We start from the raw sequence: 72,089 nt of genomic DNA, 5'->3' as shown, positions 1-72,089 counted from the left end.
AAACTGACAAAATATGTTAAAAATTTGTTTTTAAAAATGATAAAGACTGGTTAGAATTTGACAAAATTGATGTAAAGTGGAAACTTGGAATTTTGAAAATATTCTACGATTTTTGGGGGTAATCTGGAGACCCTCTCTTAGTGTCTCGCGACTCCCAAGGGGGTCCCGACCCCAAGGTTGAGAACCCCCGTGCTAGAGGACCACAGCGAGGCTGGCTGATGCTTTCAGACTCTCAGGGCTCTCAGGCTGGTCTTGCAGATGTACAGACGTATGGACGCTTGCTTTCAGAGCTGTATCAGGATACGATGGTTCAGGGTGTCATCAGCCTGAGTCTGCAGCCTCCAGGTGAGCAGGTGCTCTCTCTCTCTCTCTGCTGCAAACATGAGCCTCTCAGGTGTTATGAAAGGATCCGGCACCAGAGAATCCGTAGTCCTGGAGATGTGATGCAACAAACTCAGCAGAGCTTTGATATCATGTTGTGAAATGAGCGTTACAAAACGGAAACGTGGAGCGAGGTGTGGTCTGAGAGGCCACAGGAAGTGCTGCTATAGGACGGCGGCGGTGATCCTCTCTGCAGCGCCCTGAGTTTGGTGAAAGAGGATCACTGATTGGCTCAGAGACATCTGATGGCCACGCTGAAGCCCAGCGGCGTTACTCTGGCAGCGCTGAGGCTGCCTCGCTGTCTCCTTGGGAACACGAGAGGAGGCCGAGAGCTGAGAGTGATACGGGCCAATTAAAAGGCGCCAAGGCCGGCGGCGTTAGCCTCTCCTGTGGCCTCGGTGAATTATCTTCAAGAGGCTTTCAGCCTCCTCAGTGAAGAATGTAATCTATGAAAACCAAGCATGAAGAGGCTCAGGGAGGGGCAGGAGCTCAGACTCTCACCTTAAACAAGGAGCATGGGGCTTCTTCTTTTATTTAAAGGTTCATTCCAACATTTCTGAGCAGACATGCTCAAAAACTCACAGCTCTGATTCCTGAAAGACAGTCCCCAGCTAATATCTATTCATCTTTAATCCTGGAACCGTGCTGTCTGGTCTTTCAGCAGACCTTCTGTGGCGGACCGTCCTCTGTGGAGGTCTTATCTTCTGGACCTAGTCCAGTCAGCAGTCTTCCCCATGGTTGTGGTTGTGTGGTCTGAGCCAGAGAGAGAGAATGAAGGATCAGGAAACCTCTGAGCATGCTGCAGAGAGTTTACAGTCTGACGGTGTGATCTCTGATGCCAGCAGGCTTCAGGACTATCTGGCTTTGTAACTGGTTGCACCAGGTCTCGGACCATGGCGCCCCCCTCCCACAGTCCTCCAGGCGTTGGTGGGTGTTTGTTGTTGTTTGCTGCAGCAGCCTGAGGCATCATGAAGCAGATATTACATCCATATAACCTCTGAGTTACTGATGACATGTTTACACAAAGCTGCAGTCCTAGAGGATCTGCATCAGGATTAGTCTCCTCTAACGTAGTCCGGATGGTTCCTGGTCAAACATTTTCTCTGGGGTCGGGGTTCATCTCAAACAGGAAACAAAACTCAGGAAATGTGAAGGTCTGAGATGTGCTGCCGGGTTTCTCACATTCTTGTAGCTGAGCCAGAGAGGACATGAGACGGGGAACTTATGAAGTAAAGACCAGCCTGGTTTAGGGGCTGGTTCCTGGAGAGGTCCTGGTGTAGGGTTCCTGGAGTGGTCCTGGTGTTTGGTTCCTGCAAAGGTCCTTGTGTTTTGGTTCCTGGAGAGGTCCTGGTATAGGGTTCCTGCAAAGGTCCTGATGTTTGGTTCCTGGTCCTGGTATTTGGTTCCTGATCCTATGTTTGGTTCTTGGTCCTGATGTTTGGTTCCTGGTCCTATGTTTGGCTTTTGGTCCTGATGTTTGGTTCCTGGTCCTATGTTTGGCTCTTGGTCCTGGTGTTTGGTTCCTGGTCCTTGCGTTTGGTTCCTGGAGTGGTCCTGGTGTTTGGTTGCTGGTCCTGGTGTTTGGTTCCCGGTCCTGGTGTTTGGTTCTTGGTCCTGATGTTTGGTTCCTGGTCCTTGCGTTTGGTTCCTGGAGGGGTCCTGGTGTTTGGTTCCTGGTCCTGGTGTTTGGTTCCCAGTCCTGATGTTTGGTTCCTGGTCCTTACATTTGGTTCCTAGAGTGGTCCTGGTGTTTGGTTGCTGGTCCTGATGTTTGGTTCCCGGTCCTGATGTTTGGTTCTTGGCCCTGTTGTTGGTTCCTGGTCCTTATGTTTGGTTCCTGGAGGGGTCCTGGTGTTTGGTTCCTGGTCCTGGTGTTTTGTCCCCAGTCCTGATGTTTGGTTCCTGGTCCTTGCGTTTGGTTCCTAGAGTGGTCCTGGTGTTTGGTTGCTGGTCCTGATGTTTGGTTCCCGGTCCTGATGTTTGGTTCTTGGCCCTGTTGTTGGTTCCTGGTCCTTATGTTTGGTTCCTGGAGGGGTCCTGGTGTTTGGTTCCTGGTCCTGATGTTTGGTTCCCGGTCCTGGTGTTTGGTTGCTGGTCCTGGTGTTTGGTTCCTGGTCCTGGTGTTTGGTTCCTGGTCCTGATGTTTGGTTCCTGGTCCTTGCGTTTGGTTCCTGGAGTGGTCCTGGTGTTTGGTTGCTGGTCCTGATGTTTGGTTCCCGGTCCTGGTGTTTGGTTCCCGGTCCTGATGTTTGGATCTTGGCCCTGTTGTTTGGTTCCTGGTCCTTGTGTTTGGTTCCTGGAGGGGTCCTGGTGTTTGGTTCCTGGTCCTGGTGTTTGGGTCCCAGGCCTGGTGTTTGGTTGCTGGTCCTGGTGTTTGGTTCCTGGAGGGATCCTGGTGTTTAGTTCTTGGCCCTGATGTTTGGTTCTTGGTCCTTGCGTTTGGTTCCTGGAGGGGTCCTGGTGTTTGGTTCCTGGTCCTGATGTTTGGTTTCCGGTCCTGGTGTTTGGTTCCCGGTCCTGATGTTTGGTTCTTGGCCCTGTTGTTTGGTTCCTGGTCCTTGTGTTTGGTTCCTGGTGGGGTCCTGGTGTTTGGTTCCTGGTCCTGATGTTTGGTCCCCGGTCCTAGTATTTGGTTGCTGGTCCTGGTGTTTGGTTCTTGGTCCTGGTGTTTGGTTCTTGGCCCTGTTGTTTGGTTCCTGGTCCTTGTGTTTGGTTCCTGGTGCTTGGTTCCTGGTCCTGGTGTTTGGTTCCCGGTCCTGGTGTTTGGTTCCTGGTCTTGGTGTTTGGTTCTTGGCCCTGTTGTTTGGTTCCTGGTCCTGGTGTTTGGTTCTTGGCCCTGTTGTTTGGTTCCTGGTCCTTGTGTTTGGTTCCCGGTCCTGGTGTTTGGTTCCTGGTCCTGGTGTTTGGTTCTTGGCCCTGATGTTTGGTTCTTGGCCCTGTTGTTTGGTTCCTGGTCCTTGTGTTTGGTTCCTGGAGGGGTCCTGGTGTTTGGTTCCTGGTCCTGATGTTTGGTTCCTGGTCCTGATGTTTGGTTCTTGGTCCTGATGTTTGGTTCCTGGTCCTGGTGTTTGTGTCCTGGAGGGGTCCTGGTGTTTGGTTCCTGGTCCTGATGTTTGGTTCCCGGTCCTGGTGTTTGGTTCCTGGAAGGGTCCTGGTGTTTGGTTCCTGGTCCTTATGTTTGGTTCCTGGAGGGGTCCTGGTGTTTGGTTGCTGGTCCTGGTGTTTGGTTCTTGGTCATAGTGTTTGGTTCTTGGCCCTGTTGTTTGGTTCCTGGTCCTTGTGTTTGGTTCCTGGAGGGGTCCTGGTGCTTGGTTCCTGGTCCTGATGTTTGGTTCCTGGAGGGGTCCTGGTGTTTGGTTCCTGGTCCTGGTGTTTGGTTCCTGGTCCTGGTGTTTGGTTCCTGGAGGGGTCCTGGTGTTTGGTTCTTGGTCCTGATGTTTGGTTCCTGGTCCTGGTGTTTGGTTGCTGGTCCTGGTGTTTGGTTCTTGGTCATGGTGTTTGGTTCTTGGCCCTGTTGTTTGGTTCCTGGTCCTTGTGTTTGGTTCCTGGAGGGGTCCTGGTGCTTGGTTCCTGGTCCTGGTGTTTGGTTCCTGGTCCTGGTGTTTGGTTCCTGGTCCTGGTGTTTGGTTCCTGGTCCTGGTGTTTGGTACTTGGCCCTGTTGTTTGGTTCCTGGTCCTTGTGTTTGGTTCCTGGAGGGGTCCTGGTGCTTGGTTCCTGGTCCTTGTGTTTGGTTCCCGGTCCTGGTGTTTGGTTCCTGGTCCTGGTGCTTGGTTCCTGGTCCTTGTGTTTGGTTCCCGGTCCTGGTGTTTGGTTCCTGGTCCTGGTGTTTGGTTCTTGGCCCTGATGTTTGGTTCTTGGCCCTGTTGTTTGGTTCCTGGTCCTTGTGTTTGGTTCCTGGAGGGGTCCTGGTGTTTGGTTCCTGGTCCTGATGTTTGGTTCCTGGTCCTGATGTTTGGTTCTTGGTCCTGATGTTTGGTTCCTGGTCCTGGTGTTTGGTTCCTGGAGGGGTCCTGGTGTTTGGTTCCTGGTCCTGATGTTTGGTTCCCAGTCCTGGTGTTTGGTTGCCGGTCTTGGTGTTTGGTTCTTGGCCCTGTTGTTTGGTTCCTGGTCCTTGTGTTTGGTTCCTGGAGGGGTCCTGGTGTTTGGTTCCTGGTCCTGATGTTTGGTTCCCGGTCCTGGTGTTTGGTTGCCGGTCTTGGTGTTTGGTTCTTGGCCCTGTTGTTTGGTTCCTGGTCCTTGTGTTTGGTTCCTGGAGGGGTCCTGGTGTTTGGTTCCTGGTCCTGGTGTTTGGTTCCTGGTGTTTGGTTCCTGGTCCTGATGTTTGGTTCCCGGTCCTGGTGTTTGGTTGCCAGTCTTGGTGTTTGGTTCTTGGCCCTGTTGTTTGGTTCCTGGTCCTTGTGTTTGGTTCCTGGAGGGGGTCCTGGTGTTTGGTTCCTGGTCCTGATGTTTGGTTCCTGGTCCTGATGTTTGGTTCTTGGTCCTGATGTTTGGTTCCTGGTCCTTACCCTTTCCCGTCTCCTCTTCTTTTTTTCCCGTCTCGTCTCTGAAGCTTCCTGCTGATGAAATGAAACGATGGTTTGTTTGTTTGTGATTTTGGAAAACTTCTCCTGGAGAAGAAAGGCGGGATTGTTCTCAGGTTTGGACTCAGTCAGACTTAACAACCAAATATAACCACAGTGACGTCACAGAGACCCGGCCTCGGGACGGCGTTCCTGCCTGCATACATCCTGTTCTTTAATTTTAGTCAGATGTCATAAAACTCTGAATGTCAGAGATTAGAACGTTTTTATCAGAAAGACTCATCAGGATTATAAAACAGGGAGATCCAGCAGAAAGAGAGAACATTAGAGAATCAAACCAGCGACAGCCTTCTCTGATTCACACCCATGTTTTTTGGTTTTTACATCTTTAACGTTATCTTTTATTATTTTTTTGTTTTTTTTACCAATTTTCACCAATATTTCCATTTTCAACCCTATTTTTTGCCACCTTTAACCACTTTACCTTCCTTCTCAGCCAATTTTTACTAATTTTTATTAATCCATTTTAAAACATTTGACACCATTCATCACTCTGAACCCTTTTTACCTCCTTTTCCTGACACTTTTCACTCATTCTTGCCACTTTTGAACCCCTTTAATCACTGTTTCTGCCCATTTGGGCTTCTATAAATCCTTTCTCCAGACCTTTTGAAGATATTTCATCATTTTTGAACCCATTTTAACACTTTTTCCTTCCCATTTCACCCTTTTTAACCCAATTTTGCCACATTTTAACCCATTTAAGATAAGATGATGAGATATTTCTTTCTTTGTCACACGGGGAAATTCCGATCTTAGAGCAGCAGATGTGGTGTAAACAAAGCACGCCAATAGACAATAGAACAAAACACAAAATGTACAAACGTACAAACAAACTTTGTAATGCATGCATCATTAGAAATGTTGAGTGCATCTCTGCCCCTTGCTTGCCCACTCTTCAGTTATGTAATCATTTTTTATTGTCTCTGTTTCTTCTTCATTCTCTGCATCCTGACGTTCCTCACAGCTCTGAAGTCTAACATTTCTATCTACAGCTTTAATGAGCCAACCTCACCAATGAAAGAAAGAGGGAGGACATTTTGAAGAAGACTACATGCAGCATAAATAAAGTGACTGATGTGCAGCCTTGTCCTGACAGTTTGTTACTGCAGCAGTTTTTGATCAAGTTTGGGTTTGACTGGTCCATGACAAACGCCGTCTTTCTCTGCAGAGTCAAACTGAATGACTCTCTCTCAGGACTGACTCTGCTCCGTCTGAGGCTCCTCTCTGATCTCAGTCCAAGCCGGTCTCATGTGATGTTTTCAGACCACTTGTTGACCCGGAGGCTCTGCTTGATCCCGTCCTTACAACACCTAGAGCCAGCAGCAGTCAGCCACATGTCCAAACCACCATGAGACAAAGACGAAGACGGAGAAGAAGCAGACGTGTGTCATGAAGATGACCTGAAGCAGGAGCAGCTCGTCTGCAGAATGCTGAAGGATTTTAGGGTCTGATGAGGGCGTTCACACCGAGATGAAACCTGAATACGAGGCTTTAGTATGATCCAGAAGAAATCTAATGTTTTTTTAGAGCATGCAGACTTCATGCAGCTGTCTCTGCTGTTGTGACTACTTATCTTGTAGATTATTGATGTGGACATGTTGCAGCTGCTTTCCTGCTGTCGGCCTCTGATATTTCTGTCGTGGCTGTTGGCATTTTCCTTTCTCTCTGAAAGTCAACAGAGAGCATGCTCGGCTCTGCTCAGAGGTCTCCTCACACACCAGGATATCTGACCATTGAAAATTAAGATTCAATATTTCAAATTCATTCATGTAGACCCCCTAACTCTAATATCCTTTATACTTCTAGTACTACACACTCAAACATGTGGACTGCTGACCATGTATGAAGTTCCCTAGACCAGAACCAACTAGAAGAGGAGGGAGATGGATGGATGGATTGATGCAAGGATGGATGGATGGATGCAAGGATGGATGGATGGATGCATGGATGGATGCATGGATGGATGGATGGATGGATGGATGCATGGATGGATGCATGGATGGATGGATGGATGCATGGATGGATGGATGGATGGATGGATGGATGGATGGATGCATGGATGGATGCATGGATGGATGGATGGATGGATGGATGCATGGATGGATGCATGGATGGATGGATGGATGCATGGATGGATGGATGGATGGATGGATGGATGGATGCATGGATGGATGGATGGATGCATGGATGGATGGATGGATGGATGGATGGATGGATGGATGCATGGATGGATGGATGGATGGATGGATGGATGGATGCATGGATGGATGGATGGATGCATGGATGGATGGATGGATGGATGGATGGATGGATGGATGCATGGATGGATGGATGGATGGATGGATGGATGGATGATGTTTGACAGCTCTGCCTCAGAGTTGAGAATATTTCCTCGAAACCATCGACGTATCTCCCCCCTCATCACTCTCTCCTCCCTCCATCACTCTCTCCTCCCTCCATCACTCTCTCCCCCCTCCATCACTCTCTCCCCCCTCATCACTCTCCCCTCCCTCCATCACTCTCTCCCCCCTCCATCACTCTCTCCCCCCTCCATCACTCTCTCCCCCCTCATCACTCTCTCCTCCCTCCATCACTCTCTCCTCCCTCCATCACTCTCTCCCCCCTCATCACTCTCTCCCCCCTCATCACTCTCTCCTCCCTCCATCACTCTCTCCCCCCTCCTCACTCTCCCCTCCCTCCATCACTCTCTCCTCCCTCCATCACTCTCTCCCCCCTCATCACTCTCCCCTCCCTCCATCACTCTCTCCCCTCATCACTCTCCCCTCCTCCATCACTCTCCCCTCATCACTCTCCCCTCCTCCATCACTCTCTCCCCCTCCATCATCTCTCCCCTCCATCACTCTCTCCCCTCATCACTCTCTCCCCTCATCACTCTCCCTCCTCCATCACTCTCTCCATCACTCTCTCCCCTCATCACTCTCTCCCCTCCATCACTCTCTCCCCTCATCACTCTCTCCCCTCATCACTCTCCTCCCTCCATCCATCACTCTCTCCCCTCATCACTCTCTCCCCTCATCACTCTCTCCTCCTCCATCACTCTCTCCTCTCTCCATCACTCTCTCCTCGCTCCATCACTCTCCCCCCTCCATCACTCGCTCCCCTCCATCACTCTCCCCCTCATCACTCTCCTCCTCCATCACTCTCTCCCCTCCATCACTCTCTCCCCTCATCACTCTCTCTCTCCCTCCATCACTCTCTCCTCCATCACTCTCTCCTCCTCTATCACTCTCTCCCCTCATCACTCTCTCCCCTCATCACTCTTTCCTCCCTCCATCACTCTCCCCTCCTCTATCACTCTCTCCCCCCTCATCACTCTCTCCCCCCTCATCACTCTCCCCTCCCTCCATCACTCTCTCCCCCCTCCATCACTCTCTCCTCCATCATCCTCTCTCCTCTCATCACTCTCCCCCCTCATCACTCTCTCCTCCCTCCATCACTCTCTCCTCCTCCATCACTCTCTCCTCCATCACCCTCCATCACTCTCTCCCCCTCATCACTCTCTCCCCTCATCACTCTCTCCCCTCATCACTCTCCCCTCCTCCATCACTCTCTCCTCTCTCCATCACTCTCTCCCCCCTCCATCACTCTCTCCCCCCTCATCACTCTCTCCTCCCTCCATCACTCTCTCCTCTCTCCATCACTCTCTCCCCCCTCCATCACTCTCTCCTCCATCACTCTCTCCCCTCCATCACTCTCTCCCCTCATCACTCTCTCCTCCCTCCATCACTCTCTCCTCCTCCATCACTCTCTCCCCTCATCACTCTCCTCCTCCATCACTCTCTCCTCCATCACTCTCTCCCCTCATCACTCTCCTCCTCCATCACTCTCTCCTCCTCCATCACTCTCTCCCCTCATCACTCTCCTCCTCCATCACTCTCTCCCCCTCCATCCATCACTCTCTCCCCTCATCACTCTCTCCTCCCTCCATCACTCTCTCCTCTCCATCACTCTCTCCCCTCCATCACTCTCTCCCCTCATCACTCTCTCCCCCTCATCACTCTCTCCTCCTCCATCACTCTCTCCCTCCATCACTCTCCTCCCTCCATCACTCTCTCCCCCTCATCACTCTCTCCCCTCATCACTCTCTCCCTCATCACTCTTTCCTCCCTCCATCACTCTCCTCCCTCCATCACTCTCTCTCCCCTCCATCACTCTCTCCCCCTCCATCACTCTCTCCCTCCATCACTCTCTCCCCCCTCCATCACTCTCTCCTCCCTCCATCACTCTCTCCCCCCTCATCACTCTCTCCTCCCTCCATCACTCGCTCCTCCCGCCATCACTCTCTCCCTCCCTCCATCACTCTCTCCCCCCTCCATCACTCTCTCCCCCCTCATCACTCTCTCCCCCCTCCATCACTCTCTCCTCTCCATCACTCTCTCCCTCCATCACTCTCTCTCCCCTCATCACTCTCTCCCCCTCATCACTCTCTCCTCCATCACTCTCTCTCCCTCCATCACTCTCTCCTCCCTCCATCACTCTCTCCCCTCATCACTCTCTCCCCCTCATCACTCTCTCCCCTCATCACTCTTTCCTCCTCCATCACTCTCTCCTCCCTCCATCACTCTCTCCCCCCTCATCACTCTCTCCTCCCTCCATCACTCTCTCCTCCCTCCATCACTCTCTCCCCCCACCCTCACTCTCTCCTCCCTCCATCACTCTCTCCCCCCTCCATCATTCTCTCCCCCCTCCATCACTCCCTCCCCCCTCTGTCCTCCTCTCTCCTCTCTTGATGATAGAAATGGTTGTCAGTGAGTGAGTAGAGGACATCAGAGCAGAGAGGCTGATAGAGAGAATTCAGCCTAGATGACACTATTGCTGTGAACACTCTGGTGTCTCTGTGGCTGTGTGTGTGTGTGTGTGTGGGGGCATGTTAGCATGTTCTGCTCTGTACCGCCATCTTGTGGTCTACTACTACTACAAGACTGGAGAGTAAAACACACATTTACAGCTGTTTTTAAATGTAGAGACTCATCTTTGTTAAAGTGGTAATCATAGTTATAGTTATAGTTATAGTGGTATCTATAGCTGTTTAAATATGAGATTAATGTCCTGAAAAGTACATGTGGTTATCACAACACCAGAATGATAAAGTTTCATGAGTCCACTAAAAGCCTGATTGATGACAAAGCCACAAAAGAAGAAGTAGTCCTGGACAGCCATGATCATTTCTGATTATCAAAGACAGCAGAGGACTGGTTTATATTCTGTGTCTAAACTGTAGAAAGACTTTCTTTCTGGATATAAGGGTGTCATCTTTTTTCTACCATGGTAACTAATAGAGAAGTCTACACTAAATATTTGGTGATTTATCATTTTCAAATAACAAAACTGGCAAATTCCCAGACTGCCTCGATTAAACAAAATCATGGAGACATCTCTGCATGTAGATGTGAACATGTTTGATCCCAGAGAATCCCATCTTTACTGGGACGGTGACGGCGTGACGTTTACATCTCACTGGAGGAAAAAAGGAGAATAAATAAAACCAACCAAGACTTTATGTGGAGAAAAGGAGGGATCACTTCCCCAACATCTCCAATTCATCAACATTCCATCCTTTCATTAAAGATGATGCTATACTTAAATGTCTACAAAACATTCCATCCTTGACATTAAAGATGACGCTATACTTAAATGTCTACAAAACATTCCATCCTTTCATTAAAGATGATGCTATACTTAAATGTCTACAAAACATTTCATCCTTGACATTAAAGATGATGCTATACTTAAATGTCTACAAACATTCCATCCTTGACATTAAAGATGACGCTATCCTTAAATGTCTACAAAACATTCCATCCTTTCATTAAAGATGATGCTATACTTAAATGTCTACAAAACATTCCATCCTTGACATTAAAGATGATGCTATACTTAAATGTCTACAAACATTCCATCCTTGACATTAAAGATGATGCTATACTTAAATGTCTACAAACATTCCATCCTTGACATTAAAGATGATGCTATCCTTAAATGTCTACAAAACATTCCATCCTTGACATTAAAGATGACGCTATCCTTAAATGTCTACAAAACATTCCATCCTTACATTAAAGATGATGCTATCCTTAAATGTCTACAAAACATTCCATCCTTGACATTAAAGATGACGCTATCCTTAAATGTCTACAAAACATTCCATCCTTTCATTAAAGATGATGCTATCCTTAAATGTCTACAAAACATTCCATCCTTTCATTAAAGATGATGCTATCCTTAAATGTCTACAAACATTCCATCCTTGACATTAAAGATGATGCTATCCTTAAATGTCTACAAAACATTCCATCCTCTGCCTCTGAAGATGATGTCATCCTCTAGTGTCTATGAAACATTCCATTTTTGACTTGAAAGATTAATTTATCTTGATACCAATAAGACATCCACTCATTTGCTTTTTAAGATTATACAATCTTTCAAAGTCGATAAAACATTCCATCCTTTCCTTTAACACATGATGTCAGAGGTCATGGCTGCTACATACATCACTATGCCCTGCCCCCAAAACTGATGGTTTTGAAAATCTGGTCCAGGTTCTTGAGGAAAACTTTAAAAAAAGAAATGTTCAATGCAGAGGAACAGAGAGAAGGAAACCCTCAGAAACCCTCTCCTAGACGTGGACAAGACTGTAGGAGGTCACCCAGACACTCCAGAAAAGTTGGGACGGTCCCTGATGCACTGGTTATGTGTGATTTGATGTTGTTTTACTCCTCTCTCTCTACTCCTCTACATTTTTACTCCTCTCTCTCTACTCTTCTACATTTTTACTCCTCTCTCTCTCTACTCCTCTATGTTTTTACTCCTCTCTCTCTGTACTCCTCTACGTTTTTACTCCTCTCTCTGTGTACTCCTCTACATTTTTACTCCTCTCTCTCTCTACTCCTCTACGTTTTTACTCCTCTCTCTGTACTCCTCTACGTTTTTACTCCTCTCTCTCTACTCCTCTACGTTTTTACTCCTCTCTCTCTACTCCTCTACGTTTTTACTCCTCTCTCTGTGTACTCCTCTACATTTTTACTCCTCTCTCTCTCTACTCCTCTACGTTTTTACTCCTCTCTCTGTACTCCTCTACGTTTTTACTCCTCTCTCTCTACTCCTCTACGTTTTTACTCCTCTCTCTCTACTCCTCTACGTTTTTACTCCTCTCTCTCTACTCCTCTACGTTTTTACTCCTCTCTCTCTACTCCTCTACGTTTTTACTCCTCTCTCTCTCTACTTCTCTACATTTTTACTCCTCTCTCTCTCTACTCCTCTATGTTTTTACTCCTCTCTCTCTACTCCTCTACGGTTTTACTCCTCTCTCTCTACTCATCTACGTTTTTACTCCTCTCTCTATAATCATCTAAATTTTTACTCCTCGCTCTCTAGTCCTCTATGTTTTTACTCATCTCTCTCTCTGTACTCCTCTACGTTTCTACTCCTCTCTCTCTCTACTCCTCTACATTTTTACTCCTCTCTCTCTACTCTTCTACGTTTTTACTCCTCTCTCTCTACTCCTCTACGTTTTTACTCCTCTCTCTCTCTACTCCTCTATGTTTTTACTCCTCTCTCTCTGTACTCCTCTACGTTTTTACTCCTCTCTCTCTGTACTCCTCTACTTTTTTACTCCTCTCTCTGTACTCCTCACGCTTTTACTCTCTCTCTCTCTACTCCCACGTTTTACTCCTCTCTCTACTCCTCACGTTTTACTCTCTCTCTCTACATCTCTACATTTTTTCTCCTCTCTCTCTCTACTCCTCTACTTTTTTACTCCTCTCTCTCTACTCCTCTACGGTTTTACTCCTCTCTCTCTACTCCTCTACGTTTTTACTCCTCTCTCTCTACTCCTCTACATTTTTACTCCTCTCTCTCTACTCTTCTACGTTTTTACTCCTCTCTCTCTGTACTCCTCTACGTTTCTACTCCTCTCTCTCTCTACTCCTCTACATTTTTACTCCTCTCTCTCTACTCTTCTACGTTTTTACTCCTCTCTCTCTACTCCTCTACGTTTTTACTCCTCTCTCTCTCTACTCCTCTATGTTTTTACTCCTCTCTCTCTGTACTCCTCTACGTTTTTACTCCTCTCTCTCTGTACTCCTCTACGTTTTTACTCCTCTCTCTCTGTACTCCTCTACATTTTTACTCCTCTCTCTCTACTCCTCTACGGTTTTACTCCTCTCTCTCTACTCCTCTACGTTTTTACTCCTCTCTCTCTACTCCTCTACGTTTTTACTCCTCTCTCTCTCTACTCCTCTACCTTTTTACTCCTCTCTCTCTCTACTCCTCTAATTTTTTTCGCCTCTCTCTCTACTCCTCTACGGTTTTACTCCTCTCTCTCTACTTCTCTACGTTTTTACTCCTCTCTCTGTACTCCTCTACATTTTTACTCCTCTCTCTCTCTACTCCTCTACGTTTTTACTCCTCTCTCTCTCTACTCCTCTACGTTTTTACTCCTCTCTCTCTACTCCTCTACGTTTTTACTCCTCTCTCTCTACTCCTCTACGTTTTTACTCCTCTCTCTCTACTCCTCTACATTTTTACTTCTCTCTCTTCTTTTACCCTCTCTCTCTGTACTCCCACGCTTCTACTCCTCTCTCTACTCCTCTACATTTTTACTCCTCTCTCTCTACTCTTCACGCTTTACTCTCTCTCTACTCCTCTACGCTTTTACTCCTCTCTCTCTCCTCTATGTTTTACTCCTCTCTCTGTACTCCTCACGTTTTTACTCCTCTCTCTCTACTCCTCTACGTTTTTACTCCTCTCTCTCTGTACTCCTCTACGTTTTTACTCCTCTCTCTGTGTACTCCTCTACGTTTTTACTCCTCTCTCTCTACTCCTCTACGGTTTTACTCCTCTCTCTCTACTTCTCTACGTTTTTACTCCTCTCTCTGTGTACTCCTCTACATTTTTACTCCTCTCTCTCTCTACTCCTCTATGTTTTTACTCCTCTCTCTGTACTCCTCTACATTTTTACTCCTCTCTCTCTCTACTCCTCTACGTTTTTACTCCTCTCTCTCTGTACTCCTCTACATTTTTACTCCTCTCTCTCTACTCCTCTACGGTTTTACTCCTCTCTCTCTACTCCTCTACGTTTTTACTCCTCTCTCTCTCTACTCCTCTATGTTTTTACTCCTCTCTCTGTACTCCTCTACGTTTTTACTCCTCTCTCTCTGTACTCCTCTACGTTTTTACTCCTCTCTCTCTGTACTCCTCTACATTTTTACTCCTCTCTCTCTACTCCTCACGCTTTTACTCCTCTCTCTCTCCTCCCACGTTCTTACTCCTCTCTCTACTCCTCTACGTTTTTACTCCTCTCTCTCTCTACTTCTCTACGTTTTTACTCCTCTCTCTCTACTCCTCTACGGTTTTACTCCTCTCTCTCTACTTCTCTACGTTTTTACTCCTCTCTCTGTGTACTCCTCTACATTTTTACTCCTCTCTCTCTCTACTTCTCTACATTTTTACTCCTCTCTCTCTCTACTCCTCTATGTTTTTACTCCTCTCTCTCTACTCCTCTACGGTTTTACTCCTCTCTCTCTACTCCTCTATGTTTTTACTCCTCTCTCTCTACTCCTCTACATTTTTACTCCTCTCTCTCTACTCTTCTACGTTTTTACTCCTCTCTCTCTGTCTCACGCTTTCTACTCTCTCTCTCTACTCCTCTACATTTTACTCCTCTCTCTTTACTCCTCTCTCTCTACTCCTCTACGTTTTTACTCCTCTCTCTCTCTACTCCTCTATGTTTTTACTCCTCTCTCTCTGTACTCCTCTACGTTTTTACTCCTCTCTCTCTGTACTCCTCTACGTTTTTACTCCTCTCTCTCTGTACTCCTCTACGTTTTTACTCCTCTCTCTGTGTACTCCTCTACGTTTTTACTCCTCTCTCTCTACTCCTCTACGGTTTTACTCCTCTCTCTCTACTTCTCTACGTTTTTACTCCTCTCTCTCTACTCCTCTACGTTTTTACTCCTCTCTCTCTCTACTCCTCTACGTTTTTACTCCTCTCTCTCTCCTCCTCGTTTACTCTCTCTCTCTACTCTCTACGTTTTTACTCCTCTCTCTCTCTACTCCTCTACGTTTTTACTCCTCTCTCTCTACTCCTCTACGTTTTTACTCCTCTCTCTCTCTACTCCTCTATGTTTTTACTCCTCTCTCTCTACTCCTCTACGGTTTTACTCCTCTCTCTCTACTCCTCTACGTTTTTACTCCTCTCTCTCTACTCCTCTACATTTTTACTCCTCTCTCTCTACTCTTCTATGTTTTTACTCCTCTCTCTCTGTACTCCTCTACGTTTCTACTCCTCTCTCTCTCTACTCCTCTACATTTTTACTCCTCTCTCTCTACTCTTCTACGTTTTTACTCCTCTCTCTGTGTACTCCTATACATTTTTACTCCTCTCTCTCTCTACTCCTCTATGTTTTTACTCCTCTCTCTGTACTCCTCTACATTTTTACTCCTCTCTCTCTCTACTCCTCTACGTTTTTACTCCTCTCTCTGTACTCCTCTACGTTTTTACTCCTCTCTCTCTACACCTATAACATTTTACTCCTCTCTCTCTACTCCTCTACGTTTTTACTCCTCTCTCTCTACTCCTCTACGTTTTTACTCCTCTCTCTCTACTCCTCTACGTTTTTACTCCTCTCTCTCTCTACTCCTCTATGTTTTTACTCCTCTCTCTCTGTACTCCTCTACGTTTTTACTCCTCTCTCTCTGTACTCCTCTACGTTTTTACTCCTCTCTCTCTGTACTCCTCTACGTTTTTACTCCTCTCTCTGTGTACTCCTCTACATTTTTACTCCTCTCTCTCTCTACTCCTCTATGTTTTTACTCCTCTCTCTGTACTCCTCTACATTTTTACTCCTCTCTCTCTCTACTCCTCTACGTTTTTACTCCTCTCTCTGTACTCCTCTACGTTTTTACTCCTCTCTCTCTACTCCTCTACGTTTTTACTCCTCTCTCTCTCTACTCCTCTACGTTTTTACTCCTCTCTCTCTACTCCTCTACGTTTTTACTCCTCTCTCTCTCTACTTCTCTACATTTTTACTCCTCTCTCTCTCTACTCCTCTATGTTTTTACTCCTCTCTCTCTACTCCTCTACGGTTTTACTCCTCTCTCTCTACTCCTCTACGTTTTTACTCCTCTCTCTCTACTCCTCTACATTTTTACTCCTCTCTCTCTACTCTTCTATCTTTTTTGTCCTCTCTCTCTCTACTCCTCTACTTTTATACTCCTCTCTCTCTCTACTCCTCTACATTTTACTCTCTCTCTACTCTCCTCTCTCTACTCCTCACGTTTTACTCTCTCTCTCTACTCCTCTATGTTTTTACTCCTCTCTCTGTACTCCTCACGTTTTACTCCTCTCTCTCTACTCCTACGTTTTACTCCTCTCTCTCTGTACTCCTCTACATTTTACTCCTCTCTCTCTACTCCCACGGTTTTACTCCTCTCTCTACTCCTCTATTTACTCCTCTCTCTCTCTACTCCTCTACGTTTTACTCCTCTCTCTCTACTCCCACGCTTTTACTCCTCTCTCTCTACTTCTCACGTTTTTACTCCTCTCTCTCTCTCTACTCCTCTATGTTTTTACTCCTCTCTCTCTACTTCACGCTTTTACTCCTCTCTCTCTCCACGTTTTACTCCTCTCTACTCCCACGTTTTACTCTTCTCTCTCTCTACTCCTCTACGTTTTTACTCCTCTCTCTCTCTACTTCTCTATGTTTTTACTCCTCTCTCTCTCTACTTCTCTACGTTTTTACTCCTCTCTCTCTACTCCTCTACATTTTTACTCCTCTCTCTCTACTTCTCTATGTTTTTACTCTTCTCTCTCTCTACTCCTCTACGTTTTTACTCCTCTCTCTCTTTACTCCTCTACATTTTTACTCCTCTCTCTCTACTCCTCTACGTTTTTACTCCTCTCTCTCTCTACTCCTCTACGTTTTTACTCCTCTCTCTCTACTCCTCTACGTTTTTACTCATCTCTCTCTTTACTCCTCTACGTTTTTACTCCTCTCTCTCTCTACTCCTCTACGTTTTTACTCTTCTCTCTCTCTACTCCTCTACGTTTTTACTCCTCTCTCTCTACTCCTCTACGTTTTTACTCCTCTCTCTCTCTACTCCTCTACGTTTTTACTCCTCTCTCTCTCTACTTCTCTATGTTTTTACTCCTCTCTCTCTCTACTCCTCTTTGTTTTTACTCCTCTCTCTCTCTACTCCTCTTTGTTTTTACTCCTCTCTCTCTACTCCTCTACGTTTTTACTCCTCTCTCTCTACTCCTCTTTGTTTTTACTCCTCTCTCTCTACTCCTCTATGTTTTTACTCCTCTCTCTCTCTACTTCTCTACGTTTTTACTCCTCTCTCTCTCTACTCCTCTTTGTTTTTACTCCTCTCTCTCTACTCCTCTACGTTTTTACTCCTCTCTCTCTCTACTCCTCTACGTTTTTACTCCTCTCTCTCTACTCCTCTACATTTTTACTCTTCTCTCTCTCTACTCCTCTACGTTTTTACTCCTCTCTCTCTACTCCTCTACGTTTTTACTCTTCTCTCTCTCTACTCCTCTACGTTTTTACTCCTCTCTCTCTACTCCTCTACGTTTTACTCCTCTCTCTACTCCTCACGTTTTACTCTCTCTCTACTCCTCTACGTGTGTACTCTTCTCTCTCTCTACTCCTCTATGTTTTTACTCCTCTCTCTCTACTCCTCTACGTTTTTACTCCTCTCTCTCTCTACTCCTCTACGTTTTTACTCCTCTCTCTCTCTACTTCTCTACATTTTTACTCCTCTCTCTCTCTACTCCTCTTTGTTTTTACTCCTCTCTCTCTACTCCTCTTTGTTTTTACTCCTCTCTCTCTACTCCTCTACGTTTTTACTCCTCTCTCTCTCTACTCCTCTTTGTTTTTACTCCTCTCTCTCTACTCCTCTAAGTTTTTACTCCTCTCTCTCTCTACTCCTCTACGTTTTTACTCCTCTCTCTCTACTCCTCTACGTTTTTACTCCTCTCTCTCTACTCCTCTACGTTTTTACTCCTCTCTCTCTACTCCTCTACGTTTTTACTCCTCTCTCTCTCTACTCCTCTATGTTTTTACTCCTCTCTCTCTCTACTCCTCTTTGTTTTTACTCCTCTCTCTCTACTCCTCTACGTTTTTACTCCTCTCTCTCTCTACTCCTCTACGTTTTTACTCCTCTCTCTCTCTACTCCTCTACGTTTTTACTCCTCTCTCTCTAGGTTTCAGCTGAACTATGAATAAAGGACAGACGTGATCCTGTAGGTCAGCATCAGAAAACTAAATCCAGAAGAAATCATAAATGCCAGTAAAGATGATTGGGTGAATATTTTAACGAGCAGCTGCAGCTCCCAGGCTCTCAGCTCTGATTGGATCTAAGCTCCGCCCCTTCTGCCAGCACTGAGAGCCTTGTTGTTTTCTGCGATTTTGTGTCAAAACTGGGATTTCAATAAAGACCAAATAACTGGATTTGGTGTCTGAAAATAGCAGGGTCATGAGGAGAGGGCTGGTTTGTGTAACGGCGGCAGATCCTTCCACGCTCCCTGACCCTGCACATGTCTGAGTACAAGTTTTGACTTGTTTTCATGTCACAATGACCACGTCTACCGGCCTCTCACCACCTCGCCGTCTGTCCAACATGCTTCTCATGAGGAGCTTTAAGGCGCCACAGCTCGCCTGCAGAGCAGATACCATCAGAGGATTAGAGTCCTGGAATAGTTTCTCTGGGAACAAACACGGCGAGCGACCTCATGACCGCAGAGACAGAAGGGTCAGCTTTAAAACGCCAGATGTGGACCGAGCATCATACCTGGACAGGTTTACCTGGATGATGTTGACCTGCATGCTCACATCAACAACCAATCAGCTACAGCCTCACCATAACCCTGGTTTAAACCACGTTAAAACCTGACTCGATGCCCGGCCCTAGCCTGTTTATGGTTAAAATCTTAATGACTGCCATCATGAGGACGTGCTCACATTTCTGATGTTTCTGAGGCAGATGCTGTGTTCTCCACAGTTGCAGAAAGCTGCTGGTTTCCATGGTAACGACACCTACACACACAGCAGTGGAAGCACTGATGTGTTCAGAGTCTGGCCCCGCCCCCGCAGAGTTAAACGCCGTGTCTTCACCTGGCTTCTGTCAGGCAGGCAGAGCTTCATGTTATCAGTCCCTCAGAGCTGTCAGAGTTACATAAGGGCTTTTATTTTGAAAGGACTGAGAAGTGGAGGACGTCTGCTGATGGAGGAGGAGAGTGAAATATAGAGACTGATCATCTATCATCCCCATCCGCTTTATTCTAATGTTTAACCCTTTATTTACAGACGTGGTCAGCAGTCAGCGCTCGAATGTTCAGCCAGAAAAATTAAAATAAATAAATATAATGATAAATAAGGATAAATAAAGATAAATAAGGATAAATGAGAAAAAAAGATAAATAAAGATAAAGATAAATAAAGATAAATAGAAATAAAAAAAATTAAGATAAATAAAGATAAATAGCAATAATCCGTAGACCTCCATCTCTGGACATTTTCAAAAAACGTCTCCAGCACCACCTGTTCACCACAGACCACAGTCTTCACTAAACCGACCCTTACACTCATCCTACCCTCACATAGTTTGTCCATGTCTGTGTGTTCCTGTAAGCGTCCTTGGGTTTCTTCAAAGGTGCTATATAAATTCAAGATATTATTATTATTATTATTATTATTATTATTATTATAAATAAAGATAAAGGTAAAGATAAATAAAGATAAATAAAAATTAAATAAAGATAAAGAAAAATAAAGATAAATAAAAAAAGATAAATAAAGACAAATAAAAATAAAATAAATAAATATAAATAAAAACAAGTAAAGATAAGTAAAAATAAATAAAGATTAATAAAATAAATCAAAAATAAAGATAAATAAAAATAAATAAATTAAATGAAGATAAAGATAAATAAAGACAAATAAAGATTCATTAGGGGAAATAAAAGTAAAGAGAAACACAAATAAAAATAATTAAATATAAATACAGATAAATCAAAATAAATAAAGATAAATGCAGATAAATAACGATAAAGTAAATACAGACAAATAAAGATAAATGCCATGTTTGTCCAAAAGGCTGCTGCTGTCTGTGTCTTTCTTCTCTAATTGTCAAACACATTTGTTATTGTTATTATTACATTTATTATGTTTATTAATATTTTTATTATTATTATTATTTTCCATGACATACATTTCAAGGACTATCTGATTATTATTATTATCAGGTCATGTAATGGGTGAAAAATTGGCAGCAACACTGATTTTTTTTTTTTTTTTTGTTTTTTTTTTGAGCAGTTAGATAAAAAAAACCTCACACTAGTGATCCTAAGGACCAAAATGCTCACTTCCTAAAAAGAAACAAAACTGCTGTTAAAATAATACATTTTAATATTTTTTCCACTTTAAATGAGTCTGTCCTTTAAAACCTCTTCAGCAGGAAATATAAATATCAAATATTTATTATATATTTGGAATTTCAACCCTTTAAAGGTCAGTTTGTGTACATAGCTCCATAGTTTTTATTGAAAAAAAAAAAAAGAATTAAAACTTCCATAAAATGTATGTCCAGTAATGTTTGATTGATTTTATTATGATATTTTTATTATCATTATTATCAGGCCCTGAGATTAGTCAATTATTGGCAGCAACATTGATTTTGAACTTTTTTTTTTCGTTTTATTTGCAGTTTCATATTTTTTTTTTTAAAAATGTTAAAAAATTTCCAGCTCCCTACAATCAGCTGCTAAAATGTTATTTATCAGTATTTCTTTTCCATTTAAAACAACTGTTTACATTTAAGCTAGTCCTCCAATATGAAATCTAACCACAGGAATGAATGAGTTTACGTGGATCAAAAATGTTATTTTCAGTGGTTTTCAGTGGGACATTTTTGGTCCTTAGGAACAAATGTCTCTAGGACCTCCTCAGGGTTAGATCCATCCCTCATATCTGCTCTCAAACTCCACAAGGGGACTGAAGATCTTCTCCTGGAGTCCAGGATCTTCTGTGAGGCCGTACCATCATACTTCTGTGTTTAAGAATATTCCTCCTCTCCTCTCTCTGGTTAAAATAACGTCTCTGTCATCTCAGGGTCTGAGCTCAGATCCAGATCTCCTCTGGATCCTCTCTAAAGTCACATTAAACCAGAGCTATGGCGGCTCTGAAGCTCCTGTCTGACTCGGTTTTGGCGGTTTTCTGAGGACACAGGAGCAAAGATAACCTGCTTCCTGTCTGAGCAGGTTATCAGCGCTGACAGAGCGTGTCACATCCTTCACGTCAGCGTGGGCACAGAGAGGAGCAGGAGGACTTCAGCATGGAGAGGGTTCATATCTCCGTCATGTCAAAGGAGCCCTGCATCACTCAGATGTTTCAGATAAAATGGGACAGTGTGGTCTTCAGATGGAACGCCACAGTGGAGGAGACATGCCCTTCAAAATAAAAGCATTCCAGCTTTTTAATCCATCTTTTCCCACGCTCTCATCTGCAAACCAAATGAAAATGTCTTCATCACCCACGTTTATGCCTCTGTGATTGGCCGTAGGTGTGGGCGTGGCTGGCAATGGTTGATTGGCTGTCCTTGACCCCAAAGGGGGTAATGATGTAGAAAATGGATGGATGATAAACTCAAACATCCTCAGAGAAAGCCATGATACTGACCCGAACACCCAGCTCCTCCCTATAAACCCTCTCAGACCAGCTGATCAATAACAGCCAATCAGCTGGGAGCAGCCGGCACAGGTGCACCGAGGTTTCCCTGACGACCAGGTGAACCGTGTCCAGGTCATGAATGTTCCTAGAAACAGAAACTGAAACTCTCAGAGCATGCTTGATTGGTCCTGTCTCTTTAATTAATCTTGTTACTGCATGGGATCCAAACTGTTCTGTTATCTTTACTGTGATTGGTTGACAGGGATCAGACCTCTGGGTCCTAGTTCTCCACTCAGGGGTTGATGGTGAGTCCTGAAGCTCAGCAGGTTGAGAACCTCGGCCTTAAATCACCTTTGGTCCCTGTTCTGATGCTCCCGTCTGCCTCTTCCATGTCTACCTGCTGCTGCTCTGTGATTGGCTGATTAGATACTGGTGTTAATGAGCAGGTGGGAAGAGAACCTAATGAAGTGATCAGTAAAAACTCCCAGAGTTCTTCATTTTTATTCCCTCCCTCTGATGAAGAAGAATCAAGCAGATATGAGTCTGGATTCATTGGTCCTGATGGTTTCAGAGAAACCGTCTCTGATAGACTCTCCTGTCATTCTGAAGACTTTCTGAGTCTTCTAGTCCACATCTGCTCCGAGGAAACACCTAGAACCACGGCGCCGTTTTTAGCTCCTCTAATACGAAGGAGGAATGTGGGAGCTCAGCGGGGCGCTAACCGGAAAACTGTTTCAACATCGCTGCTGTTTCTGCAGAAAGACATGAGGAACAGGAGAGAGAGAGGGCCACAGCGCCACCTGCTGTCTGAGTCTGACCCAGGGTTTATCAGGGTCCAGTCTCTGGGTTTATCAGGGTCCAGTCTCTGGGTTTATCAGGGTCCAGTCTCTGGGTTTATCAGGGTCCATCTTCTGGGTTTATCAGGGTCCATCTTCTGGGTTTATCAGGGTCCAGTCTCTGGGTTTATCAGGGTCCATTCTCTGGGTTTATCAGGGTCCATCTTCTGGGTTTATCAGGGTCCATCTTCTGGGTTTATCAGGGTCCATCTTTTGGGTTTATCAGGGTCCATTCTCTGGGTTTATCAGGGTCCATCTTCTGGGTTTATCAGGGTCCAGTCTCTGGGTTTATCAGGGTCCATCTTCTGCGTTTATCAGGGTCCATTCTCTGGGTTTATCAGGGTCCATCTTCTGGGTTTATCAGGGTCCATCTTCTGGGTTTATCAGGGTCCATCTTCGGGGTTTATCAGGGTCCATCTTCTGGGTTTATCAGGGTCCAGTCTCTGGGTTTATCAGGGTCCATCTTCTGCGTTTATCAGGGTCCATTCTCTGGGTTTATCAGGGTCCATCTTCTGGGTTTATCAAGGTCCATTCTCTGGGTTTATCAGGGTCCAGTCTCTGGGTTTATCAGGGTCCAGTCTCTGGGTTTATCAGGGTCCATTCTCTGGGTTTATCAGGGTCCATCTTCTGGGTTTATCAGGGTCCATCTTCTGGGTTTATCAGGGTCCATCTTCTGGGTTTATCAGGGTCCAGTCTCTGGTTTTATCAGGGTCCATCTTCTGGGTTTATCAGGGTCCAGTCTCTGGGTTTATCAGGGTCCAGTCTCTGGGTTTATCAGGGTCCATTCTCTGGGTTTATCAGGGTCCATCTTCTGGGTTTATCAGGGTCCAGTCTCTGGGTTTATCAGGGTCCATTCTCTGGGTTTATCAGGGTCCATCTTCTGGGTTTATCAGGGTCCATTCTCTGGGTTTATCAGGGTCCATCTTCTGGGTTTATCAGGGTCCAGTCTCTTGGTTTATCAGGGTCCAGTCTCTGGGTTTATCAGGGTCCATTCTCTGGGTTTATCAGGGTCCATCTTCTGGGTTTATCAGGGTCCATCTTCTGGGTTTATCAGGGTCCATTCTCTGGGTTTATCAGGGTCCAGTCTCTGGGTTTATCAGGGTCCAGTCTCTGGGTTTATCAGGGTCCATTCTCTGGGTTTATCAGGGTCCATCTTCTGGGTTTATCAGGGTCCATCTTCTGGGTTTATCAGGGTCCAGTCTCTGGTTTTATCAGGGTCCATCTTCTGGGTTTATCAGGGTCCAGTCTCTGGGTTTATCAGGGTCCATTCTCTGGGTTTATCAGGGTCCATCTTCTGGGTTTATCAGGGTCCATCTTCTGGGTTTTTCAGGGTCCATCTTCTGGGTTTATCAGGGTCCATTCTCTGGGTTTATCAGGGTCCAGTCTCTGGGTTTATCAGGGTCCATCTTCTGGGTTTATCAGGGTCCATTCTCTGGGTTTATCAGGGTCCATTCTCTGGGTTTTTTAGGGTCCAGTCTCTGGGTTTATCAGGGTCCATTCTCTGGGTTTATTAGGGTCCATTCTCTGGGTTTTTTAGGGTCCAGTCTCTGGGTTTATCAGGGTCCAGTCTCTGGTTTTATCAGGGTCCATCTTCTGGGTTTATCAGGGTCCATTCTCTGGGTTTATCAGGGTCCAGTCTCTGGGTTTTTCAGGGTCCAGTCTCTGGGTTTATCAGGGTCCATCTTCTGGGTTTATCAGGGTCCATTCTCTGGGTTTTTCAGGGTCCATTCTCTGGGTTTATCAGGGTCCAGTCTCTGGGTTTTTCACGGTCCAGTCTCTGGGTTTATCAGGGTCCATCTTCTGGGTTTATCAGGGTCCATTCTCTGGGTTTTTTAGGGTCCAGTCTCTGGGTTTATCAGGGTCCAGTCTCTGGGTTTATCAGGGTCCATCTTCTGGGTTTATCAGGGTCCATCTTCTGGGTTTATCAGGGTCCAGTCTCTGGGTTTATCAGGGTCCATTCTCTGGGTTTTTTAGGGTCCAGTCTCTGGGTTTATCAGGGTCCATCTTCTGGGTTTATCAGGGTCCATTCTCTGGGTTTATCAGGGTCCAGTCTCTGGGTTTATCAGGGTCCAGTCTCTGGGTTTATCAGGGTCCATCTTCTGGGTTTATCAGGGTCCATTCTCTGGGTTTATCAGGGTCCATTCTCTGGGTTTTTTAGGGTCCAGTCTCTGGGTTTATCAGGGTCCATTCTCTGGGTTTATCAGGGTCCATTCTCTGGGTTTTTCAGGGTCCAGTCTCTGGGTTTATCAGGGTCCATCTTCTGGGTTTATCAGGGTCCAGTCTCTGGTTTTATCAGGGTCCATCTTCTGGGTTTATCAGGGTCCATTCTCTGGGTTTATCAGGGTCCATTCTCTGGGTTTTTTAGGGTCCAGTCTCTGGGTTTATCAGGGTCCATTCTCTGGGTTTATCAGGGTCCATTCTCTGGGTTTTTCAGGGTCCAGTCTCTGGGTTTATCAGGGTCCAGTCTCTGGTTTTATCAGGGTCCATCTTCTGGGTTTATCAGGGTCCATTCTCTGGGTTTATCAGGGTCCAGTCTCTGGGTTTTTCAGGGTCCAGTCTCTGGGTTTATCAGGGTCCATCTTCTGGGTTTATCAGGGTCCATTCTCTGGGTTTTTTAGGGTCCATTCTCTGGGTTTATCAGGGTCCAGTCTCTGGGTTTTTCAGGGTCCAGTCTCTGGGTTTATCAGGGTCCATCTTCTGGGTTTATCAGGGTCCATTCTCTGGGTTTTTTAGGGTCCAGTCTCTGGGTTTATCAGGGTCCAGTCTCTGGGTTTATCAGGGTCCATCTTCTGGGTTTATCAGGGTCCATTCTCTGGGTTTATCAGGGTCCATTCTCTGGGTTTTTTAGGGTCCAGTCTCTGGGTTTATCAGGGTCCATCTTCTGGGTTTATCAGGGTCCAGTCTCTGGGTTTATCGGGGTCCAGTCTCTGGGTTTATCGGGGTCTGTATCAGAATGTTATCTGATGTTGAACTGTTGCTGGTTCATGAAGTAGACTTGTGTTTCTTCTTTTATGTTTCTCTGCATTGGTAAATCTTATTTTAATGGATTTCATCTTCAGTTTGTTTCTAACCTTAACCCTTCTGTCTGTTTGTAGATTTCTTTGTTTTTGAGGCAGTTATTTTCAGTTCTATTAGTTTCCTTCAGGTCTTCTTGTCAGTAAATCCTGTTTACACCTCAGAAGGATCTATGTTTGATCAGATAAGAGGTTTTAACCCTGGAAAACAGGATTTATTGGTGCTAGGAATGGCATTCAGATGCTTTTATTTTTGTCAGATCAGCAGATTAATGAGAGGTGAGGGTTCATTGATCAAATCTAGAATATTCCCTTACAGCTCCTTGTTGATGTCTGATCGTGGACTGGTAGAGATGCTGCCACAGCCTCACAGCCTGTTAGACTCTCCTCTGCTGCCCCCGTGTGGCCAGGAGTGGAACTGCCTTAACTGAGCCAGATTAACCAGAGTGCTGCCAGAGACGATAACGCACAAGATACAAATTGACTGCACTATGATGGACCTTCATTGATCCTAATTTAAGCATAAATGCTGCATTAATTTTGTGATTATTCACCAGAATCAGCCGGAGTCACAGAGAGGGCTTTAAATTAATTTATTTAAAAAAAAAAGCATTTCTCCACTGAAGCAGAACAAACATCAATTTTTTCTTTACTATCGTTGGAACGTGTACAATCAGAAACAGACTCGCCGGGTCGCCAGAACAGAGTAAAATAATGGAGGGAGGAGGGGGAGGAGCAGGGGGAGGGGTCTGCCAACACCACAACGTCAACACAGCCGAGGAGAGGAAGAGGAGGAGGAGGAGAAAATAAAGAGGAGGAGGTGGAAACACAAACATTGAATCAAGTGCAGGTCTGGTCTGGATAAAGCACAGCTCTTTTTTTTCCTCTTTACATCTTCGTTCATGTCGGATACATGCAAGGTCAAAGGTCAACATCTGGAACTACACATGGAGATTTCATATGCTTATATCGGTTATCTGTGCAAGTATTAAAATATGTAGGAATAACTAAGCCAAGATTCATACGGATATGTCAGAACGAGGGGAAAACAAATATTACCAAAAAAACTAGTACACTGTTTCACCCAACAGAAAAAAGGAAGTCCACATAAAAAAGTCTAATGCAGTCAGCGAAATGTCTCCGACCTGGTGGTTCAGGACGCTTCCTCTCTTTAAATTAGCTAGAGAAGTTAAAAAAGATCCTATGCTCCACGTGTGAACAGAAATACTGCATGTCTACGTACAGCTGCGATAAAGGAAGGTCAGTACTGTGAGAGGCTAGCTGCCAGTTTCAGGAATTTTAGCTCCCAGTTTGATCCCTTTTCCAAACCGTCCGTTCTCGTCTCCCTCGCCGCTTCGTTGGTCCAGAGCCGTCCCGGCAGGTCCCGGGCCCGGCGGGGATGGGGTGGCTGTTCTCCGCTGGCTGCCGGCGTCTCCAATCTGCTCTGAGGTAGATGTGACAGAAAGGTGGCGCCCGGCCCGAGCAGACGTCCCCGCTGCGGCCGTGTGAGGTCAGCTCTTTAAGGGTTAATGTTGTTAAGGCTTCCTGTGGTTTTTAGTCTCTCTCTCCTGTAGCAGGAACCTTTGCCTTCTGGTTTTGTTCTCAACGTTCCAGTTAAAGGGTGGACTTTCCTTCTGACGCTGTCCAAAACAAGTGAAATTAGGAGTCTCCGTTTGGCACCGGGGAGTCAGTGAAGAGGAGAAACGAAACGAACGACAGGGACGAGGGAGAAACCGTGAAGAAGAAGAGGAGGAGGAGGTGGTGGGGGGCTGAGTGTGGCGTGGGGGGAGGGGCCTACAAACTAGTTGAGGTGGCTGTCGTTAGCGGCTGACGAGTCTGAATCTGCAGCGGCGTTGTTAGAGGAGGGCGGGGCCGTGTCATCCACCTCTGATTTGATGCGTTTGGCGTCCGGCTGTTCGCTGGATGCCTGGTCTCCGTTTTGTCGTTTGGTGGGGAGGGAGGCCGAGGCCGAAGCGTGGGCCGCCAACAGGTGGAGGGGGCTCGCCACGACTGGAGCTGGGGAGAGGGACAGAGAGAGAGAGAGCGAGAGAGAGCGAGAGAGAGAAAGCGAGAGAGAAAGAGAGAGAGAGAGAGAGAGCGAGAGAAAGCGAGAGAGAGAAAGAGAGAGAGAGAGAGCGCGCAAGAGGAAGAGAGAGAGCGAGAGAGAGAGAGAGAGGGAGAGAGAGAGAAAGCAAGAGAGAGAAAGAGAGCGAGAGAGAGCGAGAGAAAGCGAGAGAGAGAGAAAGAACGAGAGAGAAAGAGAGAGAGAGAGCGAGAGAGAGAGAGAGCGAGAGCGAGCGAGAGAGAGCAAGAGAGAGCGAGAGAGAGAGAGCGCGAGAGAGTGAGAGAGAGAGCGAGAGAGAGAGAGCGAGAGAGAGTGAGAGAGAGAGAAAGAACGAGAGCGAAAGAGAGAGAGAGAGCGAGAGAGAGAGAGAGAGAGAGCAAGAGAGCGAACGAGAGAGAAAAAGAGAGAGAGCGCAAGAGAAAGAGAGAGAGCGAGAGAGAGAGAGCGAAAGAGAAAGAGAGAGAGCGAGAGAGAGAGAGAGAGAGGGAGAGAGATAAAGAGAGCGAGAGAGCAAGAGAGAGCACGAGAGAGAGAGAGAGAGCAAGAGAGAGAGAGCGAGCGAGAAAGAAAGAAAAAGAGACAGAGCAAGAGAGAGAGAGTGAGAGAGAGCGAAAGAGAGAGGGAGAGAGAGAGAGCGAGAGAGAAAGAACAAGAGAGAGAGCGAGAGAGGGGGAGAAAGAACGAGAGAGAAAAAGAGAGAGAGAGCACAAGAGAAAGAGAGAGAGAGCGAGAGAAAGAGAGAGAGAGAAAGAACGAGAGAAAGAGAGAGAGAGAGAGAAAGAATGAGAGAGAAAGAGAGAGAGAGAAAGAACGAGAGAAAGAGAGAGAGAGAGAGAAAGAATGAGAGAGAAAGAGAGAGAGAGAAAGAACGAGAGAGAAAGAGAGAGAGAGAGAGCAAGAGAGAGGGAGAGAGAGAGAGCAAGAGAGAAAGAGAGAGCGAGAGAGAGCGCAAGAGAGAGAGAGAGAGAGCGAGAAAGAAAGAGAAAGAGTTACCGAGAGAGAGAGAGAGAGAGAAAGAGAGAGAGAGGGAGAGAGAGAAATAAAGAGAGAGAGAGAGAGCAATAGAGAGAGAGGTAACCAGGGGGCGGGGTTAAAAGACAATTCACTTTTATACTTAATCAGTCCTTTGAATCAGAAAACAACTGTGAGACTAAAGAAGAACCAAGGTTAGCATGAGACTGGACTTTTACAGAGATCTTTACCAGCTAATACCCGCTGATGTTAGCACGCTAGCCCTGATGTTAGCACGCCAGTCCTGATGTTAGCACGCCAGTACTGATGTTAGCACACTCGCCCTGATGTTAGCACGCTAGTCCTGATGTTAGCACCCTAGTCCTGATGTTAGCACGCCAGTACTGATGTTAGCACCCTAGTACTGATGTTAGCACCCTAGTCCTGATGTTAGCATGCCAGTCCTGTCTTAAACTCTACAAACTTAATCATACAAACAGCCCATACAGGCAGATATTTACAGCTGATATTTACAGTTGACACAGGCTATAGACAGGCTGGTATTTGAATTATGTACCGCAGAGACAGATTCATATTTACAGCCAATATTGGCCTGATATAGGCCAATACTGTCAGCAGATAAAGACATTAACAGCTGATACAGGCCGACATTGAAAGCTGATATCAGCCAATATTCACAGCAGTAGGCTGGTATTTCATAAGCCATTATTTACAGCCATTATAATCTCAATGTAGCCAAAATAGACCCAATAAAAGCCAATTATTACAGCTGATAAATGGAGACAATTAAAACTGACAGGCCCAATACAGGCTGATATTTACGGCTGTTACAGGTATATACAGTCATGGACGAAAGTATTGTTGCAGTTACAAATGTTTTTGGTATACATGTGTTTATTTCCTTTATGTTCATTGGAACAACACAAAAAATCTGAAGAAAAAATACAAAATTGACATAATTTACATAAAACTCAAAAAAATGGGCCAGACAAAATGATTGTCCCCCTTTTAAAACTGTGGGTAAATCATTTTATTTCCAGCATGTGATGCTCATTTAAACTCACCTGTGGCAGTAACAGGTGCTGGCAATCTAGAAATCACACCTGAAGCCAGTTAGAATGTCTAAAAGTTGACTCAGCCTTTGTGTTGTGTGTCTGTCACACCAAGCATGGAGAAGAGGAAGAGGAGCCCAGAACTGTCTGAGGACTTGAGAAGCAAAACTATAGAAAAATATGAACAATCTCAAGGTTAAAGACCATCTCCAGAGATCCTGAGATTCCTTTGTCCACTGTGTGTAATATAATCAAGAAGTTTATAACCATGGAGCTGTGGCTAATCTCCCTGGACGTGGACGGAAGAGAAAAACTGACAAAAGAATGCAACGCAGGATAGTTGGAATGGAGGATAAACATCCTCAGTCAACTTCCACACAGATTCAGGCTGTCCTGCAGACTCAGGGTGCTAAAGTGTCAGCTGGGACCATACGTGGTCATCTGAATGAGATGAAGCGCTATGGCAGGAGACCCAGGAGAACCCCACTGCTGACAAAGAGACAGAAAAAAGCCAGACTGGAGTTTGTAAAAATGTACCTGAGTAAGCCTCAATCCTTCTGGGAGAACATTTAGTGGACAGATGAGACTAAGGTAGAGCTTTTTGGAAAAGCACGTCATTCTACTGTTTACAGAAAACAGAATGAGGCCTACAAAGAAAAGAACACAGTACCTACAGTCAAACATGGTGGAGCTTCAAGGATGTTTTGGGGTTGTTTTGCTGCCTCTGGCACTGGGTGCCTTGACTGTGTGCAAGGAATCATGAAATCTGGAGACTATCAAAAGATTTTGGGCCACAATGTAGGGCCTAGTGTCAGAAAGCTGGGTCTGGGTCAGAGGTCATGGGTGTTCCAGCAGGACAATGACCCCAAACATACCTCAGAAAGCACCAAGAAATGGTTGGAGACAAAGCTGGAGAGTTCTGAAGTGGCCAGCAATGAGTCCAGATCTAAATCCCATTAAACACATATGGAGAGATCTCAGAACTGCTGTTGAAGAAGCACCCTTCAAATCTGAGAGACCTGGAGCAGTTTGCAAAAGAAGAGTGGTCCAAAATTCCAGCTGAGAGGTGTAAGAAGCTTGTTGATGGTTATAGGAAGTGATTGGTTTCAGTTATTTTTTCCCAAGGGTGTGCAAACAAATATTAAGTTGAGGGTGCCAATCATTTTGTCCGGCACATTTTTTTGAGTTTTGTGTAAAATTATGTAAATTTTGTATTTTTTCTTCAGATTTTTTGTGTTGTTCCAATGAACACAAAGGAAATAAACACATGTATACCAAAAACATTTGTAACTGCAACAATTTCTGGGAGAAATGGTGTATTTTCTGGAAAAATTCCAGGGGTGCCAATACTTTCATCCATGACTGTATATTATATATATATAGTTGGCTGGGTTAGTTCCTCACCGGAGCTGCCGGCGCCCTGGATGGCAGTGGTGATGCTGTGGGTGCCGTTCTGTGTGATGGCCTTGATGGGCAGCTGGTGCTGACCCATGGGGGCCGGCTGCACGATGGTGACGGTCTGCAGGGATGTGGCGGACTGGGTGCTCTGGATGATGCGACTGGAGCCGCCTATAGAGGTGATGGCGGGGACCGTCTCCACTTTGACTGTGTGGTGGGGGGGGGACAGCGGGTTATTCAAACTAAACACAGTGACACCAGGTTAGAAAAGGTTAGCCTGGAGATTTTACTTGTCACCATTTCTCACCTTTGACCTCTGCGTGCTCTCCGTTCTCCTGCAGCTCGCTCTTGTTGATGATGGCGGCCTGCTGGGCGATGACGGCGGTGCCAGCGGGGCTGAGGGAGCCTGCAGGGATCTGCTGAAGGACGTGGACCGTCTGGACCGCCGGCTGGGAGGTGCTGGTGCTCACTGGGGACGCCATAGTGTAGGTCACCGGCTTGATGGTCTGAGGTAACTGACGCTGGACTGCTATGAGTACCGGCTGGTTGTTGACAGGCGAGCCTGGAGACCGCAGAGACATTAACCATTTATGTACTAGAGAGATCCAGGTGTGTTTGTGGACAGGTGTAGTTACACAGGTAAATATAGGAGGATAATTACATGAGAACAGGTGGAATACCTGGTGTGTTTTGTGCAAAGCGTGCTTCCTGGATGACCGCCAGTTTGGGCTGGACCGCCGCCGTGGAGGTGGGAGCGGGATTAGAGGAGGTGTCCAGCTCCAGGGGGACCGGAGAGCCCTCTCGTGACAGACTGTCGGGGGTCTGGACCCCGCTGGAGTGAGCAGAGAGGACGCCCGAGTGATTGGGAGACGCCGGGGCACTCCTGAGGGTCAGAGACACGGAGTCAGTTAAAGACGACAGAACGAGGTCTCTGCACGATTTTTTAATATAGATGAAAACTGAGAATATTGTAGATTCTAACAGCAGAGCCACAGCTGTAGAACTCTGTTTGTAGAAATGTGCATCAATGAAGCATCTCTGTGGGATGTTGAACATGCAGACATAGAAAACCTCTGTAACACTTGGAGATAAAACGGCGTGGAGGCATACCTTGATGACAGCGGTCCATGCGGGGTCCTGAAGCATGGGACCCCCCGGGGCCGTCGTTTCCTGAAGGCCTGCTCAATGAGCTTGGCCTCTGAGGACGGGTCTATCCTCCAGAACGAGCCTTTCCCCGGCTCCTCCTGCGACCTTGCCACCTTGATGAAGTAGCGGTTCAGCGACAGGTTGTGACGGATCGAGTTCTGGACACAGAAGGAGGGGAAGTTTAAACGGATGTATGGGATCTGTTTGGAGGGTGAATACAGACCGAGGTTCTGGTCCAGGACTCGAGGGTATCTGTCCTTACCTGCCAACCCTTGTCGGCCGTCCTGTAGTAAGGATAATTCTTTGTGATGTGATTGTAGATGCCGTTAAGTGTGAGCTGTTTGTCTGTGGCGAGGGTGATAGCCTGGACGATCAGCTGTGCATAGGAGTACGGAGGTTTGGAGTCGTCCTGGAGCCGAGGAGACACGGAGGTTAAGTCACTGATCACTTTAAAATCACTGCCGCTTCATTTGGCTTTAAAGATTTTAGGAGGGTTTTTATATTCAGTTATTTTTACTGCCATCTCTCTACTACAGACATTAGGTTGGTGGAGTCGTGGTGAGACGTGAGCTATTTAACATGCATGAACCAAAGATGGCAGAGAAAAGAGAGGACCAAAGTCCCTGACATGAATCTGGAGGATTTTTATCAGAAACAGTGAACATGAAGGAGCGACTAAAGATTAGGAGAGCGCCACTCTCCTCCCACCTTAGGACTGTCCCCTCCAGAGGCGTCTTTGTCATTCTCAGGCTGGGAGTTGTCGTTTATGAGCTGCAGCTCTGCAGAGCTGACCATACGACCACCCATCCTGTAGCCTGAGGATCCGGCGCCCCGTGGACTGGAGGGGCACGAGTTAGCAGCACTGTGGAAAAAACAAACAAACAAACAAACAAAAAACACGGTCAACGAGGTGAGGTTTCACACATTTCTAATGATGTCAAGATTACACACACATGTACAGAAGCAAGACTAATATAATCAATAAAATCAGAACAGTGCTACTATTATTTTAGAGACTCCAGCAACATCTACTCTGCAGCTCAAAGGATAAATGCACCTGTGCAGAGAGGACACGACTGTTCTGGGTGTACAGCTCTACTCACTGATGAGCACCCTGTGCTCGAGCATGGTTGGAAGAGTCCTAATAAATCAGTGAATCACCCATACCTGCTTGAAAAGGTGACATCAGGCATGATTCATGGAGCACAATGCAGCCATACTAAAGTCACATGACTAAAGCCAAGGACTAATTTATTCAGGCACCATGCTCGAGTTCAGTTGACCCTAAAGTCTGGTTCAATAGATCAGAGTGAACACAAGTCTACAGGACGTGATCTTGAGCCTGACATAATGGATCAGCAGGATTCCTGTGGACTCAAGCACGGTGTACAGAAGATGTGAACGCTACTATGCTCGACTACGGGGTTTTCATCAGCAAGTACAGTGTAAAAGTTGTTGGAGCTGAACTTACATGACAAGTGACATTAAGAACTGACCTTCACACTCTACTCACTGATGAGTCCCATGTATGATTCATGTGTACTTGAGCAATGTGCAGAAGTGAATAAAACCATGCTCGAGGACAACTGGCACCAAAAGTCTGTTTCATCTGAAAAGTGTGAATGCAACCATACCATACTCAAGCATGGCGCATAGACGTGAATGCAGCCATACCGTACTCGAGCATAGCACACAGACATGAATGCAGCCATACCGTACTCGAGCATGGCGTGTAGACCTGAATGCAGCCATACCGTACTCAAGCATGGCGTATAGACATGAATGCAGCCATACCGTACTCAAGCATGGCACATAGACGTGAATGCAGCCATACTGTACTCGAGCATAGCACACAGACATGAATGCAGCCATATCGTACTCAAGCATGGCGCATAGACGTGAATGCAACCATACCGTACTCAAGCATGGCGCATAGACGTGAATGCAACCATACCGTACTGGAGCATAGCACATAGACATGAATGCAACCATACTGTACTCGAGCATGGCGTGTAGACACGAATGCAGCCATACCGTACTCGGGCATTGGGTTTAGACATGAATGCAGCCATACCGTACTCGAGCATGGCGTATAGACATGAATGCAGCCATACCGTACTCGAGCATGGCGCGTAGACGTGAATGCAGCCATACCGTACTCGAGCATGGCATATAGACATGAATGCAGCCATACCGTACTCGAGCATGGCGCGTAGACGTGAATGCAGCCATACCATACTCGAGCATAGCACATAGACATGAATGCAACCATACTGTACTCGAGCATGGCGCGTAGACATGAATGCAACCAGAGTAGACACAAAACAATTCTAAAGATGGTTTCACATCACACATGATTGGTCCCCCTCTGGTCTGCACTGGTTCACATCAGTAACACTGTTCCATGCTCAAGCACATTTTACGACCGTACACAATGTGGTACAGTGGCACTATGAAATAGAACAAAGAAGAAGAAGACAGTGCGGCAACGACTCAGGTCGACACTCGCCTAGGATCAGTGAAGTGGGAGGAGTACTCGAGCACAGTTTGGGCTCAGGTTTTTCCAGGTCACTGATGTCAAACCTTCCTCAGGCTGCAGCTACACATTGTTTTTATAATGCTTACATGTTTCAAAAGAGTAAATGTAGAAGGAATTAATGTGCATTATTTAAAGGGTACAGAGAAAGTACGGTTTAGTTTCCAGTAAAAGGTCATTATTCTAAAAATGAAAGAAAAAAAAGAAGTCTGTATTTAGCACCATTCTGTCCCTGGTTTGGATCTTCTGCAGTCTTTGCTGCAGTGGCTCACTTTTGGCCCACATCTATGGAAATCACTCTACCTCCTCAGAAATACCGCAGTCTTTAGGAGCCACAATCAGGCCCAGAGCACCAACACATTCAGACCTTAAGTACCTCTAATCATCGTTCTAATGAAGGGAAAAGGAGGCTGACTGTAACAGATCATTTTATATGTGTTAGCACTCAGGGGACTGGTGATGTTGGAGGACCAAACACAGATCTGTCAGGATTCCCACAGATGATTCACCTGCTGGTTCAGGTGTTTTTACCTTGTATTGATTGTTAACCAACTGTGAGCGTGTTTGGTGACATCACCTTTGAAAGTATAACAGAGGTTGTTGGTTTGGAGCCATCTGGCTGAGATCAAGAGGTCGAGAGGATCTAGGTGTCTGAGATTGAGCTAGTACATCTCTGAGCCCTGTAGTGTCTCAACTAAGCCTAAGCTGATCACCATGCAGGGGCCACGTCAAGGTCAGCGGACAGTCCAAGGTCATTTAAGGGTTAAGAGAGAGAGGGGGCCTTTTCTTAGTACACGCACTGATCAGGAGGTTAAAGCATACTTTGACATTCTATCATTATTACAACACAGAAATACCAACAAGCTTTCCCTCATGGTGTCTGTCCTTTATTATAGCCCATAATTGGACAAAAATGGAGGGAAAAAGCCCCCAGCTTCACCAATGTTCCATCCTTTTCTTTGAAGATTACGTCATCCTTTAGTATTTATTAAAAATTCCATCCTTGTCTTGGAAGATGACATCATCCCATAAAATGTACTAAACATCCCATCCTAAACTTAGATGATGGCGACATCCTTTAAATTTAAATAAACATTCCATCCTTGTCTTTGAAGATGACGTCAACCTTTAAAATTCATTAAGCATTCCACGCTGGCGGTTAAAGTCTCGTCTTTTAATGTTTATAGCGCGTTTCATCCGTGCCTTTGAAGATGACATCATCCTTTATTATCTATGAAACATTCCTTGTCTGCCCAAAATGTCGTCATTTTTTAATGTCTACAAAACATTCCATCCTCTGCTATTGATATCATCTTTTAATGTCTATAAAACATTCCATCCTCTGCTATTGATGACATCATCATTTAATGTCTAAAAAACATACCATCCTCTGCTACTGATGACATCATCTTTTAATGTCTATAAAACAGTCAATCCTCTGCTATTGATGACATCATCTTTTTAGGTCTATAAAACATTCCATCCTCTGCTATTGATGACATCTTTTAATGTCTACAAAACATTCCATCCTTGCCTTTAAAGGTGACATCATCCTTTATCATTCAAACAACATTCCATCCTTGCCTTTAAAGGTGATATCCTTTAATATTTTAACAACATTCCATCCTTGCCTTTAAAGGTGACATCATCCTTTATCATTTTAACAACATTCCATCCTTGCCTTTAAAGGTGATATCCTTTAATATTTAAACAACATTCCATCCTTGCCTTTAAAGCTGACATTCTTTTATCATTTTAACAACATTCTATCCTTGCCTTTAAAGGTGACATCATCCTTTATCATTTTAACAACATTCCACCCTTGCCTTTAAAGGTGATATCCTTTAATATTTAAACAACATTCCATCCTTGCCTTTAAAGCTGACATTCTTTTATTATTTTAACAACATTCCATCCTTGCCTTTAAAGGTGACATCATCCTTTATCATTTTAACAACATTCCATCCTTGCCTTTAAAGGTGATATCCTTTAATATTTAAACAACATTCCATCCTTGCCTTTAAAGCTGACATTCTTTTATTATTTTAACAACATTCCATCCTTGCCTTTAAAGGTGACATCATCCTTTATCATTCAAACAACATTCCATCCTTGCCTTTAAAGGTGATGTCCTTTAATATTTAAACAACATTCCATCCTTGCCTTTAAAGCTGATATCATCCTTTATCATTTTAACAACATTCCATCCTTGCCTTTAAAGGTGATATCCTTTTATTATTTTAACAACATTCCATCCTTGCCTTTAAAGCTGACATCATCCTTTATCATTTTAACAACATTCCATCCTTGCCTTTAAAGGTGATATCTTTTAATATTTAAACAACATTCCATCCTTGCCTTTAAAACTGACATTCTTTTATTATTTTAACAACATTCCATCCTTGCCTTTAAAGGTGACATCATCCTTTATCATTTTAACAACATTCCATCCTTGCCTTTAAAGGTGATATCCTTTAATATTTAAACAACATTCCATCCTTGCCTTTAAAGCTGACATTCTTTTATCATTTTAACAACATTCTATCCTTGCCTTTAAAGGTGACATCATCCTTTATCATTTTAACAACATTCCACCCTTGCCTTTAATGGTGATATCCTTTAATATTTTAACAACATTCCATCCTTGCCTTTAAAGGTGATATATGCTTTTATATTTAAACAACATTCCATCCTTGCCTTTAAAGCTGACATTCTTTTATTATTTTAACAACATTCCATCCTTGCCTTTAAAGGTGACATCATCCTTTATCATTTTAACAACATTCCATCCTTGCCTTTAAAGGTGATATCCTTTAATATTTAAACAACATTCCATCCTTGCCTTTAAAGCTGACATTCTTTTATCATTTTAACCACATTCTATCCTTGCCTTTAAAGTTGACATCATCCTTTATCATTTTAACAACATTCCACCCTTGCCTTTAAAGGTGATATCCTTTAATATTTAAACAACATTCCATCCTTGCCTTTAAAGCTGACATTCTTTTATTATTTTAACAACATTCCATCCTTGCCTTTAAAGGTGACATCATCCTTTATCATTTTAACAACATTCCATCCTTGCCTTTAAAGGTGATATCCTTTAATATTTAAACATTCCATCCTTGCCTTTAAAGCTGACATTCTTTTATTATTTTAACAACATTCCATCCTTGCCTTTAAAGGTGACATCATCCTTTATCATTTTAACAACATTCCATCCTTGCCTTTAAAGGTGATATCCTTTAATATTTAAACAACATTCCAGCCTTGCCTTTAGAGATAAAGATGGCAGTCACTGCTGTTAAAACAGTACCAGCCAAAGCCACAGACCCTGTCCTGGATGCTGGTGGTTTGGGATCAGAGCTAGCTCAGGTTGTTGGCTCATGTTTCTGGTTTAGTGGTTAACCCCTGTGTTAAACAGGTCCATTAGACGGTAAAGGACTCTGCTGTAGTTTATCACTGGCTCTAAGAGTACCACACTGCCTCATTAAGAATATAAGACGTAAAAATGTGCTGTGTTAAGTACCTGATGGTGCCGGTCGGCGACGGCAGCGGGCTCATGAGGTGGGCGATGTTGTCGGGAATGTTGATGGTCAGCGGGGAGATCTGCGGCTGCACTGGTTTCACTGGGGACTCCGGAGCCTCGCGCTTGGCCTTCTTCCCGCTGGACAGGGCCGTGAACGTGATCTTTATGTTGGTGCTGGGGAACCTGAACGTGCACCTGAAGAACCAGACAGAAAAACAACACAGGGTTAAAAAAAAGCATAGATGTGGAAACATCACATTTAAAAGGTAGGTAGACTCAGAGAGTGGAGGATTTATCACTGATGATTCTGAGCTAGACAGCAGACTACAGAGGATCAGGATGATCTGGTGCAGCTGTGTCCTACATGTGCAGATATCAGTGGATCTTCATATCAGACTTTCTCACTCAAACAGATCCCTGATTTTCAGCAGAATTAAAAACTTCAGACTCTGGAATTTGAGGACTACGCCAACAGAAAGGCAGCGAGCTTCAGGGCAAATTCCTCTAATGACTGAACTCCTTCAGGATTTCATAAAAACAGGCTCATGCTCGGTACATCCTCATTAATGAATGATGGCATCCTGGGAAACCTCAAACAGATAAGAGGAGAGAGGAAGCTGCTCTAAATCCCCGGTCAGGATCAGACAGTCTGACACCCAGGAGACGGCGTGGACACTCGCTGGCTTTCATTTAAACGCTGCCAGCCACCGCTCTTACTTTTTTTAACTGGGCCCTCACAGAGCGGGCATCTGCTGCCAGAACTGTTTCCCTGACACCTACAGCTCCAATCAGCTTTGGCGCTCACAGGAGGAGGCTGAAACACTTCCGGGAGCCAGGCTGGCGAGAAGAGACGCGTTCATTATGCATGTGGCCTCGGAGCACCCTTCAGGAAGGGGGCCGAGTTTTCCCTCTACAGCCCGGAGTATCCTTAATAACATCGGAGGGGTTTATATGGAGCAAAGGTATCAGAGTGAATCTATACATGATTGAAGACCAGCTCTGGTTCTGTAGGCTGTCCTCTGTGTGTCACCACACTGTCAGCCAACATCGCTGGATGTCTGAATATAAATATGACTGCAGGTAGAGCTCCATCACGGTCCCTGTCCCAGGATATCAGCCAGTGTTCCCCACATAGACCTGGGTGTGTTTGCAGAACATTTTTATGTGTATGTGTTCAACCCTCATGTAAAAACACTCAGTAAGGGGGCCATGCCAGCTAAAAATGCACCTTTACAGTCCTTGTTTGAACATTTGTCTGCAGCGTGGTGCTGCTAGGATCTTCCTGTAGAGGAACGACACTCTTCTGCATTGGCGAGTCCACATGGCTCTGCAATAATGTGTCCGATGCTACGAGGAAGGGACATTTTCATGCCAGCTCCTGCTCTCAGCACCTTCTAACTTCCTGGTACAGCAATGTGGAAAAGACTGGTTTTAAAACATGCAGTAAAAACAAGGTTGGTTAGATGTCCTGCTTGTTAAAGTAAGAAAAAAAAACTACGACATCTAAACCCAGCTCTCTGTTGGAGCAAAGTTATCTAGTATGTACACTCAGAGGACTATAATGTTAAAATTCAGTTTTAACTGACCTCACTGCAGTCTGGTCTAGAGTCAGGCGGCTGTAGTCTAACCATTATGGTCATTATTTTATTAGGGATGCTCAACATTATCAGCATGGTATCAGTATTGGCAGAGCGTTAAAAGTTCAGTTTTGTTTCTTCTTTTGAAGATTTATTTTTGCCGTTATTTGATAGGACAGTGGATAGAGTCGGAAACAGGGAAGAGAGCGGGGAGAGACATGCAGGAAACAGTGCCACGGGCCAGATTCGGACCCGGGTTGCCTGCGTACATTGCGTGGCCTAAACCATTCGACTACCGGCGCGCCAAAAGTTCATTATCAGTTTTGAGAGATATAAGCATTTCTGCTGAAAATGACAGTTGTTAATATAGGACGAAAGCTTTTGAAAATCTCAGCTTATATCATCTTGAAATACAGGCCGATATCAGCTGTAAATATCAGTCTATATCAGCTGTAAATATCAGTCTATATCAGCTTTAAATATCAGTCTACATATGCTGTAAATATTAGTCTATATCAGCTTTAAATATCAGTCTACATCAGCTGTAAATATCAGTCTATATCAGCTGTAAATATCAGTCTATATCAGCCTATATCAGCTGTAAATATCAGTCTACATCAGCTGTAAATATCAGTCTATATCAGCCTATATCAGCTGTAAATATCAGTCTACATCAGCTGTAAATATCGGTCTATATCAGCTTTAAATATCAGTCTACATCAGCTGTAAATATCAGTCTATATCAACTGTAAATATCAGTCTATATCAGCTGTAAATATCAGTCTATATCAGTCTATATCAACTGTAAATAACAGTCTATATCAGCTGTAAATATCAGTCTATATCAGCTGTAAATATCAGTCTATATCAGCTATAAATATCAGTCTACATCAGCTGTATATATCAGTCTATATCAGCTGTAAATATCAGTCTATATCAGCTGTAAATATCAGTCTACATCAGCTGTAAATATCAGTCTACACCAGCTGTAAATATCAGTCTACATCAGCTGTAAATATCAGTCTATATCAGCTGTAAATATCAGTCTATATCAGCTGTAAATATCAGTCTACATCAGCTGTAAATATCAGTCTACATCAGCTGTAAATATCAGTCTACATCAGCTGTAAATATCAGTCTACATCAGCTGTAAATATCAGTCTATATCAGCTGTAAATATCAGTCTATATCAGCTGTAAATATCAGTCTACATCAGCTGTAAATATCAGTCTACATCAGCTGTAAATATCAGTCTATATCAGCTGTAAATATCAGTCTATATCAGCCTATATCAGCTGTAAATATCAGTCTACATCAGCTGTAAATATCAGTCTATATCAGCCTATATCAGCTGTAAATATCAGTCTACATCAGCTGTAAATATCGGTCTATATCAGCTTTAAATATCAGTCTACATCAGCTGTAAATATCAGTCTATATCAACTGTAAATATCAGTCTATATCAGCTGTAAATATCAGTCTATATCAGTCTATATCAACTGTAAATAACAGTCTATATCAGCTGTAAATATCGGTCTATATCAGCTGTAAATATCGGTCTATATCAAGTGTGAATATCAGTCTACATCAGCTGTAAATATCAGTCTATATCAGCTTTAAATATCAGTCTACATCAGCTGTATATATCGGTCTATATCAGCTTTAAATATCAGTCTACATCAGCTGTAAATATCAGTCTATATCAGCTTTAAATATCAGTCTACATCAGCTGTAAATATCAGTCTATATCAACTGTAAATATCAGTCTATATCAGCTGTAAATATCAGTCTATATCAGTCTATATCAACTGTAAATATCAGTCTATATCAGCTATAAATATCGGTCTATATCAGCTGTAAATATCGGTCTATATCAAGTGTGAATATCAGTCTACATCAGCTGTAAATATCAGTCTATATCAGTCTATATCAGCTGTAAATATCGGTCTACATCAGCTGTAAATATCAGTCTATATCAGCTGTAAATATCAGTCTACATCAGCTGTAAATATCAGTCTATATCAGCTGTAAATATCAGTCTATATCAGCTGTAAATATCAGTCTACATCAGCTGTAAATATCAGTCTATATCAGCTGTAAATATCAGTCTACATCAGCTGTAAATATCAGTCTACATCAGCTGTAAATATCAGTCTATATCAGCTGTAAATATCAGTCTATATCAGCTGTAAATATCGGTCTATATCAGCTGTAAATATCGGTCTATATCAAGTGTGAATATCAGTCTACATCAGCTGTAAATATCAGTCTATATCAGCTTTAAATATCAGTCTACATCAGCTGTATATATCGGTCTATATCAGCTTTAAATATCAGTCTACATCAGCTGTAAATATCAGTCTATATCAGCTTTAAATATCAGTCTACATCAGCTGTAAATATCAGTCTACATCAGCTGTATATATCGGTCTATATCAGCTTTAAATATCAGTCTACATCAGCTGTAAATATCAGTCTATATCAGCTTTAAATATCAGTCTACATCAGCTGTAAATATCAGTCTACATCAACTGTAAATATCAGTCTATATCAGCTGTAAATATCAGTCTACATCAGCTGTAAATATCAGTCTATATCAGCTGTAAATATCAGTCTACATCAGCTGTAAATATCAGTCTACATCAGCTGTAAATATCAGTCTATATCAGCTGTAAATATCAGTCTATATCAGCTGTAAATATCGGTCTATATCAGCTGTAAATATCGGTCTATATCAAGTGTGAATATCAGTCTACATCAGCTGTAAATATCAGTCTATATCAGCTTTAAATATCAGTCTACATCAGCTGTATATATCGGTCTATATCAGCTTTAAATATCAGTCTACATCAGCTGTAAATATCAGTCTATATCAGCTTTAAATATCAGTCTACATCAGCTGTAAATATCAGTCTACATCAACTGTAAATATCAGTCTATATCAGCTGTAAATATCAGTCTATATCAGCTGTAAATATCAGTCTATATCAGTCTATATCAACTGTAAATATCAGTCTATATCAGCTGTAAATATCGGTCTATATCAGCTGTAAATATCGGTCTATATCAAGTGTGAATATCAGTCTACATCAGCTGTAAATATCAGTCTATATCAGTCTATATCAGCTGTAAATATCGGTCTACATCAGCTATAAACATCAGTCTACATCAGCTGTATATATCAGTCTACATCAGCTGTAAATATCAGTCTACATCAGCTGTAAATATCAGTCTATATCAGCTGTAAATATCAGTCTATATCAGCTGTAAATATCAGTCTATATCAGCTGTAAATATCAGTCTATATCAGCTGTAAATATCAGTCTATATCAGCTGTAAATATCAGTCTATATCAGCTATAAATATCAGTCTACATCAGCTGTATATATCAGTCTATATCAGCTGTAAATATCAGTCTATATCAGCTGTAAATATCAGTCTACATCAGCTGTAAATATCAGTCTACACCAGCTGTAAATATCAGTCTACATCAGCTGTAAATATCAGTCTATATCAGCTGTAAATATCAGTCTATATCAGCTGTAAATATCAGTCTACATCAGCTGTAAATATCAGTCTACATCAGCTGTAAATATCAGTCTACATCAGCTGTAAATATCAGTCTATATCAGCTATAAACATCAGTCTATATCAGCTATAAACATCAGTCTACATCAGCTGTAAATATCAGTCTACATCAGCTGTAAATATCAGATTTTATCATTTATACTTAAATATATATTTCCTTGTTCCCCTGATGTTTAAATAATCATAAAGTTGCCCTGTAGTCTGGTGAGGAAACGTTCCTGCTAAAATGAAGAAACATTCTCTTTATTGTTAAAATAACATGAGCTTGCTGCTCAGAAAAGTCCACATTGTAGCGCCACCTGTGGAACAACCCTTTAATTTTTTTAAACTGGACTGTTTTAATGGGGGTTAAATGATAGAGAAAGCTTCCTGGGGCTGTTGAGAACTCTTCTCATGAGTCAGTATTCACTCAAACCTCTTCTCTCCACTCCAAACAAAGCAAAAAGAGCAGAGTTTCTCTGCTGCTACGCTGTGAGATTGACAACAAACAAAGCTTGTTGTGCTGAAAACTCTCACTCCATCGTCACCCCCGCCCTGATAAAGAAACAGAATGTAAACAAAAGAGGACAGCAAGACAGGAAGAGCAGCAGGAGAGGGTTTGTGGGGTGTGGGAGAGGACATGGAGGGGGAGGGACGGCTGTTTCTCTCTGCTGGATCTGTTTACATCACCAAAGAGGAATCCCTGGAATACCAGCCGACCGGCCCCCGTGGCCCCGGCTCTGAGTCGCTCTTTAGCTCCTCGCAGGGACCGTTAGGGTCGCTGAGGTGTCCTCTGGAGTCCAGGATTACAGTAAAGCATATGAGCTCAGGCTAGAGCATGTAGGAAAGACCGCGGCTGATTAAAAGCTCTTTATTGGCTGCAGAGCTGATCGATCAATGAACCTGAAACCCCTCGCTCCTCTCTGGTTGTGTCCACACGATTAAAAGCTCTGCTGAATGTTGACAGAGAGGCTAACACTCGAGCACAACTTCATTTAACAGAGAGGGAAACATCCAGCACAGCTGCAGAAGAGATTCCAGAGAAAAACACAGCGAGCAGAGGTTGCATCAAGTCAAAACAAGTTTTTCTTTGTGCACATAAAAAAGCGGTTTCATGTTGAAGGATTGCACAATAGCAGAGAGAGAGTTAGGCCTGTGTTGGCAGAGGAAGTCTGCTGGGTTCATCTGCATTACAAAGGATAGAAGGGGTTAAAACGGTGCTTTAAAACACCCAAAAACACCCCTTTACTCCTAAATGTTAGCAGACTCTGTGTTGAAAATTACAGAATAGTGAAAACTTTAACTCTGACTTCCTCACAGGATGTTTAGGAGCAAATATGAGCTCAAAATGGCGTATTATTACTTTTAATTCAGGAAATCTGACAGTTTTGATGACCTGAAACAAGCAGAAATTTCACCCTTGCAAACATAACAAAACCTCTAGTCTGAAGCTATTGTGTTTGTCTGATTGTTGTTAAAATAAAGGGTCATTACACTCAATATAGGCCATGTTAAACATTAAATATAAAGCTGACTGCTTATTGGTAAAAATATCTGCACGTGCCACACTGTTTCCTACCGTGCTCGAGTACGGCACGAACTCTCTCCAGATTAGTGAGTTTATACTGTCGATGAATCATTTTAGCCATGATTGAGATCATGGAAACAGCTAATAACTACACGTCTGCTAATGCTTTTAGCCTGTAAACAGAACTGGACCACCTTTATTATTTATTCACATTTATGCAGAAAAACACTAAAATGATGGCGCTCCTCAGACGGTGCATTTGCTGCTTCAGTGTCGTCTGCTGCTGCTTTAAAATCATTTACTAGAATATAGATGCCCAAAGATTTATACCTCAGTGATACAGTTTTCTACTCAGGATCATAAAGTTCATCATGGTTTCAACCAACAAACGCTAAACACTGGCACGTTTCAGAAAAGTAGGGACAGGTGATGGTATCAGCAGAGGAACAATTACAGCCCATAAATCAGCCCTGAATGTAAAACTACCACCAGACTGTCTACTTCCTCTCTCTGCTCTGATTGGCTCAGCCTCTCTCAGCTGTTCTTCATCATGAAACAGTGATAGATCAGTGTCAGCTAGAACAGGTTTGGAGACAGCAGCACATCAGAAAAAGCACATCTGCAGATCTAATATCCTGCATAAAAACTAGGGCTGAACGATTTGGGAAAAGACTCTAATTGTGATGTTTTTATCCAATTCAATATGCGATTATTTCTTAAGTCACTCATCTCATGTATTTAAAAAAAAGGAAAAATCCCTTCTATGCTGTAATTAACACTTTTATTTGATTAAACTAGGGCTGGACAATTTTGAAAAAATATGTAACTGTGATGATTTCAACTCATTTTGCAGATTTGATATGAATTGTTGTATTAAAGGGAGTGATCATTTTAATATAACTCTCATATTTAACAAGAAAACATACAAAAAGGAAGAAAATTTGATTTTTTCGAATCTAAAAATATGCCACTAAAATTATTGTATGAAATGTAAAAAAATCAATTCTCTGCTGCAAAAAAAAAGAAAAAAAAAAGGCATTGTGCCACAAATTTCAGGTTAAAGAAATACTGCACTGTCTGCGATTTGAAAATTGCAGCAGGCTGTATCTAATTTGCCCAGCCCGAATAAAAACACCTCAATCTAAATGAACAAAGCTGCTTTAAAAAGAGAGAGGTGAAAATGTCCATCTCTGTGGCAGAGTCAGACTCACATACTCAGGCTAAGTTAAGCAGATAAACATAAATCCTTCATGTTTGTGAGCTTTCACTCCAAAAACTTATAAAAACTGTGAAAATGTTTAACTGGTTGGTAGATTTGTTATTAATTAAAGCATTTTTAAAAATAAGACACTTGCAAAACAGAACTCCCGTATTACTGAGAGGTGGGAAAGGTTTCAGCGGTTTATTTTGGCTACTAGGGCTGAGCAGCTAAACCAACATTAGATTAAATCACAAAAAGGCCTGCTGCAATTTTCTAATGACTAAAGGTGCGATAGTTCTACGACCTGAAATTTAGAATATCCGTTTAAAAGTTGTTTTTGCAGCAAAGGTGTTACACATATCATGCAATCATTCAGATGCCATTTTTTTAGAATAGTCTACAAAAAATTCCTAATTTTCATTTTTTTGCTTTTTTCTTATCAAATATACGAATAACAAAAACCTTCAATGCAACAATTCATATCAAATCTGCAATACAAGTCAAAATCATCAGGATTAGACACTTTTAAAGGACTGTTTAGGAATAAAAGAAAGTTCGGGAATAATCGCTTATCAAATCACAAATAGATTATTTTCCAAAATCGTTCAGCTCTATTGGCTCTAAGAGGTTTTTTTGTATTGTTTTATTATTAAATTTCTTTATATTATTACATAAATACTTCTATATTTGTTTTAACCCTGTGTTTGCATGTATGTACATGTCAGATCCATGTTTAAGGCCTTTTATATAAATACATGTAGATGTGCATTAATGTGGATGTGAACCTGTTTATTCTAGCAGAGACGTCACATTTCTACAGTCGGCCATATTTTCTTCTTCTCTCCATGATAATTATTATTCATAAATACAGGGATTCTTCCATAAGTTCATCTGCACATGTGGAAATATTTAAATGTTACTATTATTGATATTTTTGACATCTGTATTTAAGTGTTATGATTCTTAACTTTAGTAAATAATGATTATGTTTGCTCTCTACTGGGGTCAAAGGTCAGAATAGTCCTGGTTACTGTGACGTTTGAGTGAACAGTTATGTCACATGTCTGAATTTATCAGCTCTGCGTCTCCAGATCTCTGAGATCAATAATATTTTTATTATTTTTAATCTAAAACTTTAATTGTCTCAATAACAATTGTTACTGTTTATCCTGCTTTTTTAAGATTATTTATCAGAGCAGAGCGCGTGTATAAAAAAGTTTACAAATATCTACGTATATGTTTACATCTGCACTCATGATTATATAAATATGTTGTTTACATCTACACTCATGTTTATATAAATATGTTGTTTCCATCTGCACTCATGATTATATAAATATGTTGTTTACATCTGCACTCATGTTTATATAAATATGTTGTTTACATCTGCACTCATGTTTATATAAATCTGTTGTTTACATCTGCACTCATGTTTATATAAATATGTTGTTTACATCTGCACTCATGTTTATATAAATATGTTGTTTACATCTGCACTCATGTTTATATAAATATGTTGTTTACATCTACACTCATGTTTATATAAATATGTTGTTTACATCTGCACTCATGTTTATATAAATATGTTGTTTACATCTACACTCATGTTTATATAAATATGTTTACATCTGCACTCATGTTTATATAAATCTGTTGTTTACATCTACACTCATGTTTATATAAATATGTTGTTTACATCTGCACTCATGTTTATATAAATATGTTGTTTACATCTGCACTCATGTTTATATAAATATGTTTACATCTGCACTCATGTTTATATAAATATGTTGTTTACATCTGCACTCATGTTTATATAAATATGTTGTTTACATCTGCACTCATGTTTATATAAATATGTTTACATCTGCACTCATGTTTATATAAATATGTTTACATCTGCACTCATGTTTATATAAATATGTTTACATCTGCACTCATGTTTATATAAATATGTTTACATCTACACTCATGTTTATATAAATATGTTTACATCTGCACTCATGTTTATATAAATATGTTGTTTACATCTACACTCATGTTAATATAAATCTGTTTACATCTACACTCATGTTAATATAAATATGTTTACATCTGCACTCATATTTATATAAATATGTTGTTTACATCTACACTCGTGTTAATATAAATATGTTTACATCTGCACTCATGTTTATATAAATATGTTTACATCTGCACTCATGTTTATATAAATATGTTGTTTACATCTGCACTCATGTTTATATAAATATGTTGTTTACATCTGCACTCATGTTTATATAAATCTGTTGTTTACATCTGCACTCATGTTTATATAAATCTGTTGTTTACATCTGCACTCATGTTTATATAAATCTGTTGTTTACATCTGCACTCATGTTTATATAAATCTGTTGTTTACATCTGCACTCATGTTTATATAAATATGTTGTTTACATCTGCACTCATGTTTATATAAATCTGTTGTTTACATCTGCACTCATGTTTATATAAATATGTTGTTTACATCTACACTCATGTTTATATAAATATGTTGTTTACATCTGCACTCATGTTTATATAAATATGTTGTTTACATCTGCACTCATGTTTATATAAATATGTTGTTTACATCTGCACTCATGTTTATATAAATCTGTTGTTTACATCTGCACTCATGTTTATATAAATATGTTGTTTACATCTGCACTCATGTTTATATAAATCTGTTGTTTACATCTGCACTCATGTTTATATAAATATGTTGTTTACATCTACACTCATGTTTATATAAATATGTTGTTTACATCTGCACTCATGTTTATATAAATCTGTTGTTTACATCTGCACTCATGTTTATATAAATATGTTGTTTACATCTGCACTCATGTTTATATAAATATGTTTACATCTGCACTCATGTTTATATAAATATGTTGTTTACATCTGCACTCATGTTTATATAAATATGTTGTTTACATCTGCACTCATGTTTATATAAATATGTTTACATCTGCACTCATGTTTATATAAATATGTTGTTTACATCTACACTCATGTTTATATAAATCTGTTGTTTACATCTGCACTCATGTTTATATAAATATGTTGTTTACATCTGCACTCATGTTTATATAAATATGTTGTTTACATCTGCACTCATGTTTATATAAATCTGTTGTTTACATCTGCACTCATGTTTATATAAATATGTTTACATCTGCACTCATGTTTATATAAATATGTTTACATCTGCACTCATGTTTATATAAATATGTTGTTTACATCTGCACTCATGTTTATATAAATATGTTTACATCTGCACTCATGTTTATATAAATATGTTGTTTACATCTGCACTCATGTTTATATAAATATGTTGTTTACATCTGCACTCATGTTTATATAAATATGTTGTTTACATCTGCACTCATGTTTATATAAATATGTTGTTTACATCTGCACTCATGTTTATATAAATATGTTTACATCTGCACTCATGTTTATATAAATATGTTTACATCTGCACTCATGTTTATATAAATATGTTTACATCTGCACTCATGTTTATATAAATATGTTTACATCTGCACTCATGTTTATATAAATATGTTGTTTACATCTGCACTCATGTTTATATAAATATGTTTACATCTGCACTCATGTTTATATAAATATGTTTACATCTGCACTCATGTTTATATAAATCTGTTGTTTACATCTGCACTCATGTTTATATAAATATGTTGTTTACATCTGCACTCATGTTTATATAAATATGTTGTTTACATCTGCACTCATGTTTATATAAATATGTTGTTTACATCTGCACTCATGTTTATATAAATATGTTGTTTACATCTGCACTCATGTTTATATAAATATGTTGTTTACATCTGCACTCATGTTTATATAAATATGTTGTTTACATCTACACTCATGTTTATATAAATATGTTGTTTACATCTACACTCATGTTTATATAAATCTGTTGTTTACATCTACACTCATGTTTATATAAATCTGTTGTTTACATCTGCACTCATGTTTATATAAATATGTTGTTTACATCTGCACTCATGTTTATATGTTTACCTCTGGAAGCATCTATCTGCCCGTTTCCATGGTTACACATGTTAGTATATGTTAGTGTTTTTATAAACTTTGGCCAGTCTGCTGAGTTTAAGCTCTGTTGATCACATGACCTTGGTTGTAATATGTACTGTAACCTGTGTTACGCTCTGACTGGCCTATGAAGGTGCTCTATCATATATATGATAACAGGACCTTCACCTGTGAGCTGTGATAATAAATAAACATGTGATCAGTCAGGTTGGGCTCCTCCTGTCAGGGTTTCTGAGGAATCATCTAATGATAATGAATCAGACCTCTAACACGGATCTAAATCCAGGTTAGGACAGAAACCAGGCTAAAGATGGCCTGGATCATTTAGCAGACCTCTAACACGGATCTACATCCAGGTTAGGACAGAAACCAGGCTAAAGATGGCCTGGATCATTTAGCAGACCTCTAACACGGATCTAAATCCAGGTTAGGACAGAAACCAGGCTAAAGATGGCCTGGATCATTTAGCAGACCTCTAACACGGATCTAAATCCAGGTTAGGACAGAAACCAGGCTAAAGATGGCCTGGTTCATGAATCAGACCTCTAACACGGATCTAAATCCAGGTTAGGACAGAAACCAGGCTAAAGATGGCCTGGTTCATGAATCAGACCTCTAACACGGATCTAAATCCAGGTTAGGACAGAAAACAGGCTAAAGATGGCCTGGTTCATGAATCAGACCTCTAACATGGATCTAAATCCAGGTTAGGACAGAAACCAGGCTAAAGATGGCCTGGATCATTTAGCAGACCTCTAACACGGATCTAAATCCAGGTTAGGACAGAAACCAGGCTAAAGATGGCCTGGTTCATGAATCAGACCTCTAACACGGATCTAAATCCAGGTTAGGACAGAAACCAGGCTAAAGATGGCCTGGATCATTTAGCAGACCTCTAACACGGATCTAAATCCAGGTTAGGACAGAAACCAGGCTAAAGATGGCCTGGATCATTTAGAAGACCTCTAACACGGATCTAAATCCAGGGTTAGGACAGAAACCAGGCTAAAGATGGCCTGGATCATTTAGCAGACCTCTAACACGGATCTAAATCCAGGTTAGGACAGAAACCAGGCTAAAGATGGCCTGGTTCATTTAGCAGACCTCTAACACGGATCTACATCCAGGTTAGGACAGAAACCAGGCTAAAGATGGCCTGGATCATTTAGCAGACCTCTAACACGGATCTAAATCCAGGTTAGGACAGAAACCAGGCTAAAGATGGCCTGGATCATTTAGCAGACCTCTAACATGGATCTAAATCCAGGTTAGGACAGAAACCAGGCTAAAGATGGCCTGGTTCATTTAGCAGACCTCTAACACGGATCTACATCCAGGTAAGGACAGAAACCAGGCTAAAGATGGCCTGGATCATTTAGCAGACCTCTAACACGGATCTAAATCCAGGTTAGGACAGAAACTAGGCTAAAGATGGCCTGGTTCATGAATCAGACCTCTAACATGGATCTAAATCCAGGTTGGGACAGAAACCAGGCTAAAGATGGCCTGGATCATTTAGCAGACCTCTAACACGGATCTACATCCAGGTTAGGACAGAAACCAGGCTAAAGATGGCCTGGTTCATTTAGCAGACCTCTAACACGGATCTACATCCAGGTTAGGACAGAAACCAGGCTAAAGATGGCCTGGATCATTTAGCAGACCTCTAACACGGATCTAAATCCAGGTTAAGACAGAAACCAGGCTAAAGATGGCCTGGTTCATTTAGCAGACCTCTAACACGGATCTAAATCCAGGTTAGGACAGAAACCAGGTTAAAGATGGCCTGGTACATGAATCAGACCTCTAACATGGATCTAAATCCAGGTTAGGACAGAAACCAGGCTAAAGATGGCCTGGATCATTTAGCAGACCTCTAACATGGATCTAAATCCAGGTTAGGACAGAAACCAGGCTAAAGATGGCCTGGTTCATGAATCAGACCTCTAACATGGATCTAAATCCAGGTTGGGACAGAAACCAGGCTAAAGATGGCCTGGATCATTTAGCAGACCTCTAACATGGATCTAAATCCAGGTTAGGACAGAAACCAGGCTAAAGATGGCCTGGATCATTTAGCAGACCTCTAACATGGATCTAAATCCAGGTTAGGACAGAAACCAGGCTAAAGATGGCCTGGTTCATGAATCAGACCTCTAACATGGATCTAAATCCAGGTTGGGACAGAAACCAGGCTCAAGATGGCCTGGATCATTTAGCAGACCTCTAACATGGATCTAAATCCAGGTTAGGACAGAAACCAGGCTAAAGATGGCCTGGTTCATTTAGCAGACCTCTAACACGGATCTAAATCCAGGTTAGGACAGAAACCAGGCTAAAGATGGCCTGGTTCATGAATCAGACCTCTAACATGGATCTAAATCCAGGTTGGGACAGAAACCAGGCTAAAGATGGCCTGGATCATTTAGCAGACCTCTAACATGGATCTAAATCCAGGTTAGGACAGAAACCAGGCTAAAGATGGCCTGGATCATTTAGCAGACCTCTAACATGGATCTAAATCCAGGTTAGGACAGAAACCAGGCTAAAGATGGCCTGGTTCATGAATCAGACCTCTAACATGGATCTAAATCCAGGTTGGGACAGAAACCAGGCTAAAGATGGCCTGGATCATTTAGCAGACCTCTAACATGGATCTAAATCCAGGTTAGGACAGAAACCAGGCTAAAGATGGCCTGGTTCATTTAGCAGACCTCTAACACGGATCTAAATCCAGGTTAGGACAGAAACCAGGCTAAAGATGGCCTGGTTCATGAATCAGACCTCTAACATGGATCTAAATCCAGGTTAGGACAGAAACCAGGCTAAAGATGACCTTGATCATTTAGCAGACCTCTAACACGGATCTACATCCAGGTTAGGACAGAAACCAGGCTAAAGATGGCCTTGATCATTTATCAGACCTCTAACACGGATCTAAATCCAGGTTAGGACAGAAACCAGGCTAAAGATGGCCTGGATCATTTAGCAGACCTCTAACACGGATCTAAATCCAGGTTAGGACAGAAACCAGGCTAAAGATGGCCTGGTTCATTTAGCAGACCTCTAACACGGATCTACATCCAGGTTAGGACAGAAACCAGGCTAAAGATGGCCTGGTTCATTTATCAGACCTCTAACACGGATCTAAATCCAGGTTAGGACAGAAACCAGGCTAAAGATGGCCTGGTTCATGAATCAGACCTCTAACATGGATCTAAATCCAGGTTGGGACAGAAACCAGGCTAAAGATGGCCTGGATCATTTAGCAGACCTCTAACACGGATCTAAATCCAGGTTAGGACAGAAACCAGGCTAAAGATGGCCTGGATCATTTAGCAGACCTCTAACACGGATCTAAATCCAGGTTAGGACAGAAACCAGGCTAAAGATGGCCTGGATCATTTAGCAGACCTCTAACACGGATCTAAATCCAGGTTAGGACAGAAACCAGGCTAAAGATGGCCTTGATCATTTATCAGACCTCTAACACGGATCTAAATCCAGGTTAGGACAGAAACCAGGCTAAAGATGGCCTGGATCATTTATCAGACCTCTAACACGGATCTAAATCCAGGGTTAGGACAGAAACCAGGCTAAAGATGGCCTGGTTCATTTAGCAGACCTCTAACATGGATCTACATCCAGGTTAGGACAGAAACCAGGCTAAAGATGGCCTTGATCATTTAGCAGACCTCTAACACGGATCTAAATCCAGGTTAGGACAGAAACCAGGCTAAAGATGGCCTGGATCATTTAGCAGACCTCTAACACGGATCTAAATCCAGGTTAGGACAGAAACCAGGCTAAAGATGGCCTGGTTCATTTAGCAGACCTCTAACACGGATCTAAATCCAGGTTAGGACAGAAACCAGGCTAAAGATGGCCTGGTTCATTTAGCAGACCTCTAACATGGATCTAAATCCAGGTTAGGACAGAAACCAGGCTAAAGATGGCCTGGTTCATGAATCAGACCTCTAACATGGATCTAAATCCAGGTTAGGACAGAAACCAGGCTAAAGATGGCCTGGATCATTTAGCAGACCTCTAACACGGATCTAAATCCAGGTTAGGACAGAAACCAGGCTAAAGATGGCCTGGATCATTTAGCAGACCTCTAACACGGATCTAAATCCAGGGTTAGGACAGAAACCAGGCTAAAGATGGCCTGGTTCATTTAGCAGACCTCTAACACGGATCTAAATCCAGGGTTAGGACAGAAACCAGGCTAAAGATGGCCTGGTTCATTTAGCAGACCTCTAACATGGATCTAAATCCAGGGTTAGGACAGAAACCAGGCTAAAGATGGCCTGGATCATTTAGCAGACCTCTAACATGGATCTAAATCCAGGGTTAGGACAGAAACCAGGCTAAAGATGGCCTGGTTCATTTAGCAGACCTCTAACATGGATCTAAATCCAGGGTTAGGACAGAAACCAGGCTAAAGATGGCCTGGTTCATTTAGCAGACCTCTAACACGGATCTAAATCCAGGTTAGGACAGAAACCAGGCTAAAGATGGCCTGGATCATTTAGCAGACCTCTAACACTGATCTAAATCCAGGTTAGGACAGAAACCAGGCTAAAGATGGCCTGGTTCATTTAGCAGACCTCTAACACGGATCTAAATCCAGGTTAGGACACAAACCAGGCTAAAGATGGCCTGGTTCATTTAGCAGACCTCTAACACGGATCTAAATCCAGGTTAGGACAGAAACCAGGCTAAAGATGGCCTGGATCATTTATCAGACCTCTAACACGGATCTAAATCCAGGTTAGGACAGAAACCAGGCTAAAGATGGCCTGGATCATTTAGCAGACCTCTAACACGGATCTAAATCCAGGTTAGGACAGAAACCAGGCTAAAGATGGCCTGGTTCATTTAGCAGACCTCTAACACGGATCTAAATCCAGGTTAGGACAGAAACCAGGCTAAAGATGGCCTGGTTCATTTAGCAGACCTCTAACACGGATCTAAATCCAGGTTAGGACAGAAACCAGGCTAAAGATGGCCTGGTTCATTTAGCAGACCTCTAACACGGATCTAAATCCAGGTTAGGACAGAAACCAGGCTAAAGATGGCCTGGATCATTTAGCAGACCTCTAACACGGATCTAAATCCAGGTTAGGACAGAAACCAGGCTAAAGATGGCCTGGTTCATTTAGCAGACCTCTAACACGGATCTAAATCCAGGTTAGGACACAAACCAGGCTAAAGATGGCCTGGTTCATTTAGCAGACCTCTAACACGGATCTAAATCCAGGTTAGGACAGAAACCAGGCTAAAGATGGCCTGGATCATTTAGCAGACCTCTAACACGGATCTAAATCCAGGTTAGGACAGAAACCAGGCTAAAGATGGCCTGGTTCATTTAGCAGACCTCTAACACGGATCTAAATCCAGGTTAGGACAGAAACCAGGCTAAAGATGGCCTGGTTCATTTAGCAGACCTCTAACACGGATCTAAATCCAGGTTAGGACAGAAACCAGGCTAAAGATGGCCTGGATCATTTAGCAGACCTCTAACACGGATCTAAATCCAGGTTAGGACAGAAACCGTGCCAAACTGTGGTAGTTACAGCACTGTTTTGTAAACAGACTAGCTGTCCTGACTGGTCCTGGTCTGAATGGGGGCCAAAGGCCCCTGAGGCTGGTCTCTGGGAGTCTGCAGGGCGGGGACGGACTGGTTTGTTTACGTTTAGGGGTCTGGAGGATCTCCATCCACTAGCATGGGGAGGCTAGGCTAAGCTACGTGCTACCTAGCGCTGGTTCGTGTTTACGGCGCTATTCTGGAGGTTTCTGGCGGCTTAGCCCGGTTTTCACCAGCAACATTAAATATTAACACAATTAAATAAAGGTTTCCGTTAATCCGAGCCACGGCGGTCTGGGCTAGACCCTCTGGTATGCTGCTAACGCTAACCCAAGCCCAGTCTGTAGACCTGGACCAGGACTCTCTCTGACCGGGTTACGGACTAACATGTCAACAAAGAAAAACGGCTCTGAGACCAGGATCAGGACTACGGCTAACAGGCTAAACACGTGGTCCTCCAGACTCCCACGGCCCCCCTAACCCCCGTCCTTCCCCTTAGCCGCCCGGCTACCAGGGCTAGCCTCCACATGGTACTCACATCCGTGGGAGCTGCAGAGGAGGGGCCCCCCGTCTCAGGAAGACTCCGTCCACGAACACCCCGTTTTTACCCAGACACCGCAGGTAGAAGTCCCCGCTGCCGGAGCCGTCGTCGCTGGCCGTGAAGATCTCCAGGTGCCTCCGGGAGATGAAGCTGGAGTGGCCCATGCTCACGTCCACGGAGCCCTGGGAAGAGTTCCGGCCGATGGTCACCGAGCGCTTTTTCATCATGTATTCGAATTCACGGCCCTCCAGCCGGGCTACAGCCGGCCCCGACGGTCCGCTCACCACGGCCATGTTCGGGTTAGAAGCTCCAGACGACGGAAACGAGGGGAGATAGGACAGCGGAGAGCTGGCGGTCCGACAGAGGCCCGAAGGAGGCGAGAGACTGGGCCGGGTCTAGAAGAGGGGCATCAAATCCAGATCAGGGATCTAGAGGGGAACATGCGAGGCCAGGACAGCGGCTCCGACCCACCGCCGAGAGAAAGGAGAGCGGAGGGATACAACCAAGCGGGCAGGAGGCGGGGAGAGTTTAAATGACAGCGGGCTCAGCCAATCACAATAGAGGGAGCTGATGCAGCCCAGTTAGAGCAGCCAATCACAGGAGAGAATTAATCCGAGGACACATACAAGGTCGGTTGGTGGGGAGTAATACGCGCATATGCTAGTGGAGGGGAGTTCGGATCATTTTAGTGATCCGGATCATTTGGACCAAGTCAGGAATGACAAACGGCGGTTCTGGATTCTAAATAGATTTTCAGTCAGTATTATTTCATTTTAAATCAGGAATGTGATTTTATTTAAAAAACAGAATTTATTAATATATTAATGTACGGTTAGGTCATCTGTCTATGTAAAGCATAACGCTCTTTACCGGGTCAAATGTGAGGCGGGGGGAGGGGCTTCAACCCAGAATCTTTCAGATTGGTTAAAATGATTTTCCCTCTGAGTTTTATGGTAAAAGATAACAAATACATTAACACTGCAAATCAAAACATGACAATTTCATTCTTGAACCAAAGTGACTTTATTGATAACACCTCAGAGAGCTGGGGCTGTGTGAACGCTGGGATTCAGAAGTGGAGAAGGAATCTGATTTTCTTTTGTCCGTTAATGATGAGTTAAGATCAGCTATGATGAACATGGTGCTTGTTAAAAATACTGAAATATTCTGGAATAATGATGAAGACATGATGGAGTGGTTGTTCACGTCCATGGGTCGGCCTCTGTTCTAGCAGAAGGCTTTAAAATCATCAGGATGGTTTAGTATTATTCTATGAAGCGTCTACTTTAGTCTGTAGTCTTTGTGTTAACGTGTTTAAGCCTGTTTAGGCATATTCTTTATGAATGACATAAGAATAAAATAAGATCAGTCAGCTAATGAACACAGTGCATGATAAAGAGTTCTACTTAACATCGTACTGAATTTGTTTTTTTCTGTATTCTCATGAACTCCGTTTTTCTGGAAGCTTCTTCAGGCACCAGTTTCAGACTGTATATCTATTATATAAATTACTCTAAATCAACCGTTTCTGTCCCTTTGTGAGGCAGAGGTGGAAATTATTGCCAAACAGCATGTCGTTTTCTAAAGCAGTGGTTCTCAACCTTTTCAGCCCGCGACCCCCAAAATAAAGGTTCCAGAGACCAAGGACCCCCAAAATAAAGGTTCCAGAGACCAAGGACCCCCAAAATAAAGGTTCCAGAGACCGGGGACCCCCAAAATAAAGGTGCCAGAGACCGGGGACCCCCAAAATAAAGGTGCCAGAGACCGGGGACCCCCAAAATAAAGGTTCCAGAGACCAGGGACCCCCAAAATAAAGGTTCCAGAGACCGGGGACCCCCAAAATAAAGGTGCCAGAGACCGGGGACCCCCAAAATTAAGGTTCCAGAGACCGGGGACCCCCAAAATAAAGGTTCCAGAGACCCCCAAAATAAAGGAGCCAGAGACCTGGGACCCCCAAAATAAAGGTTCCAGAGACCGGGACCCCCAAAATAAAGGGAGCCAGAGACCGGGGACCCCCAAAATTAAGGTTCCAGAGACCGGGGACCCCCAAAATAAAGGTTCCAGAGACCGGGGACCCCCAAAAATAAAGGTTCCAGAGACCGGGGACCCCCAAAAATAAAGGTTCCAGAGACCAGGGACCCCCAAAATAAAGGTTCCAGAGACCGGGGACCCCCAAAATAAAGGTGCCAGAGACCGGGGACCCCCAAAATAAAGGTTCCAGAGACCGGGGACCCCCAAAATAAAGGTTCCAGAGACCGGGGACCCCCAAAATAAAGGTTCCAGAGACCCCCAAAATAAAGGAGCCAGAGACCTGGGACCCCCAAAATAAAGGTTCCAGAGACCGGGGACCCCCAAATTAAAGGTGCCAGAGACTGGGGACCCCCAAATTAAAGGTACCAGAGACCGGGGACCCCCAAATTAAAGGTACCAGATACCGGGGACCCCCAAATTAAAGGTACCAGAGACAGGGGAACCCCAAATTAAAGGTACCAGAGACCAGGGACCCCCAAAATAAAGGTGCCAGAGACCGGGGACCCCCAAAATAAAGGTGCCAGAGACCGGGGACCCCCAAAATAAAGGTTCCAGAGACCGGGGACCCCCAAAATAAAGGTTCCAGAGACCGGGGACCCCCAAAATAAAGGTTCCAGAGACCCCCAAAATAAAGGAGCCAGAGACCTGGGACCCCCAAAATAAAGGTTCCAGAGACCCCCAAAATAAAGGAGCCAGAGACCTGGGACCCCCAAAATTAAGGTTCCAGAGACCGGGGACCCCCAAAATAAAGGTTCCAGAGACCGGGGACCCCCAAAAATAAAGGTTCCAGAGACCGGGGACCCCCACCGGACCTGACGGTGGTTGAACAGCCATGAACATTCTAGAACAGTCATGTGGAGACAAGGCCGTCCCTAAAGGGGGGGTGCTCTGAGGCCCAGCCAGACTGGGGTCCGATGGAGGTCAACAAAATCATGGTCCACTGTGGAGTTAAGCTGTGATATCCAAACTTTATATTCAACTTGAAAAAGAACCACTCATTAAAGAAACAAATCTCTTTTTAATCATTTGTGCGGTACACAGCCTTCTTAAAAATGTAAATCTATTTTGTTTAAAAATAATTAAGATGAGTTAAAAATGGCAAAAAAAATTGTTTAATACTGGCAAAAAAAGGTGGAAAAGGGGGTGAAATTTGATTTTAAAAGTAGAAGAAATGGGTTAGAAGTGGCAAAAGTGAGATTTAAACTGCAAAAAAATAAATAAAAAGGCAAAAATGGGCATAAATAGAGGTAAAGGGGGGTTGAAAAGTGGCTGAAAAGGCTTCAAATGGGTGGAAATTTGGTAAAGTGGGAAGAACAATTGATTTAAACTGACAAAAAAGTGTTAACTGAGAAAGAAAAAAGGCAGATATTGGCAGAAATTGGTTAAAATGGCAAAAATGGGAATATTAAATAGTAAAATGTGGTTAAAGTGGGAAAAATGGGAGTAAAAGGTGATAAAATGGGGTTAAAAGTGGCAATAATGGGTCAGCAGAGGAAACATTAGGCTTAAGTGGCAAGAATTTGTTTAGAAGGAAGAAAAAAGTGTCAGAAAGGGTTTAAAATGGGCAGAAATAGGTTTTAACAGGCAAAAATGTGTTTAATTGGTGCAAAAAATTATGGAAGTGGGTTAAGTGGGTTTTGACTAAATGTGTGTAAAGTTGCAACAGTGTAATTTAAAAATATCTTTGGGTTTTTTGGGGCTTCTGGAGACCCCCTCTCAGTGTCTCACGACCCCAAAGGAGGTCCCGACCCCAAGGTTGAGAACCACTGTTAAAGGATAAGGACACTTTAAGAACATCTGTGAGAAGGATGTGTGGCAGTGGTCCCGGTATCCGATCACGTGGACTAAAGTCAGGGTCCTAGGTCCTTCTGGTCTTACTGAACTCCTGTGAGGCCTGGATGTTGACTGATGTCCAGAGACACCGCTGGACTCCAGCCACATAAAACAATGATGTAAACTCTTCATGTCTGTTTTATTTCATTTGTGTAATGTTAGAATAAAACATGCTGCTCTGATAAACAATGATCTGGATGGTGACATTCAACAATATGTCTTAATTAAAATGTATAAATTTGCTCTTTATTTTCTAAAAAAAAAAAAAAAAAACAGAAGGAAAAAAATCATCTTGTTGAAAAGAGTCGGATCTTCATGTTCACTGAAATGAATCGGTTCTTTTTTCCGACTCGTCCATGAAACGCCCGTCACTAATACTCTGCCGGGCTGAGAGAAACACATGGAGGGTTACACCTCAGAGGAGAGGAGCGGATCAGCGGAGGTGCACGTGCAGTCCTTCACCGTGGTCACTACACCGACAGATGATCGACCATCGGCCTCCACTCGTCAGTGACGCTGTCTGAGCGACTGTTTTAGGCGGGAAACAGCCACGTATCAACGGTTCTTCTGCAGGATCGAGGCTGGTTGAGCTCTGCCGTCGCTGCAGCACAGATCCACATGACTCTGAGGAGTTCCGGTTCCACTACTGAGTCCATGTCTGGTTGTGATGCTCGCCCTCTCTGCAGCAGCCTGGACCTTCACTATCAGCAGGTTTGGTTCTCTGACAGTCTAGAGGGACCAGGTCTCTGATGGTCCCCCCTCACTGAGACAAGGTCTCTGATGGTCCCCCTCACTGAGACCAGGTCTCTGATGGTCCCCCTCACTGAGACAAGGTCTCTGATGGTCCCCCTCAGTGAGACCAGGTCTCTGATGGTCCCCCCTCACTGAGACCAGGTCTCTGATGGTCCCCCTCAGTGAGACCAGGTCTCTGATGGTCCCCCTCACACTGAGACCTGCGCTCTCGGATGGTCCCCCTCACTGAGACCTGCATTCTCTGATGGTCCCCCTAACACTGAGACCCGCGCTCTCTGATGGTCCCCCTCAGTGAGACCAGGTCTCTGATGGTCCCCCTCACTGAGACCAGGTCTCTGATGGTCCCCCTAACACTGAGACCCGCGCTCTCTGATGGTCCCCCTCACTGAGACCAGGTCTCTGATGGTCCCCCTAACACTGAGACCCGCGCTCTCGGATGGTCCCCCTCACTGAGACCTGCGTTCTCTGATGGTCCCCCCTCACTGAGACCAGGTCTCTGATGGTCCCCCCTCACTGAGACCCGCGCTCTCTGATGGTCCCCCTCACTGAGACCAGGTCTCTGATGGTCCCCCTCACACTGAGACCTTCACTCTCGGATGGTCCCCCTCACTGAGACCTGCGTTCTCTGATGGTCCCCCTAACACTGAGACCCGCGCTCTCTGATGGTCCCCCTCACTGAGACCAGGTCTCTGATGGTCCCCCTCACTGAGACCAGGTCTCTGATGGTCCCCCTCACACTGAGACCTGCGCTCTCGGATGGTCCCCCTCACTGAGACCAGGTCTCTGATGGTCCCCCCTCAGTGAGACCAGCTCTCTGATGGTCCCCCCTCACTGAGACCAGGTCTCTGATGGTCCCCCTCACTGAGACCAGGTCTCTGATGGTCCCCCTCACACTGAGACCTGCGCTCTCGGATGGTCCCCCTCACTGAGACCTGCGTTCTCTGATGGTCCCCCCTTGCAGTCAGACTCACTGAGACCTGGTCTCTCTCTCTCTGCAGGTCTGTGAATCTGCAGGTCATCAGCAGGCTGTCTGACCCCGCCCTCTGTGGACTCGTGGGACCATCCAAGGACCCTGAAAGACCAGCGGCTCTGATTAGACATGATCAGGGACTGGCGGTGTCACTGGAGCCAGTACGGAGGTAAGACCAGGGTTAGGGACATCAGGAACCTGGGTTTACTCTAAAACAACACTGTTCATGGAGGCAGGCTGAACAACATGATGGAGCGGTATCATAGAGGTCAAAGGTCATCAGGAGAAAAACATTCGTGCAGGTCCTCTCTGTGTGAAAATCACCATCTTTATAGACATAAATGATGGCGTTAATGTTTGACTGTAGGGATATCTGCCCTCAGCTCTCAGCAGAAGTCTAGACAGGGCTGGAGTTTGAGCCTGGTACCACACGGGATGATGGGATACTCTGGAACCTTCCCTGCTGCAGCCTGGAGTCTAGAATCAGCAGTAGAGGAAGACACAAACATAAACGACCTCCAAAAAGACTAAGCATGACAAAAACCCTCAAACAGTCGACTATTAGCAACATGAAATATCCCAGCAGCTCCACCAACATGCTGTAAACGTGACTGAAGAAGCCCTGAGAGCAGGCAGGAAGTATTCCCCTTCACCTCTTTAAAGTTTCTGTTGATTCATCCTGATGCTACAGATGAAAAAATGCATCATTATTCTCGTTCTTCCTCACTCAGACCTCCAACGGGGATCAACATCCTCTTTTCTACAAGGGCCTTTTTTTCTGGACATGGGAATAAACTTAAATAAATAAATAAACAAATGTTGGTCTAAATAAAATATTGTTAAAGGTCATTTTCTCTAAAATAGTACAACCAGTCCATTTTGCAGATCCTGCATCAGCCACAGGGGGGCGACATATGCACACCTGTTATCAGGGCCGACTCAGGGTCAGCAGGACTCTGTAGTATCTGCTTTAAGGGTCCTAACCTGCCCCCAAACTCACCAAACCTTCCCCCAAGATGCCCCCCTGTGGAAATCGCCATCTGGTGGTGGAATCTAGGTTATAACAGTTTTGGATTTTTCAATAGTTTTATTTTTTATTTCGTTTTCACTTTCTTTTTTTTTAAATTTCAGTTTAGTTTTATTTAGTTGTTACTGCTGGTTTGTTAGTTTAGCTTAGTTTTATTTTGCAAAAATGCTTCGTTTCAGTTTCAATTTTATTAGTTTTAGTTTTTCAGATAGATGTCAGGGCTGAGGGAACATCATACCTTTTTAAAAAACATTCAAACAGGCAACTCTTCACTTTTAATTTCACTTATTTAAAGATGATGTTTAAATGAAACTCCAGACATTGAACTACAACTGTATGAAGTCTTGAACCAATCAATTCAGGCCATTTTACAATCCCAGACTGGTGTCAGTGCCAGTCAGTGTGGTTGTGTCTAAGACTAAAAGTAAGGAGATTTTGTGTCCATTTCTATTTTATTTCAGTTAGTTTTGTAAACACACTCTACAGTTTTAGTTAGTTTTGTAAACACACTCTACAGTTTTAGTTAGTTTTGTAAACACTCTACAGTTTTAGTTAGTTTTGTAAACACACTCTACAGTTTTAGTTAGTTTTGTAAACACTCTACAGTTTTAGTTAGTTTTGTAAACACACTCTACAGTTTTAGTTAGTTTTGTAAACACACTCTACAGTTTTAGTTAGTTTTGTAAACACTCTACAGTTTTAGTTAGTTTTGTAAACACTCTACAGTTTTAGTTAGTTTTGTAAACACACTCTACAGTTTTAGTTAGTTTTGTAAACACTCTACAGTTTTAGTTAGTTTTGTAAACACTCTACAGTTTTAGTTAGTTTTGTAAACACTCTACAGTTTTAGTAAGTTTTGTAAACACTCTACAGTTTTAGTTAGTTTTGTAAACACACTCTACAGTTTTAGTTTTGTAAACACACTCTACAGTTTTAGTTAGTTTTGTAAACACTCTACAGTTTTAGTTAGTTTTGTAAAAGCACTCTACAGTTTTAGTTTTGTAAACACACTCTACAGTTTTAGTTTTGTAAACATACTCTACAGTTTTAGTTTTGTAAACTCACTCTACAGTTTTAGTTAGTTTTGTAAACACTCTACAGTTTTAGTTAGTTTTGTAAACACTCTACAGTTTTAGTTAGTTTTGTAAACACACTCTACAGTTTTAGTTTGTTTTGTAAACACTCTACAGTTTTAGTTAGTTTTGTAAACACACTACAGTTTTAGTTAGTTTTGTAAACACACTCTACAGTTTTAGTTTTGTAAACATACTCTACAGTTTTAGTTTTGTAAACACACTCTACAGTTTTAGTTAGTTTTGTAAACACTCTACAGTTTTAGTTGGTTTTGTAAACACTCTACAGTTTTAGTTAGTTTGGTAAACACTCTACAGTTTTAGTTAGTTTTGTAAACACTCTACAGTTTTAGTTAGTTTTGTAAACACTCTACAGTTTTAGTTAGTTTTGTAAACACACTCTACAGTTTTAGTTAGTTTTGTAAACACACTCTACAGTTTTAGTTAGTTTTGTAAACACTCTACAGTTTTAGTTAGTTTTGTAAACACACTCTACAGTTTTAGTTAGTTTTGTAAACACACTCTACAGTTTTAGTTTTGTAAACATACTCTACAGTTTTAGTTTTGTAAACACACTCTACAGTTTTAGTTAGTTTTGTAAACACTCTACAGTTTTAGTTAGTTTGGTAAACACTCTACAGTTTTAGTTAGTTTTGTAAACACACTCTACAGTTTTAGTTAGTTTTGTAAACACACTACAGTTTTAGTTGGTTTTGTAAACACTCTACAGTTTTAGTTAGTTTGGTAAACACTCTACAGTTTTAGTTAGTTTTGTAAACACTCTACAGTTTTAGTTAGTTTTGTAAACACTCTACAGTTTTAGTTAGTTTTGTAAACACTCTACAGTTTTAGTTAGTTTTGTAAACACACTCTACAGTTTTAGTTAGTTTTGTAAACACACTCTACAGTTTTAGTTAGTTTTGTAAACACACTCTACAGTTTTAGTTAGTTTTGTAAACACACTCTACAGTTTTAGTTAGTTTTGTAAACACACTCTACAGTTTTAGTCAGTTTTGTAAACACTCTACAGTTTTAGTTAGTTTTGTAAACACACTCTACAGTTTTAGTTTTGTAAACACACTCTACAGTTTTAGTTTTGTAAACACACTCTACAGTTTTAGTTAGTTTTGTAAACACACTCTACAGTTTTAGTTTTGTAAACATACTCTACAGTTTTAGTTTTGTAAACACACTCTACAGTTTTAGTTAGTTTTGTAAACACTCTACAGTTTTAGTTAGTTTTGTAAACACACTCTACAGTTTTAGTTAGTTTTGTAAACACTCTACAGTTTTAGTTAGTTTTGTAAACACACTCTACAGTTTTAGTTAGTTTTGTAAACACACTACAGTTTTAGTTAGTTTTGTAAACACTCTACAGTTTTAGTTACTTTTGTAAACACACTCTACAGTTTTAGTTAGTTTTGTAAACACACTCTACAGTTTTAGTTAGTTTTGTAAACACACTCTACAGTTTTAGTTAGTTTTGTAAACACTCTACAGTTTTAGTTAGTTTTGTAAACACACTCTACAGTTTTAGTTAGTTTTGTAAACACTCTACAGTTTTAGTTAGTTTTGTAAACACTCTACAGTTTTAGTTAGTTTTGTAAACACTCTACAGTTTTAGTTAGTTTTGTAAACACTCTACAGTTTTAGTTAGTTTTGTAAACACACTCTACAGTTTTAGTTAGTTTTGTAAACACTCTACAGTTTTAGTTAGTTTTGTAAACACACTCTACAGTTTTAGTTAGTTTTGTAAACACACTCTACAGTTTTAGTTAGTTTTGTAAACACTCTACAGTTTTAGTTAGTTTTGTAAACACACTCTACAGTTTTAGTTAGTTTTGTAAACACACTCTACAGTTTTAGTTAGTTTTGTAAACACACTCTACAGTTTTAGTTAGTTTTGTAAACACTCTACAGTTTTAGTTAGTTTTGTAAACACACTCTACAGTTTTAGTTAGTTTTGTAAACACTCTACAGTTTTAGTTAGTTTTGTAAACACACTCTACAGTTTTAGTTAGTTTTGTAAACACACTCTACAGTTTTAGTTAGTTTTGTAAACACACTCTACAGTTTTAGTTAGTTTTGTAAACACACTCTACAGTTTTAGTTAGTTTTGTAAACACACTCTACAGTTTTAGTCAGTTTTGTAAACACTCTACAGTTTTAGTTAGTTTTGTAAACACACTCTACAGTTTTAGTTTTGTAAACACACTCTACAGTTTTAGTTAGTTTTGTAAACACACTCTACAGTTTTAGTTTTGTAAACATACTCTACAGTTTTAGTTTTGTAAACACACTCTACAGTTTTAGTTAGTTTTGTAAACACACTACAGTTTTAGTTAGTTTTGTAAACACTCTACAGTTTTAGTTAGTTTTGTAAACACACTCTACAGTTTTAGTTAGTTTTGTAAACACTCTACAGTTTTAGTTTGTTTTGTAAACACACTCTACAGTTTTAGTTAGTTTTGTAAACACACTCTACAGTTTTAGTTAGTTTTGTAAACACACTCTACAGTTTTAGTTAGTTTTGTAAACACTCTACAGTTTTAGTTAGTTTTGTAAACACACTCTACAGTTTTAGTTAGTTTTGTAAACACTCTACAGTTTTAGTTAGTTTTGTAAACACTCTACAGTTTTAGTTAGTTTTGTAAACACACTCTACAGTTTTAGTTAGTTTTGTAAACACACTCTACAGTTTTAGTTAGTTTTGTAAACACTCTACAGTTTTAGTTACTTTTGTAAACACACTCTACAGTTTTAGTTAGTTTTGTAAACACACTCTACAGTTTTAGTTAGTTTTGTAAACACTCTACAGTTTTAGTTAGTTTTGTAAACACTCTACAGTTTTAGTTAGTTTTGTAAACACACTCTACAGTTTTAGTTAGTTTTGTAATAACTCTACAGTTTTAGTTAGTTTTGTAAACACTCTACAGTTTTAGTTAGTTTTGTAAACACTCTACAGTTTTAGTTAGTTTTGTAAACACACTCTACAGTTTTAGTTAGTTTTGTAAACACTCTACAGTTTTAGTTAGTTTTGTAAACACACTCTACAGTTTTAGTTTTGTAAACATACTCTACAGTTTTAGTTTTGTAAACACACTCTACAGTTTTAGTCAGTTTTGTAAACACTCTACAGTTTTAGTTAGTTTTGTAAACACACTCTACAGTTTTAGTTTTGTAAACACACTCTACAGTTTTAGTTTTGTAAACACACTCTACAGTTTTAGTTAGTTTTGTAAACACACTCTACAGTTTTAGTTTTGTAAACATACTCTACAGTTTTAGTTTTGTAAACACACTCTACAGTTTTAGTTAGTTTTGTAAACACTCTACAGTTTTAGTTAGTTTTGTAAACACACTCTACAGTTTTAGTTAGTTTTGTAAACACCTTACAGTTTTAGTTAGTTTTGTAAACACACTCTACAGTTTTAGTTAGTTTTGTAAACACACTACAGTTTTAGTTAGTTTTGTAAACACTCTACAGTTTTAGTTACTTTTGTAAACACACTCTACAGTTTTAGTTAGTTTTGTAAACACTCTACAGTTTTAGTTAGTTTTGTAAACACTCTACAGTTTTAGTCAGTTTTGTAAACACACTCTACAGTTTTAGTTAGTTTTGTAAACACTCTACAGTTTTAGTTAGTTTTGTAAACACACTCTACAGTTTTAGTTAGTTTTGTAAACACACTCTACAGTTTTAGTTAGTTTTGTAAACACTCTACAGTTTTAGTTAGTTTTGTAAACACTCTACAGTTTTAGTTAGTTTTGTAAACACACTCTACAGTTTTAGTTAGTTTTGTAAACACTCTACAGTTTTAGTTAGTTTTGTAAACACACTCTACAGTTTTAGTTAGTTTTGTAAACACTCTACAGTTTTAGTTAGTTTTGTAAACACTCTACAGTTTTAGTTAGTTTTGTAAACACTCTACAGTTTTAGTAAGTTTTGTAAACACTCTACAGTTTTAGTTAGTTTTGTAAACACACTCTACAGTTTTAGTTTTGTAAACACACTCTACAGTTTTAGTTAGTTTTGTAAACACTCTACAGTTTTAGTTAGTTTTGTAAAAGCACTCTACAGTTTTAGTTTTGTAAACACACTCTACAGTTTTAGTTTTGTAAACATACTCTACAGTTTTAGTTTTGTAAACACACTCTACAGTTTTAGTTAGTTTTGTAAACACTCTACAGTTTTAGTTAGTTTTGTAAACACTCTACAGTTTTAGTTAGTTTTGTAAACACACTCTACAGTTTTAGTTTGTTTTGTAAACACTCTACAGTTTTAGTTAGTTTTGTAAACACACTACAGTTTTAGTTAGTTTTGTAAACACTCTACAGTTTTAGTTAGTTTGGTAAACACTCTACAGTTTTAGTTAGTTTTGTAAACACTCTACAGTTTTAGTTAGTTTTGTAAACACTCTACAGTTTTAGTTAGTTTTGTAAACACTCTACAGTTTTAGTTAGTTTTGTAAACACTCTACAGTTTTAGTTAGTTTTGTAAACACTCTACAGTTTTAGTTAGTTTTGTAAACACACTACAGTTTTAGTTAGTTTTGTAAACACACTACAGTTTTAGTTAGTTTTGTAAACACACTACAGTTTTAGTTAGTTTTGTAAACACACTACAGTTTTAGTTAGTTTTGTAAACACTCTACAGTTTTAGTTGGTTTTGTAAACACTCTACAGTTTTAGTTTTGTAAACATACTCTACAGTTTTAGTTTTGTAAACACACTCTACAGTTTTAGTTAGTTTTGTAAACACTCTACAGTTTTAGTTGGTTTTGTAAACACTCTACAGTTTTAGTTAGTTTGGTAAACACTCTACAGTTTTAGTTAGTTTTGTAAACACTCTACAGTTTTAGTTAGTTTTGTAAACACTCTACAGTTTTAGTTAGTTTTGTAAACACACTCTACAGTTTTAGTTAGTTTTGTAAACACACTCTACAGTTTTAGTTAGTTTTGTAAACACTCTACAGTTTTAGTTAGTTTTGTAAACACACTCTACAGTTTTAGTTAGTTTTGTAAACACACTCTACAGTTTTAGTTTTGTAAACATACTCTACAGTTTTAGTTTTGTAAACACACTCTACAGTTTTAGTTAGTTTTGTAAACACTCTACAGTTTTAGTTAGTTTGGTAAACACTCTACAGTTTTAGTTAGTTTTGTAAACACACTCTACAGTTTTAGTTAGTTTTGTAAACACACTACAGTTTTAGTTGGTTTTGTAAACACTCTACAGTTTTAGTTAGTTTGGTAAACACTCTACAGTTTTAGTTAGTTTTGTAAACACTCTACAGTTTTAGTTAGTTTTGTAAACACTCTACAGTTTTAGTTAGTTTTGTAAACACTCTACAGTTTTAGTTAGTTTTGTAAACACACTCTACAGTTTTAGTTAGTTTTGTAAACACACTCTACAGTTTTAGTTAGTTTTGTAAACACACTCTACAGTTTTAGTTAGTTTTGTAAACACACTCTACAGTTTTAGTTAGTTTTGTAAACACACTCTACAGTTTTAGTCAGTTTTGTAAACACTCTACAGTTTTAGTTAGTTTTGTAAACACACTCTACAGTTTTAGTTTTGTAAACACACTCTACAGTTTTAGTTTTGTAAACACACTCTACAGTTTTAGTTAGTTTTGTAAACACACTCTACAGTTTTAGTTTTGTAAACATACTCTACAGTTTTAGTTTTGTAAACACACTCTACAGTTTTAGTTAGTTTTGTAAACACTCTACAGTTTTAGTTAGTTTTGTAAACACACTCTACAGTTTTAGTTAGTTTTGTAAACACTCTACAGTTTTAGTTAGTTTTGTAAACACACTCTACAGTTTTAGTTAGTTTTGTAAACACACTACAGTTTTAGTTAGTTTTGTAAACACTCTACAGTTTTAGTTACTTTTGTAAACACACTCTACAGTTTTAGTTAGTTTTGTAAACACACTCTACAGTTTTAGTTAGTTTTGTAAACACACTCTACAGTTTTAGTTAGTTTTGTAAACACTCTACAGTTTTAGTTAGTTTTGTAAACACACTCTACAGTTTTAGTTAGTTTTGTAAACACTCTACAGTTTTAGTTAGTTTTGTAAACACTCTACAGTTTTAGTTAGTTTTGTAAACACTCTACAGTTTTAGTTAGTTTTGTAAACACTCTACAGTTTTAGTTAGTTTTGTAAACACACTCTACAGTTTTAGTTAGTTTTGTAAACACTCTACAGTTTTAGTTAGTTTTGTAAACACACTCTACAGTTTTAGTTAGTTTTGTAAACACACTCTACAGTTTTAGTTAGTTTTGTAAACACTCTACAGTTTTAGTTAGTTTTGTAAACACACTCTACAGTTTTAGTTAGTTTTGTAAACACACTCTACAGTTTTAGTTAGTTTTGTAAACACACTCTACAGTTTTAGTTAGTTTTGTAAACACTCTACAGTTTTAGTTAGTTTTGTAAACACACTCTACAGTTTTAGTCAGTTTTGTAAACACTCTACAGTTTTAGTTAGTTTTGTAAACACACTCTACAGTTTTAGTTTTGTAAACACACTCTACAGTTTTAGTTAGTTTTGTAAACACACTCTACAGTTTTAGTTTTGTAAACATACTCTACAGTTTTAGTTTTGTAAACACACTCTACAGTTTTAGTTAGTTTTGTAAACACACTACAGTTTTAGTTAGTTTTGTAAACACTCTACAGTTTTAGTTAGTTTTGTAAACACACTCTACAGTTTTAGTTAGTTTTGTAAACACTCTACAGTTTTAGTTTGTTTTGTAAACACACTCTACAGTTTTAGTTAGTTTTGTAAACACTCTACAGTTTTAGTTAGTTTTGTAAACACTCTACAGTTTTAGTTAGTTTTGTAAACACTCTACAGTTTTAGTTAGTTTTGTAAACACACTCTACAGTTTTAGTTAGTTTTGTAAACACTCTACAGTTTTAGTTAGTTTTGTAAACACACTCTACAGTTTTAGTTAGTTTTGTAAACACTCTACAGTTTTAGTTAGTTTTGTAAACACTCTACAGTTTTAGTTAGTTTTGTAAACACACTCTACAGTTTTAGTTAGTTTTGTAAACACTCTACAGTTTTAGTTAGTTTTGTAAACACTCTACAGTTTTAGTTAGTTTTGTAAACACACTCTACAGTTTTAGTTAGTTTTGTAAACACTCTACAGTTTTAGTTAGTTTTGTAAACACTCTACAGTTTTAGTTAGTTTTGTAAACACTCTACAGTTTTAGTTAGTTTTGTAAACACACTCTACAGTTTTAGTTAGTTTTGTAAACACTCTACAGTTTTAGTTAGTTTTGTAAACACACTCTACAGTTTTAGTTTTGTAAACATACTCTACAGTTTTAGTTTTGTAAACACACTCTACAGTTTTAGTCAGTTTTGTAAACACTCTACAGTTTTAGTTAGTTTTGTAAACACACTCTACAGTTTTAGTTTTGTAAACACACTCTACAGTTTTAGTTTTGTAAACACACTCTACAGTTTTAGTTAGTTTTGTAAACACACTCTACAGTTTTAGTTTTGTAAACATACTCTACAGTTTTAGTTTTGTAAACACACTCTACAGTTTTAGTTAGTTTTGTAAACACACTCTACAGTTTTAGTTAGTTTTGTAAACACCTTACAGTTTTAGTTAGTTTTGTAAACACACTCTACAGTTTTAGTTAGTTTTGTAAACACACTACAGTTTTAGTTAGTTTTGTAAACACTCTACAGTTTTAGTTACTTTTGTAAACACACTCTACAGTTTTAGTTAGTTTTGTAAACACACTCTACAGTTTTAGTTAGTTTTGTAAACACACTCTACAGTTTTAGTTAGTTTTGTAAACACTCTACAGTTTTAGTTAGTTTTGTAAACACTCTACAGTTTTAGTTAGTTTTGTAAACACACTCTACAGTTTTAGTTTTGTAAACACACTCTACAGTTTTAGTTTTGTAAACACACTCTACAGTTTTAGTTAGTTTTGTAAACACACTCTACAGTTTTAGTTTTGTAAACATACTCTACAGTTTTAGTTTTGTAAACACACTCTACAGTTTTAGTTAGTTTTGTAAACACACTACAGTTTTAGTTAGTTTTGTAAACACT

The 72,089-nt window shown here is 41.7% G+C and overlaps 1 protein-coding gene across 1 annotated transcript; it reads right to left on the bottom strand.

Annotated features, from left to right (window-relative positions):
• Positions 1-26,082: 26,082 nt before the first annotated feature.
• LOC121503432 (forkhead box protein K2-like) lies at positions 26,083-56,838 on the bottom strand. The gene is made up of 9 exons (XM_041777846.1): positions 56,310-56,838; positions 38,205-38,399; positions 32,848-33,001; positions 32,402-32,548; positions 32,104-32,297; positions 31,674-31,876; positions 31,301-31,555; positions 31,000-31,200; positions 26,083-27,522 (listed from the first exon to the last, which is right to left on the bottom strand). Exons 1-9 carry the CDS (start codon positions 56,603-56,605, stop codon positions 27,308-27,310), a joined length of 1,860 nt encoding a protein of 619 aa, XP_041633780.1. The 5' UTR covers positions 56,606-56,838; the 3' UTR covers positions 26,083-27,307.
• Between the last annotated feature and the right edge of the window lie 15,251 nt (positions 56,839-72,089).

The sequence above is a fragment of the Cheilinus undulatus genome, linkage group 21 (assembly GCF_018320785.1).
Source record: "Cheilinus undulatus linkage group 21, ASM1832078v1, whole genome shotgun sequence".
Lineage (NCBI taxonomy): Eukaryota > Metazoa > Chordata > Actinopteri > Labriformes > Labridae > Cheilinus > Cheilinus undulatus.
The sequence above is the reverse complement of the archived record's forward strand: the minus strand, read 5'-3'. Positions and strand labels throughout refer to the sequence as shown.

What these genes read in the sequence shown, in the direction of transcription:
- LOC121503432 (XM_041777846.1), bottom strand. Translation starts at nt 56,605, where the DNA reads ATGGCCGTGGTGAGCGGACCGTCGGGGCCGGCTGTAGCCCGGCTGGAG. An exon ending in CCTCTGCAGCTCCCACGGAT is followed by an intron (nt 38,400 to 56,309) that starts GTGAGTACCATG and finishes CTGGTTCTTCAG; the next exon opens with GTGCACGTTCAGGTTCCCCA. An exon ending in CCAGGGCGCCGGCAGCTCCG is followed by an intron (nt 27,523 to 30,999) that starts GTGAGGAACTAA and finishes CCCTCTCCCCAG; the next exon opens with CTCCAGTCGTGGCGAGCCCC.